Source organism: Gadus morhua, chromosome 2, assembly GCF_902167405.1.
Source record: "Gadus morhua chromosome 2, gadMor3.0, whole genome shotgun sequence".
NCBI lineage: Eukaryota > Metazoa > Chordata > Actinopteri > Gadiformes > Gadidae > Gadus > Gadus morhua.
The window spans coordinates 20,580,594-20,652,682 of NC_044049.1; the positions used below are offsets into that span (position 1 = coordinate 20,580,594).

The window sequence follows — 72,089 nt, forward strand, 5'->3', positions numbered from 1 at the left end:
GTACTACAGTCACTTCAACGTTGTGGCTTTCCCATGATCAGAGTAGCTGACTAACCACGGACCTATAACTGCTGCAAGTCAAGAAACTCATTTTAAGAATGCAAGGCAGAAGAGACCCTGGTACTGCTTTTAACCAGATGCTGTTCTTCTCTACATGCACATGCTCAGCATAATCGTCTGCATTGTTCACTGAAGTAAAACCTTTTGAGTAAACTGTTCAACAAAATAACTTGTCCCACCACAGCACGTGTTCTAATAAAGACAATCTACTTATTATGAGGATTTTTTTATTTCCTGAAAGCACAAAAAAAAAAAAGTCATTTATATTGGGTATGTTTTTAGAGCAGGGAACAGTAGCCTATCCCAGTTTGCACCTCACCCACCTATAAATTATGTTCCAAAATTTGGATCTCCAAAGCATCCTTTTGCATCTTTTGAATTGTTACAATTGCATGGAGGTTGGTGAGGGCATCTGGTTAAAGTAGGGCGATGACGCCATCAGTAACTGGTAGAAGATGATTAGACAGTGCAATTATTACTTGAGCCAGAATATTGCCCCATCTAATTTGCAACGCGCTGGGTTGCGTGTACATATTTAATTATTTTGAATAACCAACCTCTTATACTTTAAAGGCACTTCTATCCTGGGGGGTGGGGGGGATCAGATGAGCTCCCCCCAGGGATGCCCTCAGCCACAGGATGCATACTCTGTTGGCTAAGGGCCATCTCCTCAGCCTCTGTGAGGGCTGCAGGTGGTGGACCCCCTCCAGTCTGCCGGGCCTCTGCATTTTTTCGATTTGCTAACATGGAGGAAAATGTTACCCTAATATTCAGTAAGCGCTATTTTGAAGACACATATATATTTATAATGCATTTTGCCTAGGTGTAGCCTTCTAATATATCTAAATCCTATTAAATATTGGCAGTGTTGGGGTGGCTGGGAAATGTACTACTTACATTTACTGCTTAAATATAGTATACAAATATATAATACATGTTGAACATAGCTGTTAAATTAGGTAGAGCAGGCAAAACAGCACAATTGCTTTGATTTCAATTAAACATTAGTTTACCTGTTTAAACTATATTTTTGTACTTCATTTGCTGCCAAGTCCTCGTGGGGCAACTCGGGGTTGCGTAAATTGACACACACACACACACACACACACACACACACACACACACACACACACACACACACACACACACACACACACACACACACACACACACACACACACACACAATTTACATATTGAATAAGTGGAAGATATCAAACTTTCCTCTTATTTTATTTTAATTTACTAATTAATTTGACTCACGCATTGACTTGTTCAGCTATTTCCTGCCATGCTCTCTCTCGCGCTCTCGCTGCCACGGCGGAATTGCTTCTTTTTTTTTTTTTTGTTAAAATGGGTAACTGCTCGGCATACACGTTCATTAGAATTTCCAATTTCGTGGGGGAAAAGTAAGTGGATCTACGCTTTTGGTCCATGTTTGATCATGTTATCAGAGATCCATTGATGATGGCTCTTCATAGTCAACAGGCACGCCCTCAACCCAGAGTGAACATACTCAGAGTTGAATAACCCAACGCTGATCACCTGTTCTGAAACCGAAAACCCAGAGTTGCTTTTCAACCCTGAACTCTGAGTCAACCAACTCAGAGCGCAGGATTAAACTCAGAGTATGTTAAACCAGCTTAAACCACCACCAAGATTAAAATGGCAAACGGCAAAAAATCTGTTTGTTTACCTTGACAGCGGTCAATTATACTGGGCAATTCCCTCACGTTTACATCAGTCTGAATTCTAGCTTCTGATTGGTTAGTTCAGTCACGTGATGGGTCCGAACAAGGAAGTGTTTGAAAATAGATTAACGGCGATATTTTTTTTATCGCGCGATAAAATTTTCGCGTTAACGCCGATAACAGCCCACCACTATTCCCGCCTTTTCAAGATAGCTACAGATGCCAAAATGTGTACGCACATTTCCCAGGATCATACATATCTGAGATTTTGAGTTCTAGCCCTTACAGATAAAAAGTTTTCCAAAATGGACAGTTTTCTGGAAAAAGCCTCTCAGAAGAGTTGCCTGCAAGTCCTAGCGGATCAGAATGTGGTTAAATACAGTTTTTGAGATAGGAAGGTTCTAACGCCCTGAAACTTGATTATCTTATTCTAGGGCCTAACTGGGACCCCAAAACTGAAACTTGGCCCTCTCTGACGCCGAGGGCAGGGATCGGGGGGGGTCTGAGGTTTTGGGTTAGGGTTAGGGTTAGGGTTTTGGGTTAGGGCTGGTTTTTTTCCAGAGACCCACAGTTTTCAGAGTAATCCCAAGATACACTCTGGTTGAAGATCTAATGGACAAGATTCTATCTCTTCTAAATTAATTTAGATTAATTTCTACCAACGGCTTGTTGCCAATGCGTTTCAATGGAGCATTTGATGATGCTGTGTGAGCCTTTCCTGTAGGGCTGAAGCCCCCCCGTTGATTATCGCATGTGTTCTTTGAGACCCTCTTTCAGTGGCGGACTCAGGGGGGGGGGCAGGGGGGGGCAACCGCCCCCCCTCGTGGCTCAATGGTTGAAAAAGCGCGCTAAAGTGCCCTTCAAGAGTGTCGAAAACTAGAGGAAATGCCTTATTGGCTGCCCTTTTCACGTGCAAAACATGATTAGGTGCCCTCTAGGGTGCTCCTTCATACAATAAATTATGATGTTGTGCCCTCTAGAACAAGAAAATTCAATGACGTGCCTTAATTAGTGCCCTTATAGTCCCCTTCTGCCCTTCTGGTGCCCTTTTAGTGTTCCCTTCAGTACCCTGATAGTGCCCTTCGGCCCGTCTGGTGCCCTTCTAGTGCCCTGATAGTCCCCTTCTGCCCGTCTGGTCCTTCTAGTGCCCTGATAGTCCCCTTCTGCCCGTCTGGTCCTTCAAGTGCCCTTCTGCCCATTTGGTGCCCTTCTAGTACCCTGATAGTGCCCTTCTGCCCGTCTGGTCCTTCTAGTGCCCTTCCAGTGCCCTTCTAGTTCCCTTCTAGTACCCTGATAGTGCCCTTCTGCCCGTCTGGTCCTTCTAGTGCCCTTCTAGTGCCCTTCTTGTACCCTGATAGTGCCCTTCTGCCCGTCTGGTCCTTCTAGTGCCCTTCCAGTGCCCTTCCAGTGCCCTCTAGCGCCTGCAGCCAGAGGGGGCGCCAAAATACCTATTCCCAACACAATGTTATGTAGTACTTCATTGATAACCGCGCGATTTCTTTTTTACTGCTCGTGGCGCCCCCCATTTGACTTGGCGCCCCCCACAAATATGCCGCCCCGGGCGGCTGCCTGGTTCGCCCGTACCTAAAACCGCCACTGTGTATATATATATATATATATATATATATATATATATATATATATATATATATATATATATATGTATGCATGTATATATATATATATATATATACATTCCTATTTATGTATATATATTTAATTTAGAGCTGTCAAGCGATTAAAATATTTAATCGTGATTAATCGCATTAATGTCATAGTTAACTCTAATTAATCGCGATTAATCGCAAATTATTTTTCTATGCTAAATATCCCTTGATTTTTTTGTCCCATAATTCTTCTAATTTTAATTCTCTTATCAACATGGTGAAGTGCATCGGCTTGCCTTGTGCAAATGATTTTTTATTGATAACAACATTGGCATATACACTGATCAAAACAGGACGATACAAAGAAAGAGCCTTTAGTGCAATTAAACGACTGCTTTGAACAAATGTCATTTGAACATAGCAGTCAGGCTACTGCTTCTTTGTTTTGAGCCAAAGAAAAAAAAAAAAAAAGTTTTTTTTTTTTTTTTTTTATAAAATAATTGCGTTAATCGCGCGATAAAAAATTTAACGCCGTTAAATTTGGTTTGCGTTAACGCCGTTAATAACGCGTTTAACTGACAGCTCTAATTTAATTATTATCTAGGCCTACGGAGACAACCAGACCTCCTTGAAGCAACAAAAATAATAATTTACAGGCCTATATGTCTAAATATTTATGTGTGTGTACATGTATATCTATATATATATTTATATAAATACACATACATATTTATAGATATTTATTTATTTTGTTACACATAGATATTTATTTACCTATTGTATACGGAGACCACCAGATCTTGTCGAAGCAACGAAAATGGTCTATTGAATTCCAGGGTGCATGGGCGAGAAAGGGGTTCAATTCTGCCATACCGTCAATCTGAATTTCATTCATATATATTGTCATTTCAGGGAATATTAGTGTCATTACCTTGCATTGGAGCAAATTCTGTGGGCATATCACAGACAATTTAGGCTAAGAGATTCCGTGAGGCCACCACGGATTTTGAGTTAAACGCCCGCGGTCAACTCATTCATCGTAGCGGGGATCTGTGCATGCCACTGGATATGAGTGTCCTCAACTTGCATTGGAGCAAATGCCGTTGGCATCTAACGGACAATTTAAGTTAATCCGTGAGGCCACCACGGATTTTGAGTTAAGCGCCCGTGATCGAATCGGTCGTTTAGACGGGGATCTGTGTGTGTGCCACGGAATATGAGTGTCATAACTTGCATTTGAGCAAAATCCGGAGATTTTGAGTTAAGTGTCCGTGGTCATTTCACGGATTCCTGTGAGACCAGGTTGATTTATCCGAACCTTTCACAATTTCTGGGGTTTGTCCTTGCTTTTGTTTATCTTTTCAGAAAAATAGGTTATTTTGGACTCTTTTCTTAATGACATCAGTGTTAAAATCACCTATTGGAATGCATTCCCTCTCCATCCATTTAAGATATTTATTTAACACATTGTCCAAGTGTTCATGAAAAGAACTACAGACCCCTAAAAGAATGGGATTGGTTTTGCGAAGGCATATATCTATCAGTAGGATCTCAGCCTCTTCATTGACTAAATCCTCGCTTGCTAAAAAGTGTATGTCCGATCGAATGAACACACAAACTCCTCCTCCGTTCCTATTTCGGTCTTTCCTAATTAGGCTATAGTTCTTCAATCTCAGAGTCATTGATACAGGGATCGAGACAGGTTTCAGAAATATATAAAACGCCCACCTGGGATTTATCATTATCATTGGGTTGTCATTCACATTAAATTATAGTTGAGCAACATCAGACATAGGATCGAGATATCGATATCCAGACAAACTGTTTGGATTCAAGCTGGTGCGCAATTGTGTTTCTGATTACAGGTCTAGGCACTCACCGCTTTTCCAGCGCTACCAGATTTCCTGAATAAACAGGACAGCCATTTGATGTACTCTCCCCTGACCTTTGAGGTATAACAACATAACTTTGATTAACAAAATATTGTTTATAGTCTTAACTGACTGACAAACATAGCACATATTGCAAGCTGTTTTTTTTTAATTGAGTAGTGAATTAGGTATATTAGATAGTTTCCACATCGGTTGTATTTTCAATATTTGTTTTCCTACATAATGCTATAAATGCTAATCACATCACAATTATCAATGTACCCTTTTTGATAAACATTGTCCTGTTCTTACTGTCCTGTATAAAGATGAACCATAACAAGGGTTCTTGATTTGGACTCACCTCCTTGTTGAGTAGACAGTGCACAATGAAGAGGAAGGTGCCCTGCTGGGAGTTGAGCAGGATGAAGAGCACCTGGAAGAAGAGGTTGGCCTGGTACAGACCCAGGACCCATGTACAGCCCAGGATGACGGACTGGGCCAGGATCTTGAACACGATCAACCTGCAGAGACGTTCAAGAGAGGCACAGCAAAGTGGATCAGGTACAGTGCGCTCCCTCTGGACCAACCACGTTACTGCACCCCCATTGGCTGGTATAGTTCCAGATAATGAAATTACAGACAACCAGACAGACAGAGATAACAGAATCTGGTTTAACCTGGTGTCGTTGGACTGCGACACGTCACTCTTCATGCTGGCCAGGGTGGGTCTCAGGCACACCAGGGTGGCAAAGAACAGCACCAAGTTCATCTTCAACGACACAAAGGCACATTTTAGAGGAGCACACATGTTAACCTATTGCATTATCTCTAGGGGAAAGGCTCAGAGAAGAGAATATCTTGGAATGGGCACAGAGAAGCAAAGGATCTCCCATGCTGGCACACCGCCCCACCAAACAAACAAACGTTGGCCAACATCTTTCAACATGTTGGCCAAACATCCCCTGACAGCTACCAAGGAAAACAAACTAAAAACAATTTCTGGATACTGCATTACAGAATAACAAGTCACTGGTTGCTAATGCTATGTGTCGATGTGTGTCCCATCTCACAGTGTAACAGAAATACAAATACAAATAAAGCCAATGTACTCACACCAAGGAGAGCGACCACAGGCCCTGTCAGACCCCCAGTTGAAGCTGCGTTCTGTGGATAGCCAGCAACTACAGAGTTATTAGAACAAGTGTGTGTATGTCATGAATGTACATATCGATACACATGGTCATATTTGTGTGGGTCACTGGCAGTGCTACTCACACTTGTGAGTCAGTGGCGCCATATCCATCAGAGAATACCACGGCAGACACACCCAGAATCACAAACGGTGAGCCATAGCCAATCAGGTACAGCACTGGTGTAGGGAGGCCGTCCCTCTGGATGACCTGGACCTTGGAAAGTCTCCGGACCAGCAGGAAGAGCTGCAGGGCCTCCAGGAGCATCCAGGAGAAACTGGCCAGAATCAGGAAGTGGAGCACGCCGGCCATGACTTTACAAGCCACCTACAGAGACGACCAGGTTCAAGGTATTTAACCGACCCTCCTCTATGCTCTATATCCTCCCTACATCCTTATATGGCCTACCTTTCTACAACCTAATATTCTAGGGCCTACCTTCTTACTACCTTTCCTTACATGGCCTATCCTTCTATGGCCTTGCTAGTTGCAACTGGTTACAAAAGTTAGAAAGTAGAAAAAACAGAAAAAAAGTCTGGACCATGGCCTGCATTTGTGATTATGAAACATTTGGTCAGGCCCCTTGTAAAATATAACGCTAACAAGGCAATACCTCAAAAGATAAGAATTTCCTCCCTCCCAATCAACACTAAGATGCCCTCAGGGTACCATGGGGAGAGCATATATCCACCCAGGCGGTGGATCTGTTCCCCTACTGTGTGAACAAACACCTTAGCCTCAACGTATCGGTCCATCCAGAGCATCAGGAAGTGGGAGGAGGCGAGGCTGATGCAGAGGTGCAGACGGGCTGTGTTGTTGATCTTGGCATTCCAGCTGCACAGGAGGAAGGTCACGATAGCCAGCGCAAAGAAGAACAGGCCGATGGTCACACACACTCTGTTCAGCCACTCCAGGAAGGGGTTCGCTGGAGGAGGCTGTTGAGGAACAAGAAAAGATAATGTGAATGGTTTGTCTGTAAAATCATCACTGCTTGTAATTTGGCCATGAAACAAAACTAACAACATTTGGTCTGGAGGGATTGCAGGGGCAAATTGAGATTGGTTTGGATTGTTTTCTTTAGTAATTATTCACTATTTTTACCAAAGTATATCTGACAGAAATCTGTCTCTCTTGCCAGTGTGGCAGGTCTGGGAGGGGTTGTTTGCATAAGTGCTGATGTGGTTCATCTGTGCAGGTGTGGCCTACAGGCTGGGCTTTGACAAACTTTCTCTCTGACTTCAATGAGTGAGATCTCAACTGTAAAACCATTTGTTGTATTAGCGACCTGTTTTGTATCGTATGTGTCACAACATTGGAACAGTTTCTGCATCAAACCAGGCAGGCATGGACACCTGTCATTCTTGCTCCTGTTGCTCTCTTGTTGAAAATACACATCTGTCAGCTAGAAGAGGAAAAGACGGCGTCCACAGAGAACACAGACGACACATTGAGCAGTCGACCTGCCTCAGGGTGGGCTGCTTGGTACGTACGTCTCCGATCTGCAGGATAAGAGCGAAGGTGGAGAGGTGGGAACAGCTGCAAATGGTGTGGTTCTCATCGGAGTACGTCACCCAACATCCCTTTACCGACCAGCGGCTGGCCTCTGCCTCCTTGTCCGCGGAGGCATCCACCTTCACGGCCGTCTGGTCTTTCCCTTCCCAGTACACACAGGTCACCAGGCCAGCCTCCGATTTCTGAGGTTGCAAAAAAACAAAGAGTAAAGAACTGATATCGCTTCATGGATGATGATGGATGGAGGTAAAATATTTTGAATGGATGGATGGAGGTGTGGATACATGGATGGAGGTACAGAGGGATGGGTGGATGAGTTGAAGCGCATTCTGTGTGACGGTTCACCTTCTTGTGCTGGATGGTGAAGTTGACGGGTTGGGAGAGGTTGGAGTGCTTGGTTTTGGGTAGGAAGGCGGTGATGATGTCCGAGTTCATCTCAGTCTTGTTCTCGGTCTTGAAGAAGCCGGGAATGAGAAGCCTATCAATGTCGCGGAGGGTGAGTACTGCAGCTGCTGCCGATCCTGCAAAAAAGGGTCAGTTATATTTCATTATAAAAGTAGCTTAATATTTATACTTTTTGGCCGTATTCTACTGCTGCATGTTCTCCACACTTCACACCTACGTTCATCACTTCAACTGATCACAACTTAACCCATTATTTTTTTTATTTCCCTACTTGAATGCATTTTGGCACAATTTTATGGTCCTCAAATAGACCAAGGCAAGGCAAGGCAATTTTATTTGTATAGCACATTTCATACACCAATGGCAATTCAAAGTGCTTTACATAGAGCATAAGAAATACAAAACAGGGAGAATAGATAAGAGAATACAAATGAGCATAAAAGATAAAAAGTAATAAAAATAGAGGGTATATAAAGATAAAAGATAAAAATAAATAAGAATATAGCTCAAAATAAAGGAGTGAATCAAAGCGCTAGTGTTGTAGTCGAAAATAATAGAGTGAAACAAAGTGCTAGTGTTTAGTCGAAGGCACTGGAGAACATGAAGGTTTTAAGCCTGGTTTTGAAGGTATTTAGAGTTTCGGCTTGTTTTAGTTCATCAGGGAGTTTATTCCGCTTGCACGAGGCAGAATAACTAAAAGCTGCTTCACCGTGTTTTGTTTTCACTCTTGGAGTGATTAATAGACTGGTCCCAGCTGACCTTAGGGGTCTAGCTGGAGTATAAGGTGAAAGGAGGTCTGACATGTATTTTGGCCCGAGACCATTTAGCGATTTATAGACTATTAGGAGTACTTTGAATTCAATCCTCTGACAGACTGGTAACCAGTGTAGAGATCTGAGAATAGGTGTAATATGTTCAAATATTTTTGTTTTTGTTAGGACTCTAGCAGCAGCGTTTTGAACAAGTTGCAATTTACGAACAGCTCCTTTAGAAAGGCCTGTCAAAAGACCATTACAATAATCAAGCCTACTCGAAAATAAATGCATGGATGAGCTTTTCATGGTCTTGTTTAGACATGAAGCCTCTAATTCTTGCTATATTTTTCAGGTGATAGTAGCCTGATTTGGTTATTGAGTTTATGTGGCTGTTGAAATTTAGATCAGAATTACACCAAGATTTCTAACCTGGTTTTTAGTTTGAAGAGAGAGAGAATCAAGGTAGGCATTGACTTTTGATCTTTTGTCATTTGCACCAAAGACAATTATCTCAGTTTTATCTTTGTTAAGCTGGAGGAAATTTTGTCTCATCCAGCTGTTTATCTGTTCAATGCATTGACGGAGATTGTCGATGGGACTATAGTCGTTTGGTGACAGGGCTATATAAATTTGAGTGTCATCCGCATAGTTGTGGTACCCAATTTTGTTGTTTTTTAGAATGTGTCCTAATGGAAGCATGTAGAGATTGAATAGAAGAGGGCCCAGGATTGATCCTTGGGGAACTCCACATGTCATTTTAATTTGACTAGATACAAAATTGTAGTTTCTGTCCTGTAGATAGGATCTAAACCAATTTAAGACAGTGCCTGAAAGCCCAACCCAATTTACGAGTCTGTCTATTAAAATATTATGGTCTACAGTATCAAAAGCAGCACTAAGATCTAGTAAAACTAAAACTGAAATTTTTCCGGAATCTGTATTTAAACGGATGTCATTTAGGACTTTGATAAGGGCCGTTTCAGTGCTATGTAAGGGGCGAAAGCCTGATTGAAAGTTATCAAGTTATAGACGAGTTAATAACTTGTCTAATGCCTTCAATTTTATTGCTAAAAAAGGATGCAAACTCATTGCATTTATTAGTCGACAGGAGTTCCTGAGCAATTGAAGCTGGAGGATTTGTTAGCTTATCAACAGTGCTAAAAAGGATGCGTGCGTTATTGATGTTATTGTTTATGATCGTAGAGAAAAAGGATTCTCTGGCGCTTCTTATTACTGTATTATATATTTGAAGATTCTCTTTATAGATATCATAATGGACCTGGAGATTTGATTTTCTCCATCTGCGCTCTGCTTTGTGACACTTCCTTTTTTGTTCCTTTACAGCTGGAGCAGTTCTCCAGGGAGCTTTTTGCTTGCCCGAGATGGATTTAACCCTAATCGGCGCAATAGCATCAATAGCTTTTTTGATTTTGGAGTTGAAATCCTGTAGACGGTCATTGACTGAGGTTGAAATAGGAGTCGTAGTGGGTGCCAGGGAGATGGCCTCCATAAACAGTGCATTAGTATTTTCATTGAAATGTCGCTTTGTAATTGTTTCCGATAGGATTTGAGTAACCGGAGAGATAGACATATCAAAGAATATGCAGGAATGGTCAGATAAGGCAATGTCAGTTACAATAACATTAAAAATGTTTAGACCTTTGGTGAAAATAAGGTCCAAAATGTGACCTCGATTATGAGTTGGATGTTTCACATGTTGTTGAAGGCCAAAAACATCCAACAAGGCCGAGAGTTCTTTGGCTCTCTTATCCTCTGATTTATCTATATGAATGTTAAAATCACCAGCAATAATTAAACTATCAAATTCAGTAGTAATAATAGAAAGAAATTCAGATAGTTCGTTGAAGAACATAGCAGAGTATTGAGGTGGTCTATATACAATTATTAAAAGTATTCGAGGGGAGCATTTAAAAATGACTGAAAGATATTCAAATGATAAAAATTATCCAAATGATATCTGCTTGCAATTAAAACTATCCCTGAAAAAGGTGGCGACTCCACCTCCTTTCCTGTGTGTTCTAACAACAGCCAGGCTTCTAAAATGAGGAGGGGCTGATTCAATAAGAATCGGTGCCTTGCTTTTTTTTCTAGCCACGTTTCAGTCACAAATAAAAAATCCAGTTCATGGGAACTAATCGAGTTGTTAATTAAAAATGACTTATTTGCCAGGGATCTAGCATTAAAAGGGCAAGCTTAAGTTGTTGAGTGGCTGGTCGCAGTACAGATTGTGAATAGCAGGGTACAGAGATTAAGTTAGAGACATTTATAGAAATCCTGTTAGAGGAGCGATCTGAGCTGTAGTTCATTTTTCTGTTATTGATGTGAACAGGGATTTTGAGAATGGAAAGTCCCAGCTTTATATGAATATGGGTAGTATCCCTCTGCGGTGGCGTGATGGGGGGATGGGTGTGGTTGATAGGGGTATCATCCCTCGGCGGCGTCGGGGTTTGGGGGTGGGGTAGGGGGGGGCAGTGGGTAGCACTGGAAGTGGGGCGCTGGATGCTGTAGATTGAAGAGCTGGGGGCTTTTTCGCTTGCATTGGGTATATTTGGTGTCTTTTCTCACCAGGTCCTCCATTTGAATTGTAAATTCCAAAAACGGGGAGTTGGGGAGGGGAACTGTGAAAGTGACTCCGTGGATGAGTCCACAGGCTGGGGCTGGGAGACCGTTAACGGTGTTGACTCGCAGGGCTGTGGGGAGGGGAACAGTGAAAGTGACTCCGTGGATGAGTCCACAGGCTGGGGCTGGGAGACCGGGGCTGGCTGTGGGGAGACTGAGAGGTCATCCACAGTGAGCAGTTCAGTCAGCTGTGAGTCATAAGACTGTGGTAAGGCTGAAGGTTCTTCCACAGTGCAAGGGGGCGATGATTTTTCGAAACCAATAAGGCAGGGGGGGAGGAATTATCGAGGCAGAAGAGCGTGTTGTTTGTTAGAAGATTTCTCCTAACCTGTTTAGGTGGAGACCATCTCTTCTAAAAATATCTCTTTGCCTCCAAAAGATGTTAAAATTGTCAATGAAATTCAGCCCCTTGAGTTTGCACACTCCAGAAAGCAATGTGTTTAGCCCTAGAAGTCGGCTAAACTCATAGTCACCTCGGCCCACAGTAGGCACGGGTCCACTCATGAATGTTTCAATGTCTAGCTTTCCAAGTTTATTTGGAAAGCTAGATGTTTGCCCCCCAAAGAAAACAAGATGCCCTCCAGCTAAATAAGGTTGATGGTCAAATTCTGTTCTTCCACCAAGCCAGCTGAGGGGGTCATTATTCCTCACCATTGTTGTCTTGAGCCAGAGCCTCGAGGTTGACCTCCATGCTGATTCCTTTGACCAAAAGAACATTACTTTCTCCGTCATTACTTCCAAGACTGAAGGTCTGTACACTCAAATCTATAGGAAAATGTACAGAGACAAAAGGCAATAAACAAGTTGATTGTGATCCAGCAAGCCTTACCATAGCAGGACTAGGAACTCTAGGCTCTAATGCCTTGGTGGCACGTTTCATACCTACTACTGCAGTTTGGAGCGTCTTGTTGGTTCCGTCCTGGTTGGGTTCTACGAGGGAAGAAACCAGACCCTCAGAGATGTCCAGGATCACACTGCCTGTATCTGCGTCACCTTCACTGCTCACCGCTTTGGGCGAGTTAGAGTTAGCGCCTGACACTTCCTAGGGGCAAAAGGAAAGCGTTGCTATAGTTAGGCGACAACTTCTGGAAGGGAATTAACGGATTTAACAGACATAATATTTAAATGTACCATTGCTGCAGAAAAGCCGTTTTCCACCATTTGAAAAAAAAGCAAAGACAACAAACTGCCGATGTCATTAGACTGTTTATTTTGTGTAACCCTGTTTTATGTTTGAAACCCATATCAGGTTATCTTTGAGAACGTCTAAAGAAAAAGACGCCACTCGTCTGTCTTGAGAGACTGAAATAACTAACTATTGATCCGTACACTGACCGCTTCTGGCAGAAGGATGTTGGGATTATCCTTCAGCTGTTGGGCGATAGTTCCAAGAAAAGCCCTTTCTTTTGTTTGTCCCTGGAAAGGCAACACAAATCCATCCTCAGGTATTTTATTTCAGAAAATGTTTGCACTGTCTACCAGACTCTACATTTTGGAATAGTTTATGGTTTGTAGTTTATGGTTTATTTTTACTTGCCTCTGCAGGTATAATCTCATCAAGAACCTGCTGAATTCCTATTAGGTAATGGTTGAAGACAATAATATATTATAAATTACAATAAATAATAATCAATGTTATACTGAATAACCTTTACATTGTCTAAGCCCCTAAAGTATCTTAATACAGATGGAACAGGACTTTTGTTTGTTTACATGATTATAATAAGAATTTGTTACAATAATCATTTAAATTAAGTGATATTTATTGTAGGTTTTACAATCAGCTTCATATCTGTCTACATCATAATTTCTTGGTAGCATCTTTGGTATGCTTATGCAAATGTTATTATGATTATCATGGCTGACCTTCATGTTTGTGAAAATGTAAGATGGCTTATATAATGTATATGAATATTGTCTTACACTCATTGTAAGATAACTATCCCTCTCTTGTATTGTTGTTTTCATACTTGAAGAATTGCATTCCTGACTACAATATGTTTGATAAGTCGGTCTGCTAACTTTTGCAGAATGTGACACCAGGTTCCCAAATGACCCCCGTGGTGGGGAAGTAGCCACCAGGACAAGAGCAGTAGAAGGTCCCTGGTGCATTGGTACACACAGTATCAAGTCCACAAAAAACCTCAATCTCACTGCATTCATCGATGTCTGTGGAGAAGACAGGAGGTTTGACGACCCTGACCCGCTTTTGAATCAGGGCAGTACAATCACAACATTGTTGGACACAGAAAGATCAATCACACACCATTGCATGGATTTGCAGAGCTGGCGATCATATCTGAGAGGTCAACACAGTAACCTTGGTTACAGGTGCAGAAATGGGCCCCGATTGTGTTGTTACAAACGGCCTCAGGGCCACAGATGATGACGTCTTCCACACACTCATCAACATCTGTCCAAAGATAAAACATGTTTGACATAAATTATTTCACCACAACCATCCTTTGCTTTGTATATTTGCTGACTCTGTAAAATGTATCCTCCATTGGCTGGTTTGGATACACCCACTGTATTTGGTAACACAATCCACAGAATTTTTTATCAGACGAAATAGCACAAATCTACTGTGGGTGACTTAGAACAAGCAAGTGATGATACATTATGTGGTTATTTAGTCTCTAAAATAATACGTCATAGTTGACAAGTAAGAGAGCGATCTTGTTCGTCCAGTGAAAGCGAGTTGGGTCTAGAGCTGTAGAAACATGGCGGCTCTGTACAGAGACATAAAGCATATTAATCATGTACTCATTGGCTAGTTTGGGTACACCCACTGTATTCGGTATCATAATCCACACGATTATTATCCACATTAAGTAGACAACATTTTATAATTCTACTTTGAGTGATTTAGAACAAGCCATTGTATATTTCAGTTTTCACTTCATTCATAGTTTACTTAAAGATGAATGAATGGTAAAAATTAAACCAACAGCCTTTAAGCAGTATGTAGGATTAATTGGCATTCTAACGGTGAGGATGCCAATTATATCCCCTCACCTCCCCTCACCCCTCCATCCCCAACGAACAAGCTACTTCCCACGGTGTGATGTCTATGACAACATTGAGTAGCCAAGTGTCAAGTTATGGGGTTCCTTGATAGATTGATCAAATGTATGATCTATTTAGTCTGTAATACTGTAGGTCATTGCTAACCAGTGAGAGAACGATTATGACTTAATATTTGTCTGTTATGGTTTAATGTGGAAACATGGCAGCTCATGAGGAGCATACATGAGGAGCAGCCCAACATGGCAGCTCCATGGAAGATGACCCACTTCCACAGAGCTGCCATGTTGCGCTGCTCCTCATGTAGATATAAAGGCTCGTTCAAAGGTAACGAAAACACAACAATCCTATTTTCATGGGATATACAATGATCAAAACTCGTCAATATTACTTTCCATTTCCGCCATCAGCCACTCAATTCTGCATACTGCAGCTCTAACCTTAACTATAGAGAACCCTGTGGTTCTCTAGCTCTCTGTTTCCCTGACTTCCCCAGTGCCTCAACAGCATCTTTCAAACCCACTGCTTGTGTGTTTAGCTCAAGGCCACAGCCCTGGAGCCCCCCCCTGTCTGTGATTAATTTACAGAAGTAAATCTGCAAGCTCAGAGCTGGGTGAGAGACGGCGGATACAAATAGAGTGCAGAGCGTGGAAATCCAAGATCAGAGTTGGGGCTGTGTTTGACGCCCTGGGCTGTCTGGGCGAACTGCAGTGAGCATCAGCCATTGTTGTTATTGGTATTTGACTATGTTTCACATTGGAATTGGCTTCTCAATTTGGAAAAGAAAATCTTTTTTTTCAACATTACGATCAGTCCTAGTCAAATGTTTGAAGGTCTGATCGTCAACTTGAGAGCACTGTATGTTCCACAAAAAATCTTTGCGCATCATAAACCAATTGTATTTCATAATGTCGATCATATGGAATCAGTAACTGAACAACAACAATTTTTCATTTGATAACTCATGAGGGTGACCTGTTCGGTCAACTAGACTGTGATCGTAAGGTCAGGAAAGTAAAATAAGCCATACTCAAATTAAAAATGCCTCATCAATGTGAATATTACTACTTTTGATTCAAACTATATCTTGGCACTAGTAGCTTTCAAATGCATGTGAAATGTGCTTATTTATAATATTGCTCTCACGATAAAATAAATAATGCACGAGTGCAGTAGCGCATTATTAATGCAGTCTAATTTGTTCATGTTGTTTTGACGCTAAAGTGAAATTGACATTGACTTGTTGAGGCGCGACTCCACGGCTCTCAGTCTGCCATTACCCTGAACATAGGCGCTGGTCATTTAGCAGATTTCGTGACTAGATACCTTCACAGGTGTTGTCCTCATCAGGGGCCGTAGACGGTTCGGTGGCTTTGTATCCCGGCTCACACTGGCAGATATGTTTTCCAGGAACATTGGTGCAGTTGGAATGAGGGCCGCAGATGGTGGAATTGAAACACTCGTCAATATCTAATCAATGGGGCAATTAGTGGAAGGAAGAAACACATCTTAACCAACAGAACTCAACCCTTTACCAAAATCTGTCCAGAATACAAACGTATTACAATGTTGTACGTCACAGATAACATGACGGCTGTGTTGATATCACAGGGATACTATCCCCCTGGGGGTTGGAGCTGGTGTTGGAGTGGTTTCTACAGACCTTGACATGATGGACTAGCAGCAGGCATAAGCTGATACCCCACATGGCAATCACACTCAAAACTTGCTGGGATGTTCTCACAATCTCCCTCACCGCAGTCTACTTCAAGACACTCGTTAATGTCTGTGAAGAGAGACGAGGAGACATTTTAGGGAGTGAATGTCATGAAAGCCAGAGGACAGACCAAGAGGAGGTGGAGAGGAAAAGCTGTGATTAGTCTGTCGGATTCGGTCAGGGAGAAGAAACATCTGTTGGTTTGAGGCAGCTGGATGTCTTCCTTTAATTTGAGATTTTTTGATATTTATACTAAATCGTTTATTATACAAGGTTTCTTGTACACACAGAAAACAGACTTGTTTTCTGTGTGTACGTATGTGGGAGCTAGAAAGCTTAATCTACTTACTAAATCGGCTTGAATCTAGAAGAAAATAATTGTTACCCTGAAATGTTATTAAAGGGGACATATTATGAAAACAGCACATTTCCTGGGATTTGGGGTGTTGTTGTTGGTAGATGGTGCTCCCAAACACATACAAACTTTGAAATAAGTCTGTACATGATTTTTTGAGTGAGATACGCATTTCTTGAAGCAGCCCGCCTATAGCTACCAAACGAGCGAGTCAGTTTCGGCGCCCCCTCCTATGTAGGAAGGGGGCACATTTGAATATTACCTCCCACTTCCCCACTCCCCTCCAATCAGAGCATCGCTAAGATTGTGTGGACCAGCGGACGAACAGCTCCGGCGGGGGGAACTCGGCCCTAGCCCTGCAGCTAAGTTCCGGGAATACAATCCCTTTCTCTGGTGCCGAGCTCACCCCGCCGGAGCTACCGCCGAAAGGAAGTTGGGAGGAGGAGACACATGGAGTAGAAAGGGATTGAACTCCCGGAGCTGAGCTGCCGTACTGCCGCCGAGCTATCCCAGCCGGAGCTGCTCGTCCGCCGGAGCTGCTAGTCCGCTGGAGCTGCCACCTAGCTTCGGCGCCAGTTCAGCTCCCGGAGTACACCGCCCGAGCTGCCGGACGGCTTCGACGGCGGCTGGCAGCCCTGGCGCAGGGAGCTCGGAGGCAGTCCGGCAGCTCAGCTCCCGGAGTACAATCCTTTTCTTCTCCATGTCGCGGTTCATGGACTTCAGAGAGTCAATACCAAAGTTCCTTCCCCCCAATTCTTCTCAACCATGGCCAAGATATCCCCCACTATGAGTCTTTACTTGTGGAAGTACCAGAGACGTCAGACAGTCTTTATTATTCATAATATCATCCGAGGCGCACATAGCTTTTGGCCGTGATATTAGATAGATTATATAAATACCCGTATCTAATATTATTATTATGTTATATTATATTATATTGATGATTATATTGATGCTCCAGGAGTCAGCAAATTGCAAAAAACCCTTCTCCTCCATGCTGTTGTTCAGTCTGACAGCTCATTGGTCAATGGGCAGCAGCTCATTTGCATCAATGCTACAGACACCAGAAACAGCGCATTCTGAAGGGACTGAAACAGAGGGGACTAGCGGTAGACAATATTTTCTTTCCTAAACGCTATTTGCAGCAAACAGCTTCAAAAACATGTTTTCTGGAACTCAAATACTATGTTTACTTGTTGGGAAAACACCATAATATGTCTCCTTTAAATCTCTTTGGGAGGGATACCTTCACAGGAGTGAGTCGTTCCTAGTATCTCTGCTGGATTTGTGTCGTTGAATCCTGGCAGACAGGTACAATTGTACGTTCCATTGACGTTGGTGCATATGGAGTCCGGGCCGCAGATATCAGGAGTTCTCACACACTCATCGATGTCTGTGGACATTCAACAGGCATTGTTTACACGTGATAATAATAATAATCATCATCATCATCATCTTCTTCATCGTAATTATTAACACTAATATTATAAGAAAATTCAACCTGCAGTGATGAAGTAAACCAAACTAAGAGAAGGTAAGCGCAACAAAACTAGATTAAAATAAGCTACATTAAACTAAATTAAAGAAAACCTAAACTGAAGAGAGACCAATGGAGCTCACCAACACAGCCATAGGAACCATTAACAGGAAGGTGCCCTTGGGGGATTTCATACCCAGAGACACAAACACAGCCTCCCACAGGGGTACTGGTACATTCAGCAAGGGGGCCGCAGGAGTCTGGGCCACACTTAGAATGATCTGAATGGGAGTACACACACCAGCACAAACACACATACCGTCACACTCTCTCACATAGTCAATACAAATCGTTTTAAAATGTATTTTGACACTGAACATGGTGAAGGGGAGAATGTAAACATAGAAAATTGTATTCTCACAGGTAGCGAAGCCGGTACGTGCTGGCCCAGCTCCAAGTGGTCTAAAGACATGGAAGCCTCCCGGACAGATCACCCATTCAACGGCAATTTTGTTATGGCCGCATCCATGAGGCCAGATTTTTCGGCTTGCTGATCCCTTTGTTGGTGTCAGGGATTCATGGAATGGATAAGTCACCTCCACATACCATGGATTGTAGAAGCTTCCCGCATAATATCTGCAATAGTCATTCGCTGTATCTCCAACAATCCCTGTGAATCTCCACCACTTGTTGAGTAACTTGTTGTCATCCGTGGGGAAGCCAGGGTAGTCGTATTGGGTAAAGGCGCGGTTGCGCCATGGATCCGTCAGGTTGGTGTAGCCGTTGCAGGATCCTGGATGGATCGATGTGATGGCGTCAAGAACACGGATCACATTCATGGTATTGACATTCAAATGAATCAATGAAAAACCTTACCTTCGAGGTATGCAGCATGTGAGAGGATGACAGGCAAACCTGAGCAGAAATTAAACAAATATGAATGTAGCATGTAACCAAACACTTAATTATTACTGTTATATGAAGTAAATTCATGTATGCAAGTGTATGGGTGTACGTGTGTATGTATGTAAATATGTTTGAATGCGTATAGATGAATGCATTTATGACTGAAGTTAACATGCACATTAACGACAAATATAAAACCAAGGTATGATTGCTCCTTGATAACTTGATGCTCAGGTTGAATAATGATTTAAACAATGCTAAGGGGGTCAACTGAATATTTGACGAAGAATCTATTATTATGGCAACTTAAGCTATAGCTGAATAAATAAGTAGGGATATATCTTACAATACAAAGATTATTAGCAGTTGAAAAGTACAGTTTAAGAAAGACAGAAAGCCCAGTAGAACATCCTGGCTGCTGCTCCTCCTCCTCTAAATCCCAAAACACCAACCCTTCCTCAACAAGACACACGTCTGAGGGGTTGGCACGATGACTAAACGTGTTATAGGAGGGGCTCAATTCAAATAACAATGCAAATGAACAAAAACTTAATCAGAATATGTTGAATAACAGATCTCAGCAGGTGGCCGGGAAGGAGGACTCAGAGGTATCTACTATTGAAGCTACAATGCCTGGAGAAGATGAAATATATATTTTGAATAATGACGTGTCTAATGAACAAAGCATTACAATAATCAAACATTTGTTCGGCTAGATGGCACTTATTTCTACATGCACCTTTAAAACAGCAGTTTTAATAATTATTGTTTTAAGATTAGAACTTATGTTTATGTTTCAAAATCATGTAACATTTATTCTTAAACGTAGCCTACATTACAAAATACTGTCCCTGCCCACCAAACAATGTTGTGAGTCCAAGTCAGATGAATAAGTAATGGTGTGACCCATTTTCCCATGTTGAATATACAACTTGGTTCTCTGTAATATTAGGTATTATTATATTATGTAATAATACCTATATTGAAAATATAAATGCTTAACAAACAATTGATTCAACTGGTCGTAGTACCGCTGTCTGTTAGACTTCTGGTCGGACGAGACCTGAACAAGACTCATTTTCAACTTAAATTTGGCAATTACTCGATATTGTGCAAATAATGCAGATAGAATACATATTGTTGTGAGCAGCACGGGAAGGCGAGACGGGAGCCCAGGTTCAGCAGAATACATCTCTCGTGCCCCATTCACCGCATGACTGCGAGAGTTGTCTTAAATCAAGACACACACATTTACACAAAACCAACACTCAACCTAACCCATCACCACTAACGTCTCATTGACGGTGTAAACCGTCAATGAGGACACTGTCACTCCATGAGGCCAAGATAAGGAGATGGCGCCTCACTGTGGATATTCAAATTCAAACTACTAACCACTGATCAAGCATTCACCTGCGGGGACATCCAGCAAGTAGTCGCCTCCATCAAAGGATACAAAACAAAAGGCGTGAATCAATTATGAATAACAAGGCCAAATATCTGATCCTCTTTCAGCGCCCTCTGGCCAGCTGAACGAAAACGCCAAGGAACATCTTTCATACACTACTATCTATGACAAAACGTACCCAAACCAACCCCGCTGACATGACGCGGACACATTCAGAATGGCAGCATCAGACTGGAAAACCATGGAACATATCAGCAGCAACACAGTCAGTGCAACGGACTGTGCTAGGATTGGATAGCACAGTCCGCCAAACCAAAAGGCACAGAGGCTCAGAAAAGGCAGAGAAAGAAAAATAAGTCAGGGTACAGATTACCTAGTAAAGAAACAACTGGTTGTTCTGGGAGAAAATGACCTAAGCAACAATACCAATCCAAGATCACCAAGGTTACAGCACAAAGGGAACCGCTGCACATGGAGCCACCACCACAAATACACTATCAAAAAGGATAACAACAACACCCCACCTGACTGGACAAATGCACATTAGGAACCCTCATCCTGGACAGTGTTAAAGACCAAGGAGAGTCGCCCAGCAAGAGGCGGAATGATAAGACGAGGCCGTGGAAAAGACTATGCCGAATCAAACAAGAAATACTTGGGATGATGACAAACAGATGATTGCCAACATCAAAGCTGTTCACGGGCTCCACCAAGCCAAAACAATTCCTGATGATGGTGATGAGGCACAATCCAGATGTAACTACACCAATATGGAAGAATAGAATGTGTTTACACAGGAGGTCTACTGGTCTACACAAGCCGCCCCCGAGAGAGCCACCAGTCCAAAGGACAAGGCTCCAGGGTTCTTGCCATCTTCTCTACACTGGTGCCACCTCACTCTTCAGTTTCAGCCTGGGATCCCAACCTCTATTGGTTGACGACCAGGGTGGTCACGAAGAGTAGGAGCTCCCCACATCTCCATCCTTGCAGCATCATGCAGACATGTCCCGGTTTACTGGTCTCAGTTGTCAGAAACAGAGACCAGTAAACCAAAAGCCGTGGTTCATGCCTGAGCAAGGTGGGCAAAGCCTTTAGAGTGCCTTTGGGCTGCGACTGAAGAAGGGGGTTTTGTTATGATTGCTGTCAGCCGTAGTGTTGGCTCGTTCGTTCGCGAACCGGTTCGAATGACCGAGTCTTTAGGACGAACGAACTGAACCGGTTCGTCTCTCTTGTTCGTTCGGTCGTCTCGTTCACCATTCGATTCACCGGAAACTCGACTGAACGAACAAACGAGTTTCCGGTAGCACTAACTCCACTGAGTCAGACTGACTCAACTGAGAACCGTACAATGGCGTGCATTCCATGATGCGATTTACCGCTACCGGAAACCAGGCTGAACGAACATACGATTCGTGAACGACTCCTCCCAGTTCAGTCGAGTTTCCGCTGAATCGATTCACCGGAAACTTGACTGAACGTGGAGGAGTCGTTCGCGATTCAGCCTAGTTTCCGGTAACGGAGAATCGCACGGTTCTCAGCTGAGTCAGTCAGACTCAGTGGAGTTAGTGCTACCGGAAACTCGACTGAACGAACGAACGATTCGCGAACGACTCCTCGTGGCGAACTGAATCACGCGAACTGGGTCACGGAAACTAATCATTGAATCCACCACTAGTAAGCCGTACAGGGACTGAGTTGCCTTTCCCCCCAAATCATCCGGAGCTTTCAATCGTGCATGCCGAAAAAAATCTGAAAAACAAAAAAACGACATGAACGACCCTTGCGCAGATCCGGATTGTACGTACCAGATCATATAAATAATGAGTGTCAAATACGGTAGTCTAATGCGCTTTTGAATATACTAGGAGATGTATGGTAACACAGAGAAGACATAGGGGGCTAAGTTAACATTCGTTTTTAATCAGACAAGTAGACAAATAGTACACGATATTGTCAACATTCAAATTTCACTCATAATTATTTTTTTGTTTGGCACACTAAAAAACAATGCACCTGTGTCTGAGGATCTACTTTAATACACAAACATCAAATAAATAAAGGGTCAATAGTGATCAATAGGAAGTAAATGAACGATCCACTACAGATCATACGTAGCAGATCTTAGACATTTTGCGCATGCGCAAATCCAAGAACGAATCGATGAAATGTACGATCCCCTCGCAGATTTGGATCGTAGGATTGGATCGCACAACAGATTTGTTCAAAGAGAACTAGTTATTCATGAATCACCCATGAGTAGTCTCCATTCTTTAATAGATCCATGTTTTGGAAACTTTTGCTTTTGAGGTTGTTTCCCTGTTCGATAACAGAAAGTAGGCTAGCACTCTTTCAGGGGAAGCCGGTATCCAAAACAATACTGTTGCGATACAACTGCACACTGACATGTTATCAAAAGCATCCCTATATTCACATTCCGCAGTGGAACACCTTGGCTTGTAGCGCCGAACGCTAACGAGATGAACGATCAATACACATAACAGGAAGTGATCATTATGTGAATGATGTTTACCGATATGGATGCAATAAGAGGGCTGTTTACTGCATGTCGAGTGGAACAAAGAAAGTTTTTTCAGAGCAAAAGTTTACTAACGGAACCCTATAAAGATGGCACATCCCTTGTCATGTGTTTTGACACATTGTTTGTGATAATTAACAACAACGGAGTAATCCATGTAGCAGGATGGGATTTGTTGTCTGGGTATTCTGTGAGAGAATGAAGGATTAAACAATGCATCTTGGCTCTGTGGTCGATTTGGGACAAAGGAGATGGGAACTATACCTTGATTAAATAATCTTCTTCAAATCTAAATGGGTTAACTTTGAATAGGTATGAAGTTGTAAGATATTCAGTATATTATTTGAACATGACAATATCGAACTCAGAAGTAAGGATATTTTACACTTTTTTCACTTACTTATTTAACAGACAAAAAGGGCGGGTATAACAAAACAATGACAAACAAACCTTGACACGAGAAAGGGACTTACACATGATGCATGGAACAGTTTTTGCCTATTGTTTACATGTGTTATGAATACATTAATCTAAGGCATAATGTTTTGCATCCATTGCTTTCCTTTTTGTATTCTCCTCTTTTCGCCATCACTTCTTTTCTTGCTCCTCAGTGGCGTCCATGTTGTCTGAACCGGAATGAAAGTCTTTCTGAAAACAATCACAATACAACAATAATACAATCAAATTACTATTTTGGCTGTTGTCTTTTTCTTACCCTAACCTGCTGTTGATGGTTGACGTCTTTCTAAAGCCACAAAATAGGTAAATAACTCGAATATTTTGTATTATTTGCAGTCGGTTGTAATTTTGACCTATCCGTCACACGAGCTATTGCATAGTCTTACGAACATACCATTTCCCTTCAAGAGCCCACCACATTATCTAGTAAGAGTGCTGTTAGATCTCAGGTCCTACATAAGCCTCTTGGTATTGACTTTACTTTATTTCCCACTTGTAGAACTAGTTCATAAACATCTCCGGCTTGTTTGATGTGCATTTGGATGATATTTGTCGTGTTTGGTAAATGTATGTGGTTGTACCCCTTGACCCCCTAGTGGTGGGTGGATTCCTTATATACCACTCAGGATTTGGTGCGGGGAAGCTTGCTCAGAAAGAAGGACCAAGATGGCGGTGCCTTGAGGAAGGCATGATGAAATGTCTCCTCGTTACTCTTGCCACTATTCAAGTGTCTAGCCAAACTTATCATTCAACCAGACAGTTTCACCCACATCCTGACGATAGCCGGGGAACGTTTGAGAACCTTTTTGAAACTGTGAACAAACAAAGCTGTATGAAGTTAACTCTGACTTGTATTCGGGGGTCACTTGAGTCAAGACGCTGAGCCAGAGGCCGTAACGTCTTCCTGGGGCTGCGCGGGGGGGGGGGGGGGGGGGACCTTAGTCATCCATTTATTTGTACATGGAAGCAAGACGTGTGGTTTAAGCTGCACGTTGCACTGGGTGGATCCTTGAGGGATCTTAAGGCCCTGTTCTCCAATGAACTGCTGCTTGGTTGGATGCCTCTGCCCAGGGTACCGTGACACCGTGGGGTTCGTCCGGGGTCTTTGTTCCCAGAGATGAAATTATATCTACTTTGTTTGGTGGCTTAGCAGTAGCATTTTGCCGACATTAGCACTACTGAGCACTACTGATGGATAGTTTGGTTTTGTAGTAGTATGGTTAAACACATATTCAACTTTGTGCTTTTTTGCCATGGCAATCGACATATACTTATCTCGACAAATAGATCCTTCAATCTGGATCCCTAAGTACAATTCAGTTGTGTTTGTGCAAATATGTAAAATTCTAATTTGTAATCTGTAAATATGAATTGAATTGAGTATCTATGCCACTCACCGCTGTTCCAGCATTTCCAGATTTCTTGAATGAGCAGGACAGCCATTTGATGTACTCTCCCCTTACCTTGAAGGTACAACCATGTAACATGGATTAATACTAAGGATAATATCATTAGTAATCTTAACTTAATGACATATAAATATTGTTGGCAGTTTTTTGGATGGTCAATTTCTATTGGAAAGTGGTAACGTGTGTTGCATTTTCAATATTTCAATATTTCACTCATAATACTATAACTAATAATATCACAATTATCAATATACCAGTTCGATAAGCATTGTCCTGTTCTTATGGTCCTGTATAAAGATGAACCATAACAAGGGTTCTTGATTTGGACCCACCTCCTTGTTGAGCAGACAGTGCACGATGAAGAGGAAGGTGCCCTGCTGGGAGTTGAGCAGGATGAAGAGCACCTGGAAGAAGAGGTTGGCCTGGTACAGGCCCAGGATCCAAGTGCAGCCCAGGATGACAGACTGGGCCAGGATCTTGAACACGATCAACCTGCAGAGACGTTCAAGAGACGCACAGCAAAGTGGATCAGGTACAGGGTGCGCCCTCTGGACCAACCACGTTACTGCACCCTCATTGGCTGGAATAGTTCCAGTGGATGTAATGACAGACAGACGGACAGACAGAGATAACAGAGTCTGGTTGAACCTGGTGTCCTTGGACTGCGACACATCACTCTTCATGCTGGCCAGGGTGGGCCTCAGGCACACCAGGGTGGCAAAGAACAGCACCAAATTCATCTTGAATGACACAAAGGCACATTTTAGAGGAGCCCACATGTTGGCCTACAGCATAATCTCTAGGGGATCCTGATTTGGGCACAGAGAAGCAGAGGACCTCTCCTGCTTGCACAGCGCCCAACAAAAAAAAAACATTTGAACGTTGGCCAACGTCTATTAAACATGTTGGCCAAACCTTCACCCGACAACTACTTAGAAAAAATGAACTAAAATCATGCTTTGCCGGGTACAGCAGTAAAGAATACAAAGTAACTGGTTGCTAATGCCACGCGTCGATTAATGTCCCATCTCACAGTGTGTCAAGAAATACAAATACAAATAAAGCCAATCTACTCACACCAAGGAGAGCGACCACAGGCCCTGTCAGAGCCCAGTTGAAGCTGCGTTCTGTCGATAGCCAGCACCTACACAGTTATAAGAACAAAGTGTGTGTATGTCATATACGTAACTATAGATACACATGGTCATAAGTCTGTGGGTCACTGGAAGTGCTACTCACGCCTGTGAGTCTGTGGCACCATATCCATCAGAGAACACCGCTGCAGACACGCCCAGAATCACAAACGGTGCGCCATAGCCAATCAGGTACAGCACTGGTGTGGGGAGGCCGTCCCTCTGGATGACCTGGACCTTGGAAAGTCTCCGGACCAGCAGGAAGAGCTGCAGGGCCTCCAGGAGCATCCAGGAGAAACTGGCCAGAATCAGGAAGTGGAGCACGCCGGCCATAACTTTACAAGCCACCTACAGAGACAACCAGGTTGAAGGTATTTAACCGACCCTCCTCTATGCTCTTCTTCCTCAGTACAACCTCATATGGCCTACCTTCCTATGACCTCATATCCAAGGGCGTTCCTTCCTAATACTTTTCCTTATATGGCTGACCGTCTACAACCTTGTAATTGGTTACAGTAGTTACAAACTATAGATTTCAACGTCAACAGATAAAGAGGTCGACCAAGTTTCGACCCTGTCTTGATTTTGTGGCTATGAAACTTTTTGTCATGCCCATTGTAAAATATAATGCTCATAAGGCAATACCTAAAAAGATAAGGTTGCCCACCTTCCCATTCAACACTTAGAATGCCTTCCCTCTTATTCAACACTAAGAATGCCCTCTGGGTATCATGAGAAGAGCATATATCCTCCCAGGCGGTGGATCTGTTCCCCAACTGTGTGAACAAACACCTTATTGTCAACGTATCGGTCCATCCAGAGCATCAGGAAGTGGGAGGAGGCGAGGCTGATGCAGAGGTGCAGACGGGCCGTGTTGTTGATCTTGGCGTTCCAGCTGCACAGGAGGAAGGTCACGATGGCCAGCGCAAAGAAGAACAGGCCGATGGTCACACACACTCTGTTCAGCCACTCCAGGAAGGGGTCCTCTGGAGGAGGCTGTTGAGGAACAAGACAAGAAAACGTGAAGCTTGTCAAAATATCGCGAATGGTCGTGTCGTTTAAAGCGTCACCGCTTGTAATTTGGCACTAAAACAAAACGAACACACTGTCTGCTGAACGTTTGGTCTGGAGGGACCTAAGTGCCAAAGACAGATTGGTTTGGATTGTTTTCATTCACTCTTTTTACCAAAGTATATCTGACAGAAATCTCTCTCTCTTGCCAGTGTGGCAGGGCTGGGAGGGGTTGTTGGCAGAAGTGGTGATGTGGTTCATCTGTGCAGGTGTGGCCTACAGGCTGGGCTTTGACCAACTTTCTTTCTGACTTCAGAGATTGAGATCTCCACTGTAAAACCGATTGTTTTATTAGGGACCTGTATTGTAGTGGTATGTGTCACTACGTTGGAGCAGTTTCTGCATCAAACAAGGCAGGCATGGACCCCTGTCCTTCCTGCTCCTTTGGCTCTCTTGTAGAAAATACGCATCTGTCAGCTAGAGGAGGAAAATACGGCGTCCACAGAGAACAAAGACAATACATTGAGCAGTCGAACCACCTCAGGGTGGGCTGCTTGGTACGTACGTCTCCGATCTGCAGGATGAGAGCGAAGGTGGAGAGGTGGGAACAGCTGCAAATGGTGTAGTTCTCATCGGAGTATGCCACCCAACAGCCCTTTACCGACCAGCGGCTGGCCTCCGCTTCCTCGCCCCCGGAGGCATCCACCTTCGCCGCTGTCTGGTCTTTGCCCGCCCAGTACACACAGGTCACCAGGCCAGCCTCCGATTTCTGAGGATGCAAAAAAAAAAAAAGCAAACACTAAAGAACTGATATCGGTTCATGGATGATGATGGATGGAGGCATAATATTTTGGTGGATAGATAGATGGAAGGGTGTATTCATTTAGGTTTGGACATGGATGTAGGTACAGATGGATGGGTGGATGAGTTGACGACTATGGCGCATTCTGTCAGATGGTTCACCTTCTTGTGCTGGATGGTGAAGTTGACGGGTTGGGAGAAGTTGGAGTGCTTGGTTTTGGGTAGGAAGGCGGTGATGATGTCAGAGTTCATCTCAGTCTGGTTCTTGGTCTGTAAGAAGCGGGGAATGAGAAGCCTCTCCATGTCGCGGAGGGTGAGGACTGCAGCTGCTGCCGATCCTGCAAAAAAAAGAAAAAACATTTTTCTTGGTTCAGATTTACTTCATTATAAGTTGCTAAGATTGAATATTTATACGTTTTGGCTGTAGTACACTGCAACAAGGCCATTGAATTCCCTCTATAAATGTGCCAAATATAAATATTTTGCTCCTAAGGTCTGAACCTCCATTAAACGTTATGAGCAGGGTTATTTTTGTACACATCTGTACTTTTTTTGCTTTTTTCAACAGACTAAAAACATACAGAGTATACATAAATATGAACACAAAGTCATGATTCAAGTATTTTGATGTTCTTCACACTTTGTACGTTCACGACAAGAACAATATGTGGAAACTATGACAATTAATTATTATTTTTCCCTACATTTTATTTCCGCACTACAATGCATTTTGATCAAATTTCAAGGTCCTCAAATATACCAGAAGTTTGCCCCACCAAACAACCCAAGATGGCCACCAGGTTAATAAGGTTGATGGTCACATTCAGTTCTTCCACCCAGCCAGCTGAGGGGGTCACTCTTCCTCACCATTGTTGTCCTGAGCGAGAGCCTCGAGGTTGACCTCCATGCTGATCCCTTTGACCGAAAGGACATTACTCTCTCCATTACTGCATCCAAGACTGAAGGTCTGTATACTCAAATCTAGAGGGAAATTTACAGAGACAAAAGGATATCAACGAGTTGATTGTGATCCAGCAAGCCTTACCATAGTTCCTATAGCCTCATTCCTAGTACCTAGGTCCAACAACCAAGGGACTAGGGACTAGCTCTAATGCCTTGGTGGCATGTTTCCTACCTACTACTGCAGTCTGGAGCGTCTTGTTGGTTCCGTTCTGGCTGGGTTCTACAAGGGAAGAAACCAGACCCTCAGAGATGTCCAGGATCACACTGCCTGTATCTGCATCTCCATCACTGGTCACCGCCTTGGGCGACTTGGAGTTAGCACCTGACACTTCCTGGGGCAGAAGGAAAGCGTTGCTATAGTTGGGTGACAAGTTCTTGAAGGGAATTAACGGATTTAACAGACATAATATTATGACGTACCATTGATGCAGAAAAGCCATTTTTGACTGTCTGAAAAAAAAGCAAAGAAACAAACTGCCGATGTCATTAGACTGTTTATAGTGCATAATCCTGTGTTATTATTTGAAACCCCAATCAGGTCATCTGTTTGAGAAATAAGTAGTCTCTGAAGACTGATGAGTAGCCCCAGCCAGTATCTGCCAAATTCTAAGTAAATTTCCTTGAAAAGGTTTTCATGTAAATAAATGAAAATTAACTCTGCATCGTGCTTGGTTGAAATACCTTGGATCTGATTCTGGGTTTCTGAATCCCCTCACCCAAAACGTGGCTCCCTAAAGAACAGACATGTAGGCTGGAGCGTCGAAAGAAAAAGACGCCACTCATCTGTCTTGAGAGACTGTGAACTAACTAACTGTTTTTGCATACACTGACCGCTTCTGACAGAATGACGCCTGCATTATCCTTCAGCTGTTGGGCAATATTTCCAAGAAAAGCTCTTTCCTTTGTTTGTCCCTGAAACAGCGACACAAATCCCTGCTCAAACTTTTTCCTTTTCCTTTTCGTACAGTTTTAAGAATAGCTAATTTTTCAATCGTCGTACTAATGCGTCTCCCGAACTAGTTATTATTTTTCTGTTAACAATTTTATTCTTGTAAAAAAAACAGTACTTGCCTCTGGAGGTTCAATCGCATCAAGAATGTGCTGAAGACCTATTTAGTTATTGTTGAAGACAAAATCGTATTATTAATTACTATCAATAATAATAATAATAATATTGAAGATCCTTAATGTGGTCTAAGCCCATTAATGATCTTACTACAGATGGAACAGGATTTTTGTTTTGTCATGATTTAATCAGCTTCATTTCTGTCTACATTGAATGTTCTCCGAAATATATTTGGTATGTTTATGCAAATGTTATGATGATTTATCATAACCAAATTTTTGTGGAAATGTAAGATTTTATATCACTTGTATCTTACACTCGATGCAAGATAACTACCACTCTCTTGGGGTTGTTTTCATAATTGAAGAAGTGCATTCCTAACTACAATATGTTCAAAAAGTCGGTCTGCTCACTTTGGCAGAACGTGACACCAGGTTCCCAAATGACCCCCGTTGAGGGGTAATAGCCATCAGGACAGGAGCAGTCGAAGGTCCCTGGTGCGTTGGTACACACGGTTTTAGTTCCACAAAGATCCACGGTCTCACTGCATTCATCGATGTCTGTGGAGAAGACAGCAGGATGGTTGACCCTGACCTGCTTTTAAATCAGGGCATTACAAGCACAACATTGTTGGACACAGAATGACCAACCACACACCATTGCATGGATTTTCAGAGCTGGCGATCATATCTGAGAGGTCGAGGCGGTAACCGTGGTTACAGGTGCAGAAATGGGCCCCGATTGTGTTGTTACAGACGGCCTCAGGACCGCAGATGGTGACGTCTTCCACACACTCATCAGCATCTGTTCAGAGACATATAACATATTTGCATGACCACATTCATCCTTGCTTTGGTATATTGTTGGCATATATTCAGTGATTTATTAATCATTCAGGTTGGGTGCAATCACTGTATTCGGCAACATAGTCGACAGCTTTATTCTTCCTTTCTACATTATTCTCTACTATGGAACCCTACTCCTTCCACAGTTGTTCATATTGAGACTCCATTCTACTTTTAAAATGTTCATATTAGCTTTGAATAGCACACTACCGTTTTTTAATATTCTACTTTTAAAATATACTTTTAAAATATTATTCTTATAATAGAAGTCAATGGGTGGATGGCAAAGCCGTCCACGATGGCAAAGCCCTCCACCACTTGGTACACACAGCATTAGTTCCACAAAGATCCACCATTCTCTTATTCTCTGATAATACTTCATACCTCGCAACTTGGTAATTTTTTTACCTTTAAGCTTTATTAAAACATTATTTCAACCATACTTTGGACTACAGCACTAACCACATTTTCTGCAAGAAATGCATTTTCTAGTTTACAATCAAGAGAGCGATCTTGATTGTTAATTTAAGCGGCTCTAGAGCTGTAGAAACATGACGGCTCTGTGTAAGATGACCGCTCTCTATTTAGATATAGAGGGCTCTTTCTAAGATCTTCAGAACACAACCATTCTCGTTTTCCTGCGAATATACACTTCTTATGCATAAAGTGCCCGTCAATTATTCACATTGCAGCTTTTTTAAGATCTGAGTTATTTTGATCTGAACAATGAGCATGATTTATAATATTCGACCTTTGGCTACATTAGTTCCTGCATGGTCTCTTACCTGCCCTGCCCTGTGTGTGTGTGTGTGTGTGTGTGTGTGTGTGTGTGTGTGTGTGTGTGTGTGTGTGTGTGTGTGTGTGTGTGTGTGTGTGTGTGTGCGTGTGTGTGTTTATGCGTGCGTGCGTTTGTGTGTGTGTTTATTCCCTTCATCATATTGTCTATTGACCCCTTGTGGTTCTCTAGCTCTCTGTTTCCCTTACTACCCGAGTGCCTCAACAGCATCTTTCCAACACTCTGCTTGTGTGTTTAGCTCCAGGCTGCAGCTGGTCTTGTGTGTACCTAGTATTTGTGAAGGTCTGTTTTTCTTGTGTCTTGAATTTACATTAAGTAAATCTGTGAGTTGAGCGCTGTGTGTGTCTGAGTTGCAAGGTTGAATCTTCATTTTCTTGGTGGATACACATAGAGGGCAGAGTGTGGAAACCCAAGACCAGAGTTGGGGCTGCGTGTGACGCCCTGGGCTGTGCGGGCGGACCGCAGTGAGCATCTGCATTCAGCCATTTTTGCTATTGTTGCAAATTTGGATTGGCTTCTCAATTTGGAGAACAAAATCTATTGTTTGAAGGTCTTATTGAGAGCACTTTGTGAGCCACAACAACTAGAAGCGCATGCTAAACAAATTTGATTTCCTAACTTAAGTTATACGGAATCATTAAATGATGAACTTCCAAATATATTTTATTCGATTATTTGTGAGGGTAACCTGATTGGTCAACTACGCCATAGTCAAATGAGCATGAAAGTACAGCTACCCATGCTCAAATAAAAAAAGGCTCATCACTGTGAATATGACTCTGGGGCTGGGAGAAGCTGCACACCTGTGGTCCAACAAGAAATTAGTGTGCACAGGTGACACCAGGGGCCTCTACGAATTCTATTTTTTGCATAGGAAATTTCCTTTCCTATGGAGATGACCCGGAAGTGCTTGGAGGAAAGGTGGTTCGAATTCTAAAAATGCTTAGGAAAGGAGCTTTGATGCTTCCTTTAACCCTCCTTTAGCATAGGTTACTCCTGAGCTTCCTTTGAGGAAGGAAAGCAGATAGTGGTATCCCATAATCCTTTACGTGGCAATATTTAAAGCAACATGCCACCAACGAAGTTTACCGACACTACGCAAAGACGCATGAGAGACGCACAATTGATAATAATGGATACCAATTCCAGAAACATAATTATTTAAATATAAATGAATTTATTTATTGCTGGTTAGTAAGCACATAAAATACACTATAAGTAAAGAAAATGCGAACTTCACATTTAAGAAAGACTACTGGGGGCAGTTAATTTCAACATCAACATGAGTTTAGCCTCTTTTTTTTCACATGTGAATTGGAATTCAAGTGACCTAAAATATTCCCGTTGGCCAAGTCCGCCCTCAGTGATTCTCACTGTTGGCGATAACCTGATTGAAATCAATATGACATGAACGCATGGATCAAAGAGCGCTTGCTTTGGTCAATCTTCGGAAAATTGTACTTTCATACTAGAGACGCTATAGATCGGCAATACCCGCCGTCGCGCAATAACGTTGGTCAGGAAGAGTGGAGTCGAATTCATTTTAAACAGTGTTGTATTTTTTTATGTTCGAAAGGAAGCACCTTTCAACTCTCCTTGACCCGATTACGTTTTCCTCAAAGGCTAAGGAAAGGAGGCATAAAGGTTAGGAGATTTGACTATTCGTAGAGGCCCCAGCCCTCTCCACACACACTAAGAGAGAGATTTCTTGCATGGTTTAAGCATCTTTATCACAATTAGCAGACGCTTTTATCCAATGTGACTTACATTGGTTAATACACACATTGACACACCAACGGCAGAGTCAACCATGCACGGCGACAGCCAGCCCGTCAGGAGCAATTAGGGTTAAGTGTCTTGCTTGCAGCGACACATCAACACCCAGCTAGGAGGAGCTGGGGATCAAACTAGCAACCTTTCGAATACAAGATAACTGCTCCACCTCCTGAGCTAAGCCGACCTCAGACTGACATAATCAACCCTACCTTGTCAACTTGTCCAGAGGAGCCCAGTGAACGTCACCTAGGTGGCGTGTGGCATGCACATTGCTACAGCGACTATATCTATATGATTTTTAATTTTTTTGCTCACTGTGGTATAATAATTCAATCTCAAGTGATGTATGCTCTGCACCAGCATCTGGTTCCTCACCCATCTGTGACGACGGTAAAGCTCACATTCTCACCTCTCATTGGCTCATGTTGTTTGGATGCTAAAGTGAAATTGACATTGACTTGTGGGGAGCGAGTCCATGTCTCAGTCTGCCGTTCCCCTGAACATAGGCGCTGGTCATTCAGCAGATGGCATGACTAGATACCTTCACAGGTGTTGTCCTCATCAGGGGCCGTGGACGGGTCGGTGGCTATGTATCCCGGCTCACACTGGCAGATATGTTTTCCAGGAACATTGGTGCAGTTGGAACGAGGGCCACAGACGGTGGAATTGAAACACTCGTCAATATCTAATCAAGGGGCAATAAGTGGAAGGAAGGAACACATCTTAAACAACAGAACTCAACTCCAACCAAAATCACTCCAGAAATACAAACGTATTACAATGTTGTACATCACAGATAACATCACGGCCGTGTTGATATCAAAGGGAAATTGTCCCCCTGGGGGATGGAGCTGGTGTTGGAGTGTCTTCTACAGACCTTGGCATGGTGGAGCTGCAGCAGGCCCAAGCTGATACCCCACATGGCAATCACACTCAAAACTTGCTGGGATGTTCTTACAATCACCCTCACCGCAGGGGTATTCAAAACACTCGTCAATGTCTGCGGAGACAAGAAGACATTTTTAGGGAGTGAACATCATAAAAGCAGAGCTTCTAATTTAGTAAGATTAAAGAGCAATTCTGGCCAATTATTTTTTATGTCTATTTTTGTCTTTGCCTTAAAGCAACCAGAACTAGGGAACTGCAAAATTAAACTAATAGCCCTAAAGACTAGTGCTGTCAGTTTAACGCGTTATTAACGGCGCTAACGCAAACCAATTTTAACGGCGCAAAAAATGTTATCGCGCGATTATCGCAGTTTATAAAAAAACAAAACAAAAAAAACATTCCTTTTTGTCTTTGGCTCAAAACAAAGAAGCAGTATCCTGACTGCTATGTTCATGCAGTATGTATGTATGTTCATCGTTTAATTGCACTATAGGCTTTTTTTTTGTATCGTCCTGTTTTGATCAGTATATGCCAATGTTGTTATCAATAAAAAAACATTTGCACAAGGCAAGCCGATGCATTTCTCCATGTTGATAAGAGCATTAAAATTAGAACAATTAATGGGACAAAGAAATCAAGGGATATTTAGCACAGAAAAAAGATTTGCGATTAATCGTGAGTTAACTATGAGATTAATGTGATTAATATATTTTAATCGCTTGACAGCACTACTAAAGACATTAGGCCTACAACATTTTGTCGTGGCCTGTCAATCATTTTGAGTGTTACTTGTACTATCTTCATTAAATTACTGGATATACTTTTACTCTCTACATAGGAATTACAATAAATCTTGAATATCTTGTGTCCTTAATGAAATACCCTTTAAGAATAGGCCTATAATAACTGTAAATCGCTGTATCATTCAGGTCGTTTTCGATGTGATCCAGGCCTACATGCGGGGTCTGATATGAGCTTGGTTCCAATCTTGAAGTAAGCACAACAATTGAAACCCACTATGATCTTTATTGTAAAGGGCCGCTGAAGTCCTTCTTGCCTGATGAACCTTACCCCCGCCACTGTGTTAGAGAATCATTTTCAACTCTATTCATTCTATTATTATAATATTAGAATATCATAAAGCCACAGGGCAACGAGGAGGATCTCGCACTACCTTCACAGGAGGGAGTGGTTCCTAGTTTATCTGCTGAATTAGTGTTGTTGAATCCTGGCAGACAGGTACAGTTATACGTTCCATTGAGGTTGGTGCAGATGGAGTCTGGGCCGCAGGTATCAGAAGTTTTGACACATTCATCGATGTCTGCAGACATTGAACAGGCATCGGTTACACATACACACACACTTTAAAGAATCATCATCATCAACATCATCATTATTAATAATATTAATAATTACTGTTATTAATATTAAGTGCATATCTAAACCTGCAATTAATAAGTAAACTAAGATAAGATAAGCTAAACAAGCTAACGTAAAACAATCTTAATCAAGCCTAGCTTCAACACAATAAACTAAACTGAAGAGAGACCAATGGAGCTCACCAACGCAGCCATAGGAACCATCAACAGGAAGGTGCTTTGGGGGGATTTCATACCCAGAGACACAAACACAGCCTCCCACAGGGGTACTGGTACATTCAGCAAGGGGACCGCAGGAGTCTGGACCACACTCAGAATGATCTGAATGGTGACAGTGCAAACACACACACACACACACACACACACACACACACACACACACACACACACACACACACACACACACACACACACACACACACACACAATAGTTGATAAAAATGTTATTAAAAATGATTTTGACATTGTATATAGTGAAGGGAGAAATTTAAACATAGAAAATTATATTCTCACAGGTAGCGAATCCAGTTCGCGAATTCCCAGCAGCTAGCGGTCTGAAGACATGGAAGCCTCCCGGACAGATCACCCATTCAATAGGAATGACGTCCCATTGGCATGAGCTTCTGCTTGCGCCTGCTGATCCCTTTGTTGGTGTCAGGGATTCATTGACTGGATAATTCACCACCATATCCCTTGGGTATATGAAGCCACCCGCATAATTTTGACAATTGTCACTGGCTCTATCTCCACCAATCCCTGTAAATCTCCACCACTTTTTGTATAACAGTGTGTCATCTTTGGGGTAGCCGGGCAAGTCAGTTCTTTCAAAGGCGCGGTTGCGCCATGGATCCGTCAGGTTGGTGTAGCCGTTGCAGGATCCTGGATGAATTGATGTGATGGTGTCAACAATATGGAACACATTCATGATATTCACATTAAAATCAATCAATGAAACAGCCTTACCATCAAGGTATTCACCATGTAAGAGGATGACAAGCAAACCTGAGCAGAAGTAAAACAAATATTGAGGTGAAATATTCAGCTGTTGCCTTTTCATTTTTAAGTTGTCAAATAACCAAGCACTAAAAGATTACTAATCGATGTAGCATATGCATGCAAGTGTGTGTGTGTGTGTGTGTGTGTGTGTGTGTGTGTGTGTGTGTGTGTGTGTGTGTGTGTGTGTGTGTGTATGTGTACATATACTGTTTCTGATACATTCATGCATGCATGTATATATGGATGGATGCATGTATGAATTCATCAAAACATGCATGCAAGTCTTTGACAATGATAAACCTCAGGAACAACCGACATTTTTAGTAACTATAATAACAGCTCAGGTTGAATCACTTAACAATTGGAAGATCAACTGAACATCAGACAAATAATCTGTGTATGGCTGACACGTTAGATAGCTGCATAAAGTGTGGTTGAAAAGTGTGGTTGAAAAGGTAATTTAAAAGTCACAAGAAAGACTTACTGAGATGTAACAGCAGGGCCCAGTAGAACATCCTGGCTGGTCCTCCTCCTCTGAATGAACACCAAGCCTTCCTGTCCGATTAAATGTCTGAGGGACTTAGAATAACCAAAAACCAAAATGTGTTTTACGAGCCAAAGGTTTGAGCCTAATGCAAAAGAATAGGCAAATAAACAAATATCAGAAGACGTAGAATCACAGATCCCAGCAGATGGCCGGGAAGGAGGTCTCAGAGGCATCTCGCCATAACCACGCATGGAGTTTGCATAAGACAATAAGGATACTTGTGCTTCAATGTATGGGCATGAGGGGATTTGACCTCACTAACTGTGGCTGCTCACAGGAAGCTGAAAGGTTTGTGAAGTCCAACATCAGTCGATTTCTATGCATCCCTGTTACGGCTCCATCACATGGTCGCAGATGGTACCAGATGACATGTAGGCTGAAGACAATAGGCTGCGTTGGAAACAAAGAATTTATTCAAACATTGCTTTAGACACATGGCAGGATTGTTATTAAATCAACGAAAGGAAAAAGAACAAAACAGAAAGAAAACCCTAACTAAACCTAACTCTGGGGGAAAAAACTATCTTCCTCCCGACCAGAAATAAAAGGTAGGTGAGTCTGCCGGGTTCTCTAACTACGCTTATCTAACCTGAACTAAAAACGTGAAAACAACCATCGCCAACCACCAACGCATAAATGATAGTAAAGGTAAGAATGTTCCCACATGGGAAATAGTGCTTAACAGCAACTTGCAGTAAATATCAATAAACTCTATACATAAGGCGCTAAGTGCTGGCGTGACACAGCGTGAAACAGCCTGGGGTTGCAACACGGAAGAGGGATGCGTGCGGGATATTCCCCAAGAGATCGGGACAGGCGTACTTTCTCCCCGATGCCATGCCCACAATCAGTCCGCAGCAGGAACAAACAGCCTGTGGAGGAGAATCAGGAGCGGAGACCAGCGGAGACCAGCGCAGCTGCGCAAATACAATATCTGCTCCTATAATGACGTAACAATACCTAAGTGACCTAAATCCTACACCTTCCTCAACACCAGTCAACCTGTAGCCATCCCTAAGCGACCTAAATCCTACACCTTCCTCAACACCAGTCAACCTGTAGCCATCCCTAAGCGACCTAAATCCTACACCTTCCTCAACACCAGTCAACCTGTAGCCATCCCTAAGCGAACTAAATCGTACACCTTCCTCAACACCAGTCAACCTGTAGCCATCCCTAAGTGATCTATTGCAACACCTTCCTCAACACCAGTCAACCTGTAGGCATCCCTAAGCAACCTAAATCCTACACCTTCCTCAACACCAGTCAACCTGTAGGGATCCCTAAGTGACCTATTGCTCAACCCGGTATCACGCGATTTCGTGCTCATGCGCACAAACGTTAATCTATTGAATCGTGTCCCAGAGCACGATAGTCCGACTTTTTTCGTGCTACACAGAACGAAATGTAAACCAATGCATTCTGAATGGGAGTGTTCTCAGACAATTAACATGCTCCACAAAACGAAACGAGAGAGAAAGAGAGAGAGAGAGGGACAGGGAGAGAGAGCGAGAGAGAGAGAGGCTTCAGAATGGTTTGCCAGACAGTACAGTACACCCTAGTTACTGCATATATATGTCAATATTTCCGATTTTTTAAGCAGACTTCCTCAAAAACTGAAACGAACGTGCTCCCCAGAACACGCATTTCTCAGACAATTAACGTGCTCCACAAAACGATACGAGAGAAAGAGAGAGAGGGAGGGACAGAGAGAGAGAGGCTTCAGAAAGGGTGTGCGCAGATAGTACAGTGCACCCTAGTTATGTTTATGCCAAAACCACAAATGCTATACATATATATATATATTGCCTGATTATATATACTGTCTATATATATATATATATATATATATATAGATATAAATAGAGGACGAGTACAGAGGTGTGGTGGAGGACTTCGTCAGATGGTCTGAGGAGAACCACCTCCAACTCAACATCGGCAAGACCAAGGAGCTGGTGGTGGACTTCTGCCGGAAGAGGAAGCCCCCAACCCCTTTTACCATCCAGGGGGTTGAAATTGAGACGGTGGATTCGTATAAGTTCCTTGGAGTACACATCAACAATAAACTGGACTGGTCTGACAACACAAAGGCCCTCTACTGGAAGAGTCAGAGCAGACTCTTCTTCCTCAGGAGGCTCAGGTCGTTTGACGTGTGTGGCAGGCTGCTAAGGACATTTAATCTGTCTGTGGTAGCCAGCACGCTGTTCTTTGCTGGGGCGTGCTGGGGAGGAGGCATCAAGGTATATATGTGTATATGCATCACCCATCTTGATGTTGGTTCTGTTTGTCTTGTTTTTGTCCCTATTAACTATAAGCGTCTACTTATGCATTAGCACTTTGTATTTATTTATTGTATTTATTACATTGTTATTTTGTCCTGTGTCCTTCCACTGCTGCTGCAACAAACAAATTTCTCCTACGGGGGATTAGTAAAGTTATATCTTATCTTATCATATCTTAGATAGGCTATATAATTAGGCTATAATTATATTATTTAGCGTGTAATGAGACAATCGATAGCCAAATTGTCGAAGATGCCCGAGAATCTCCGGAAATATCAGCATGGGAGATCGGCGCATCAGACCCATGAACCTATAAAGAAAGACGTCATCTGAAGAGGGAGAGAACGTTTGCGGTGCTGGTTTGTGTCACGTAAGTACAGGGCTCTCAAGTCTCACGCATTCGGCGTGAGACACACGCAATTGAACCCATGCACACGCTCGAACCCGGTGTCACGAAAATATGTGACACTGTCACGTTATTTTATCTATTGAAACGTGATCAGGGAAACGTATTTTCTAAATTTTGTATTTCAATTGGAAGTATTTGTCGTGTCACTAAGCACGACTTCCAAACTAAGGTTCTGTCCGGGAGCGTTCTCTCTAATGTCCCCCGAATGCTACGTACAGATCATTCATTGTTGAAAATTGTCTGTGATAACTAACAAATTACAGCTTTTGGCCACCTGTATCTACTAAAATTGTCTGTGATAACTAACAATATGACAGCTTTTGGCCACCCGTTTCTACTTTCACCTTTGATTCTGAGAAATTGTGACAATTCAGGGATACATTAAATGCAGGTGTGCTGCTCTGTAAACCGCGATGGAAAAAAGGGTAGCTGCTTCATCGGTTCTTTTTAGAATTGTATGTCTTGATGTTTATTTTATCTAGCCATCTATTGTCTTGTTTTTGGCTATGTGAATGAAAGTCTGCGTCGATGCCTCGCAAGTCCAGTGTCGCGAGCGGACGTTGCCATGACATCTAGAAATCATACCGTATTTAATGGGTTATCATTAATATTGATGTGTAGGGGTTGATTATAACTCGTGAATAATATTGTTTATACCACGGTCTGGGGGAATACTCGTATTCTGATTGGCTGCAGGGCGTGCATTAACTCCTGATATAGGCCTACAGACACCTGCTAAGTAGTTCCTGTCAGTGTTTAGATTCTCTGCCCGAGCCCGAGCCCGACCCGACCAGACCCGGGCCGGGTCGGGCCGATATTTCCCACCAATATCCTCGGGCCGAGCCCGAGGATATCGAGCGTTTTTATTTTTATCGAGCGTTTTTAGTTTTATTTTATCATTGGTTTATTGGCCTAATCTGAGGAGAAATCTATTCAACAAACAGAAATATTATAGGCCTTTATTACACGGGTCTTCTCAATGCCGTGGAACGCTCCGTTCACTTGCATGGGTAGTAGTCCGGTGACTTGTCAACCCCAGCGTCTTCCGTTGCTAAGTCACCGTCTTTGCGGACAAATTATTTCTCTGCTGATCAACACTACGAATGGCCAAAAGACTTGTATGCCCCCCCCCCTTAAATAAATACCATGGCAGAATTATTATTATTATTATTATTCTCATTCAACTTGAACATGCATTTTTACAGTAGAGTGGTGGAGGGATGACGTATGTTGGCCAACCCGGAAGTGAGCGTCGACCTGGGTTCCCTTGACAAAAAGCCAACGGGTTTTTCCATTGGATTTTGGATTATTGCAGAAACATTTGCATCTTTGAAGCACCTCCTCAAAAACTGAAAATAAATAAATAAATAAAAATAACCGTGCTCCAAAGAACGAAATGTAAACCAATGCAAATAAAGACTTCATGGTCATAATAATTTAAATATCATTAATCTCCTGAGTGTGTTGGGTGGTATTCTATTTTTTTCAACGGGGCTGCATCCAGTCATAATAATTTAAACATCATTTATTTTCAGTTTTTGAGGAGGTGCTTCAAAGATGCAAATGTTTCTGCAATAATCCAAAATCCAATGGAAAAACCCGTTGGCTTTTTGTCAAGGGAGACCAGGGCGACGCTCACTTCCGGGTTGGCCAACATATGTCATCCCTCCACCACTCTATCGTAAAAACGCATGTTCAAGTTGAATGAGAATAATAATAATAATAATAATAATAATAATTCTGCCATAGTATTTATTTAAGGGGGGGGGGGGGGGGGCATACAAGTCTTTTGGCCATTCGTAGTGTTGATCAACAGAGAAATAATTTGTCCGCAAAGACGGTGACGTCGCTTAGCAACGGAAGACGCTGGGGTTGACAAGTCACCGGACTACTACCCATGCAAGTGAACGGAGCGTTCCACGGCATTGAGAAGACCCGTGTAATAAAGGCCTATAATATTTCTGTTTATGGCATAGATTTCTCCTCAGATTAGGCCAATAAACCAATGATAAAATAAAAATAAAAACGTTCGATCAAAGGCCCGGCCCGAGGATAGTGGTGGGAAATATCGGCCCGACCCGGCCCGCGGGACGGGTCGGGTCGGACTCGGGCTCGGGCTCGGCCAGAGAATCTAAACTGACTGGAACTACTTAGGAGGTGACTGTAGGCCTATATCAGGAGTTAATGCACGCCCTGCAGCCAATCAGAATACGAGTATTCCCCCAGACCGTGGTATCAACAATATTATTCACGAGTTATAATCAACGGCTACACATCTATATTAATGATAACCCATTAAATACGGTATGATTTCTAGATGGCAACGTCCGCTCGCGACACTGGACTTGCGAGGCATCGACGCAGACTTTCATTCACATAGCCAAAAACAAGACAATAGATGGCTAGATAAAATAAACATCAAGACATACAATTCTAAAAAGAACAGATGAAGCAGCTACCCTTTTGTTCCTTTGCGGTTTGCCTACAGAGCAGCGCACCTGCATTTAATGTATCCATGAATTGTCACAATATCTCAGAATCAAAGGTGAAAGTAGAAACGGGTGGCCAAAAGCTGTCATTTTGTTAGTTATCACAGACAATTTTAAGTAGAAACGGGTGGCCAAAAGCTGTAATTTGTTAGTTATCACAGACAATTTTCAACAATGAATGATCTGTACGTAGCTCCTAATGGGACATCGCTCCCTCACAGAACGCTCCCTCACAGAACCTTAGTTTGGAAGTCGTGCTTTGTGACACGACAAATACTTCCAATGGAAATACAAAATTTAGAAAATACGTGTCCCTGATCACGTTTCAATAGATTAAATAACGTGACAGTGTCACGTATTTTCGTGAGACCGGGTTCAAGCGTGTGCATGGGTTTAATTGCTTGTGTCTCACGCCGAATGCGTGAGACTTGAGAGCCCTGTACTAAGGTGACACAAACCAGCACTGCAAACGTTCTCCCGCTTGAGATGACGTCTTTCTTTATAGGTTCATGGGTCTGATGCGCCGATTTCCCATGCTGATACTTCCGGAGATTCTCGGGCATCTTCGACAATTTGGCTATAGATTGTCTCATTACACGCTAAATAATATAATTATAGCCTAATTATATAGCCTATATATATATATATATATATATAGGCAATATATATAATTAGGCAATATGTACATATATATATATATAGCATTTGTGGTTTTGGAATAAACATAACTAGGGTGCACTGTACTATTTGCGCACACCCTTTCTGAAGCCTCTCTCTCGCTCTCTCTCTCTCTGTCCCTCCCTCTCTCTCTTTCTCTCTCGTATCGTTTTGGGGAGCACGTTAATTGTCTGAGAAATGCGTGTTCTGTGGAGCATGTTCGTTTCAGTTTTTGAGGAGGTCTGCTTAAAAAATTGGAAATATTGACATATATATACAGTAACTAGGGTGTACTGTACTGTCTGGCAAACCATTCTGAAGCCTTTCTCTCTCTCTCGCTCTCTCTCCCTGTCCCTCTCTCTCTCGTTCTCTCTCGTTTCGTTTTGTGGAGCACATTAATTGTCTGAGAACACTCCCATTCAGAATGCATTGGTTTACATTTCGTTCTGTGTAGCACGAAAAAAGTCATACTATCGTGCTCTGGGACACGATACAATAGATTAACGTTTGTGCGCATGAGCACGAAATCGCGTGATACCGGGTTGCATTGCTACACCTTCCTCACCACCAGTCCAACTAATAAATCAAATTTCATCAACGACAAAGAAACCTGGAACTGCAAATAAGCCTTTATATATTATTGATAATAATATATAAAATCAATTCTCTGACCTACAGGAAGCCAATATTACGATTTAAGAATTGGTGTAATATGTTCGAATTTTTTTGGTCTTTGTCAGAACTCTAGAAGCAGCATTCCGAACAAGCTGAAGTTTCCTTCGATTTTTTTTTGGGAGACCATTGCAGTAATCAAGATTACTAGTGATAAAGGCATGTACAAGAGTTAAACAAATGATCAAGTTTGAAAATATTTCAGATAAAATATGGAATAGCTGAGCTGTTCTGCTAGTGTTTGTATGTGTGTGCTAGAAAGTGGGTGGTAGGAATTTGTATGTTATTGCCTTATTCCTTCAAATCTAGTTGAAAAAAATGAACTTTGTGAGATTATCGAACTAAACTCACAAAATGATGAGGCTTATACCGTTGGACTCCTTTGAGTCACAGCTTTCATATGGCATGTCGTCAACCTGGTCTCACAGGAATCCGTGAAACGACCACGGACACTTAACTCGAAATCTGTGGAAACCTCACGGAAACACATCGATTTCCGTGATATGGCCACGGATTTTGCTCCAATGCAAGATAATGACACGCATATTCCGTGGCACACACACAGATCCCCGTCTCAACGGCCGAGTCGACCACAGGCTTTTAACTCAAAATCCGTGATGGCCTCACGGAATCACTTAAATTGTCTGTGATAGGCCAAAGGAACTTGCTCCAATGCAAGTTAATCAGTCCCTCCAGAAAAACGCGATTATGAGTTCGCATAATTCCGCATTTTTTCAAATATGCCGCACCTTCGCCGCATAAATTGCAGATTTCTTCGCATGCTTGCATGATTTCATAATCCCCGCATTTTCGTTGCAAAATTGTCACATATATCTTAGCAGAAAGTTGAAAAATGTTGCGTTTACTTCACACAAGAGCAGCCATTTCCCCATGTTGCCATGCAACCCAGTCGCCAAGAAAAAACGTTGACGGTGTACGTTTCCATGAACACTGGATACGTAGCATTTCAACGTAAAAAATAGCGTGTTATACCTACAGTATCCACGCGTGCCGCTGTGGAGGCGGGTTTCGGGGTTTGGGTTTCACGGCTTTTGCGGCAAATTGTGGACACGATTGTTTAGGGGGGGGGGGAGGTAGACTGTTGTTGACCGGGGAGGGGGGGGGGAGACACGTTTGTTGAGGGGGACGACGACTACACGTTTGTTGAGGGGGGGGCACGCTCGACAACGAGAGTTGGTTTTTATTGAACGCTCGACAACGAGAGTTGGTTTTTATTGAACGAGACTTCAACACGGAACAGCTGCACGAAACGATGGTCACGTCACTCTCGGTGACGGTGTCGACAACAATGAACACACGAACAATGTTAATAGAACAACACACAACCACATAACATCCCGAACCCATTAACCCCACTTAATCCTAACAACAAAACAAGTTAACAAAAGCCCCATTTGTCAACTGACAACCCCAATTCCCAGAATCCCCCGCGGCTCCGGAACACGGCGTAGCTTATATTAATCTTTATTATCTGAATGGGAAATGCAATGTTTTAGGACAGATACACCATTAAACGCGTTTCTAATGACATTTCTAGCGAGAAATGTACATTTTCCTTACATAATCTTCAGTCAGTGAATGTGTATGATCTTCATTAATCTTTATTATCTGAATGGGAAATGCAATATTTTAGGACCGATTCACCGTTAAACGTGTTTCTAATAACATTTCTAGCGAGAAATATACTTTTTACTTGCATAATCTTCAGTCAGTGATTGTGTCTGATCTTTAGTTTTATAGTTATTAGGATTTGATCGGCTCGCTCGCATGTTTCAACGACGTCAGGTTGTTAGGAATAGGGACGCTGCTTTCGCTAAACTAGCAGCTCACGTGCTTCCTGCGTTTGTGTTATTAAACTGTTACTTTATGTAACTTTTAATGATATCATCTTGTTAGAAACACGTATATCTGAGAGCCAACCCAGTCGCCAAAAGCATACGTTGACAGTGTACGTTTCGTGAACACTGGATTACGTCGCATTTCAACATAAAATAGCGTGTTATACACACACGCACGCACACACACACAAACACGCACACGCACGCACAGACACAGACACACACACACACACGCACACGGTGCATTTCGCTGCTAAAACAACAACAAAATTCCCTCAAATATTATTACTAAAGAACCGTTTTCCAAAGAACGAAATGTAAACCAATGCATTCTGAATGGGAGTGTTTCTCCGATTTTTCCATGCTACACAGAACGAAATGTAAACCCATGCAAATAAAGACTTCATGGTCATAATAATTTAAACATCATTAATCTCCTGAGTGTGTTGGGTGGTATTCTATTTTTTTCAACGGGGCTGCATCCAGTCACTTGACCGTCATGGTTGCTATGGTGGTTGCTATCGACCGCCCCCTCTAATCCTTACATGGCTCTAAAAACCACGCGGCAAAGGAGCTGCCGTAAATTGTGTTGTTTTTGTCGTAAACTGGGGTCCGACGGTTAAAAAATAGACAGATATTCCGAGGTATCCTTAAAAGGCAGCTTGGATGTTTTTATTTTCTGCAGTTTAGACTTCTTCTATAACCTATTTTTGAAAGCAAAACACCAAGTTCATTGATTTAACGAGGCAGGGTTATTTGAAACAATTTATTCAATAAATATTTGTGAGAGGTCATTCCTTCTCCTGAGTTTGCTTCCTATTTATGTCTAGTGTCCACCCCTACTGTCCAAAAGCATCCCCCCCCCCCCCCCCATATGGATTTGGAGAGTTGTTGCCACGTCCCAGTGGTGGAAGTATCATATAATATGAAAGAGGGCATTCAATTATACTACAATGATCAATTAGGAGGCCGAAGCCCTAAAGGAAGTGATGCAATAGGTGACTGAGGCGAGAACATTTAAGTAAACTGTACCTTAGGGTCTCTTATATATCAAAGGGGGTTTCAAAGGACGCATATACGCTTCAACCTGTGGCTCCAGCCCTACAGGAAATTACTCAGCAAGTGCTCCATCTCGTTGCACCTGCACCCAGCGGCTCGCTTGCAAGATTTTGGCCTGAAGTTCTTCCCAGACCTATACCCTAACAGTCCAACATGCATATCTGAGAATCAGGCCTCTCTTCAATAATGACAAAATGTTATGAGAGAAATACAGATTCACTTTTTGTTATCTCATAAGCGGCGTGGTGCCGGCTCCTATTGACCTTTTGACCCCAGACTTCAAAGACGTGGCCACAGGCCAGCTGTGTCTACACACATTAAGCCACAAATGTACACCTCCATCCCGCAAAAAATGGGTCCTAGAAACTAACCTCTGTCTTATGTACAGTGACTGTACTGTTGGAGGTCACGCCCCTTTTCCAGATTTGTAGTTCTAGCCCATAGAGAAAAAAAGTTTTCCCAAATGGACTGTCATTTGGACAAAGCCCCTTCAGAAGTGTTGCCTGCGAGACCTAATGGTTCAGAATGTGGTGGAAAAACAGTTTTTGAGATAGGAAGGTCCTACCGCCCTGAAATTTGAATACCATATTCTAGGGCCTAACTGGGACCCCCGCACCGAAACTTGGCCCGGTCGGACCCCGAGTGCAGGAAGGGGGGGCCTGGACTTTCATAATCTTCGCTCGGTGAATGTAAAGGATGTTTGGTCGGATGTTATGACGAAGAATCATAATGTGAATGGGAATATTCTATTAATGTCTTGATATCATCTTTCGTCTCAACACTTCTGCTGCAGCCGCTTAAAGTCTCACTCCGAGAACCTTAAAACATGAATCAATCCATTAGAAGTATGAAAATATCTTCCCGGTCGTGCAACAGGTCAAACAAGGTGTCCTTTGACATCTACGTTTCGAGACGATTGCAACAGTGCCACACATGATCATATTTGAATATGTTTCGGGGTAGTAATTAGCTGTCGATTTTGGAGGCCTTTATCAATAATGACCAGCTATAGATTTGCTTCCCGATGGAGATTTTTGACAAATTACTTAGTTAATTAGCATCTACACGTTAAGCTGAGTCCAATGAGATCAAGCTCGCCCTCTTGCTACACCGAGATCATGTCCTAGACCTAGGTGTACCATGTAAAATACATGTTACCATTAGCTAGAGTGTGCTTGGTGTCATTGGACTCAGCTCAACGTGTAGATGCTAAATAACATGTCATTTGTCACAAATTATTATCGGGAAGCAAATCAATAGCTGCTCATTATTGATTAAGGCCTCCAATATCGACAGCTAATTACTACCATTAAACATGTTCGAATATGCTCATGTGTGGCACCGTTGCAATCGCCTGGAAGCGTAGATGTTGATGGACACCTTGTTCGTCCTCCTACGCCGCCGGGAAGATATTTACATGCTTCTGATTGACTAATGAATTGATTCAGCTATTCCCCCAGAAGTCTGGGGTCAAAAGGTCAAAAGGAGACGGCACCAGCCCCGTTGAAAAAAATAGAATACCACCCAACACACTCAGGAGATTAATGATATTTAAATTATTATGACCATGAAGTCTTTATTTGCATGGGTTTACATTTCGTTCTGTGTAGCATGGAAAAATCGGAGAAACACTCCCATTCAGAATGCATTGGTTTACATTTCGTTCTTTGGAAAACGGTTCTTTAGTAATAATATTTGAGGGAATATTTTTTTGTTGTTGTTTTAGCAGCGAAATGCACCGTGTGCGTGTGTGTGTGTGTGTGTCTGTGCGTGCGTGTGCGTGTGTGTGCTTGTGTGTGTGTGCGTGCGTGTGTGTGTATAACACGCTATTTTATGTTGAAATGCGACGTAATCCAGTGTTCACGAAACGTACACTGTCAACGTATGCTTTTGGCGACTGGGTTGGCTCTCAGATATATGTGTTTCTAACAAGATGATATCATTAAAAGTTACATAAAGTAACAGTTTAATAACACAAACGCAGGAAGCACGTGAGCTGCTAGTTTAGCGAAAGCAGCGTCCCTATTCCTAACAACCTGACGTCGTTGAAACATGCGAGCGAGCCGATCAAATCCTAATAACTATAAAACTAAAGATCAGACACAATCACTGACTGAAGATTATGCAAGTAAAAAGTATATTTCTCGCTAGAAATGTTATTAGAAACACGTTTAACGGTGAATCGGTCCTAAAATATTGCATTTCCCATTCAGATAATAAAGATTAATAAAGATCATACACATTCACTGACTGAAGATTATGTAAGGAAAATGTACATTTCTCGCTAGAAATGTCATTAGAAACGCGTTTAATGGTGTATCTCTCCTAAAATATTGCATTTCCCATTCAGATAATAAAGATTAATATAGGCTACGCCGTGTTCCGGAGCCGCGGGGGATTCTGGGAATTGGGGTTGTCAGTTGACAAAAGGGGCTTTTGTTAACTTGTTTTGTTGTTAGGATTAAGTGGGGTTAATGGGTTCGGGATGTTATGTGGTTGTGTGTTGTTCTATTAACATTGTTCGTGTGTTCATTGTTGTCGACACCGTCACCGAGAGTGACGTGACCATCGTTTCGTGCAGCTGTTCCGTGTTGAAGTCTCGTTCAATAAAAACCAACTCTCGTTGTCGAGCGTTCAATAAAAACCCACTCTCGTTGTCGGGCGTGCCCCCCCCCCCCCCTACAAACGTGTCTCCCCCCCCCCCCCCCTCAACAAACGTGTCGCCCCCCCCCCCCCCCTACAATCGTGTCGTCGTCGTCCCCCTCAACAAACATGTCTCCCCCCCCCCCCCCCCCCCGGTCAACAACAGTCTACCTCCCCCCCCCCCCCCCTAAACAATCGTGTCCACAATTTGCCGCGAAACCCGTGAAACCCAAACCCCGAAACCCGCCTCCACAGCGGCACGCGTGGATACACGCGTGCCGCTGGTATAACAGGTATGGTATAACAGGTATAACACTGGTATAACAGATATAACACGCTATTTTTTACGTTGAAATGCTACGTATCCAGTGTTCATGGAAACGTACATCGTCAACGTTTTTTCTTGGCGACTGGGTTGTGCCATGGGAATGTTATGAAGTGACGTAATTACGCGACGTGAACGTCATCGAAAAGCTGCATTTTTCGCAAGTTGCTGCAATTTTTCGCAAGTTGCCGCAATTTTTTCAAGTTACAGCAATTTCATTGCATAAAATTGCATAAATATGCCGCATATTTCCTCGCATTTTTTAAGTAAACGTGCCCCATAATCAGGGATTTTTGGCCGCAACAATCATAAAAAAAGGCCTAATTTTTCTGGAGGGACTGGTTAATCACACTCATATTCCGTGGCACACACACAGATCCCCGAGTCAACCTGCTCTCACAGGGATCCGTTAAATGACCATATATATATATATATATATATATATACATATATACTGTATATATATATTCCAAATTGGCGCCCATTCATTCCTATGTAAACTGCTCATTGGCGCAGGGCAACATCAAGGAGAGATATGCTTCCGCATCATGGGAGCCGAGCCACGCCATATTTCAGGACGTACCGGATAGAGAAATATTCTTGTTTTTTAGCATTAGCATTGTAGCATCATAAACGAGAGGTCTGAACGATCGCAGTCGCATTGTTTACCGACCATGGAAGTATAAGTTAACTTCATAAATATGAAAGATTGCTCCATATAACATAATACCAACAACATAGTAAATGTATGTTGGCCTAGAAAACAATACAGTTCAATGTTATTGCTTAAGAAACAGATTCCATCCAACTATTTACGAAAAATGCTATCAGTGCGGTTGGAGATTTGGAGTTCTAGCTCTTACAGAAAAAAGTTTTCCAAAATGAACTGTTTTTTGGACAAAGCCTCTAAGAAGTGTGACCTGCAAGACCTAGTGGATCAGAATGTGGTGGAATGACAGTTTTTGAGATAGGAAGGTCCTACCGCCCTGAAACGTTTCTACCTTATTCTAGGGCCTAACTGGGACCCCCCACACCGAAAGTTGGCCCTCTCTGACCCCGAGGGCAGGGAGGGGGGGGGTTTGAGGTTTTGTGTTAGGGTTAGGGTAAGGGTAAGGGTTAGGGCTGGCTTTTTTCCAGAGACCCACAATTTTAGTAATCCCAAGATACACCCTGGTTGAAGGTCTAATGGACAAGATTCTATCTCTCGTCCATTAGACCTTCAACCAGGGTGAATCTTGGGATTACTCCGTGAAAATTGTCGGCTTGTTGCCAATCCGTCTCAATGGAGCATTTGATGATGCTGTGAGAGCATTTTCTGTAGGGCTTGAGCCCTCCAGTTGATAATCGTATGCATCCTTTGAGACCCTCTTTGATATAAAAGAGATCCAAGGTCTATAGCTTACTTGTTATTGTACTCACCTCAGTCGCCTATTGCATCACTTCCTTTAGGGCTTCGGCCTCCTAAGTGATCATTGTAGTATATTTGATTGCCCTCTTTCATAATGGCACCACCACCACTGGGACGTGGCAAAAAATCTCCGTATCCATATGGGAGGGTGGGGGGTGCTGGTTGACAGTAGGGGTACACTAGACATAAATAGAAAGCACACAGGAGGAGGAATGACCTCTCACACATGATAACTTAATTAATTGTTTCAAATAACCCTGCCTCGTTAAATCAATGATCTTGGTGTTTTGCTTTCAACAATAAAAGGTTATTGGCCTAGACTGTGTCACTACAAATTCTGTCAATGCGCATCTCTCAGAGTGAAGTAACTAGACACCAGACAGCGATTAAATGAAAAAACGAGTCAATTTCAATACAAAAGTAACTTATTAATTACAAGTCTAAACTGCATAAAATGGAAATATATTCCAAGGTGACCTTCTTTATACTAGCCAGCGGACCATAGACAAAAACGCCACAATTTACGGCAGCTCAGTTGCCGTGCTTAACGTCGTTAACGTGGTTTGGAGCAGAGAAGTTTTAACTCGTGAAGTCATTTGCAACGTGAACGGTTCATACATTGTGTACATTAATGTTGTACATCACAGCGTCCCACTCCTATCACAGGAATCTAGAATCAATATGTTCGGGGAATGGTCAGAATATTGTGCATATAACATGAACATGTATTACAGTTTTTCTCGATTGTATACACACACAAAATTGAACTATGCACACAATTCTGAAAACTTGAAGCTCATATATCAAGTACAAGACTCCGGACTGCAAAACTCTAAGCACAATTCCACTGTTTTCACATTTTTGCAAAACTCCAAGCACAAAACTCATCATTTAGCACACTTGGTTCACCTGGAAACACTGGCCTTCAAAACGCAACAACTAATTAACATTAAGTCCAAATCACTTCTCACCTGTTCAAACTCAACTTGTAACACTTCAATCATGTGTCAGAGCATAAAGGAGGCATAAGGTGAGCTTTACTGTGTTGTAGTTTCCCCTCATTTATAATATTTTTTTTTTGATGGCCTACGAAAAGCTTTTTATGCGGTCAGTTCATTACATCCCCTGAAAGACAGTCTAAACATTTTGTTACTGTAGTGTTTTTCATTTTACTTATCAGTGCATTTACTGTACTTTAATTTTCCAAAATAGGTAACATTGGTGTATTGTCATAACAATGTTGCAGTATCAACTATAGGTGTACAATATAAATCTGGGAAGCTGGGATTGTGAGTTTTGCCCATTGGAGCTCATTGGATAGACAAATATGCCTTGTATCCTATTCTGATACGATTGTGTCAATGCAATATTTATGTGATATACAGTATTGTATTACAATATAGCAACAGTCTTTATACTATATGCAGATCTTGTTCAGTGCTTTAAAAAAATAAATAAATAAAAAGAATAAATAGAATACAGTACGAAATATTAATAAATATATAATAACAATAACAACAATAACCCCAATAACCCCTCCCCCTGCCTTCCACTTAAGGCACATTTAAGTGTCCTACACCCTCCCCTCCCTCCCAGACAACAACCCCTTCTGCCCACATATATCTAAATAGCAGCAGGTCCAGGAAGGTAAGCATAATCAGGAATGTCCAGAGGTAGTGGTGATCGTTCATGTGGTTGTCTATGTATTGCACAGGGGTTATTTTTTGTTTAGCGTACATAAGGCCCAGGGGAAGAGGTTAGTCTGGTGGTGCGTGATTTCATTGAACTGTATCGCCTGCCAGAGGGAAGCAGATCGAACAGGTGGTGAGCAGGGTGCGCAGCGTCTTTTAGAATGGATCTGGTCCTGTTTCGGCAGCGGGAGCTGGCCAGCTCTTCCAGGGAGGGCAGTGGGCAGCCTGTGATCTTCTGAGCTGTGCCTATGACCCTCTGAAGTGCCACCCTGTCTGCCGCCGAATTCCCAGCATACCATGCTGTGATGCAGTAAGTGAGCACACTTTCAATGGTTGACCGGTAGAAGGACACCAGCAGCTTTTATTCAAGATGTTTTTTTCTGAGAATTCTCAGAAAGTGTAGTCACTGCTGGGCCTTCTTTTTTATTGCTGTTGTGTTTGTGGACCAAGAAAGCTCCTGAGAGATGTATGTTCCCAGGAACTTGCAGGACGGAGCCCTCTCCACGCAATCCCCGTTGATGTGCAGGGGGGCATGGGCTGGGCTGTGTCGTCTGAAGTCTATGATGATTTCCTTAGTTTTGGATGTGTTTAGTTGGAGGTTATTTGCTGAACCCCATGCTGACAGCTGCTGGACCTCATCTCTATATGCCGTCTCGTCGCCCCCAGAGATGAGTCCGACCACAGTGGTATCGTCAGCAAATTTTATAATGAGGTTGGAGGGTTGGGAGGGGGAGCAGTCAGATGTGTATAGAGTATACAGAAGTGGGCTCAGCACGCAGCCTTGTGGGGAGCCAGTGCTGAGTGTGAGGGGGGAGGAGAGATGGGGGCCGAGTCTCACTTGTTGTAGTCTATTGGAAAGGAAGTCCTTTATCAAAGCGCAGGTGGAGGCAGTTAGTTAGTTAAGTCCTTTATTCATCCCTTTTTAGGGGGAATGATTCTTTCTCTGCTTTTGACCCATCCGGGTAGCCGGTGAACCACATACACACACAGAGGTCCACACACATGGGGGCACACACTTGGGGGCACACCGGCACTACCGGAGCAGTGGGCTGCCGCGGTGCAGCGCCCGGGGAGGCCCGGGGAGGGTTTCAGATGCCTTGCTCAAGGGCACCTCATCCGTGGATTTTTTCAGGATTCGAACTGGCCACCCTCCAGTTACCAGTCTTTACCATTATGCCACAGATGCCCCTAAGTGTAGGGAGGTGTAGGCCCAGTAGTTTATTTATCAGGATGTCCGGGATTATTTTATTGAAGGCTGAGCTGTAATCTATGAAGAGCAGTCTTGCATAGGTGCGTGGGTGTACGAGGTTGCTCAGCGTAGAGTGGAGGGTGATGGCAATGGCGACCTCAGTAGAGCGGTTAGCCCTATAAGCAAACTGGTGGGGATCAAATGATGCTGGGAGGCAGACCTTGATGTGCTGGGCAACCAGCCTCTCCAGGCATTTCATCACCACTGACGTGAGTGCAATGTTATTGTTGTAAAAATTGTTGTTAATATTATACCTACATAAATAAATATACAATTATTTAGTTATAATATTATAAGTAGACCATGTAGCTATTATCATTGTAAGAAGATCTGTATCTGACCATTGACCATCCTCTCGGAAATTCTATGAATGAAATTCATATTGACGGTATGGCACTATATCCCTATTCTCGCCCACCCATCTTGAATTTAATATCTGGTGGTCTCCATAAATAATAAATAAATAAATATAAATGTATATATATATATATATATATATATATATATATATATCAGTGGAGGCTTCTCCATTAGTAGTTAATAATTACCACCCCCTGGGCATGTTTATGAAAATAGGAACTTCCGGTTGGGGGGGAGGAGGGGTGGTGGGGGTGTTTATGACGGCACTTCCGGATGGTGTTGTTATGTCATGTATAATGTCTGCGTTGCGCCTGTAGGGGTCGCAGGGTGCTGGGATCTGTAAGGGCATAGTGTGCACTTAGGGGGCTTGTGAGCTTGTATTGTGGGTGTGTACCTCAAATAGTTTAAAAAGGGGTGAGACGCCTGCTGTAGGGTCATAGCATTCAACAGATTGTCGTCAGTGTTCTTTTCGTTCAAACATGGACTGCCCATCAGAAGATACCCAAGGATCAAACAGCGCTAACTGGATGTATAGGGACCCTCGCACCCTGTCGCCCCTGTCTTCTCCCGCCAAGGACTACTCGGCATCGAGCATTGTGGACGGTGAAAGCCAGTTGTCTGAGGGTATGTCCGGCTTTAGTACACCTGTGTCTAACTATGTCGATAGGGGTGGTGATGAGGCACTGCTAAATGCTCCGCTCAAAAAGACGAGGCCTGTTCCAGGCTTGAGAGACCGGACTGCTGGGGATTCATTCACACACGTTGGCGAATACGGATTGGAGTACGTAATATCATGGGTCGATGGATGGATCATTTTGAAAGTTAAAGATTGTGCTACAGAGTGGCGGTTGAACGTTCATGAGTGGATTTTTTTCTTTGAGATATTATGCCCCAAGCTAGACGGTGTCAGGGGCACTTGGCATGTAGGAACCCATGTATTCCAATGGACTTTTCAGCATGAATTGAGGCTTCATCGCATGGATGCAAACCATCATACAAAGAGACCCCAGGAGTTCATTTTTTTCAGACGCAGTGTTGATACAGACGAGCTACCACAGTGCTATGATATGCCTTGCATCGGTAGCTCTCCTCTACGCAACAGTGCTTTAAAAGCTGCTGATTATTTTGATAATGTCTTTTTCATACAGTGGGCTGATTTGTCAACCCTACGTGGAATTTTTGCAGAGATTGATTCATTGGTTAAGACGAATGAAGAGCCAGGGCGCACATCTGATGAATACAGAATGCGCCTGTTTGAGCCGACTGAAGCTGATGAGGGGGCATATGGTGTGTTTGAGTATGTTTAGGGCTATGTTAGCATTAGAAAATGTCATAGAGGTATAAGAAAGTGGGCTACATGCTAGTATTACTAAGTGTGTTTTGATAGGTTGTGTATAATATGTGCGTTGTGTGTTTTGTTTTTGTTCATATTCTAATGGTATATTCTGATACGCTATGTATGGAGTCAGTTTCCTGCCATAATTCAAACCTGAAAAAAAAAGTTTCAAAGGCTTGTAAGTCTGGGTTTGAAAACTCAACACCTTGTAAAAAAGGTTTTGCAACACTGAAAAAAGAGATTATAACCTGAAAAAAAACAAAAATAAAATTCAAACATCTGTAAACATGATCTTGTGTTCTATTTTATCTTCTTCATCATTTTCACCAACACATTTTCAAAGTTCAAACAATTTCACCAGCGCATTTGCAGAGTTTCAAATCTGGCACTGTTCTAACAGTGTATTTCATTGTTGCCCGGTTTTGAAACCTTGTAAATGGGATTGTGCAAACAGGTGTTCATACATTGAGAAATACATTTTGAAAGGTTGAATATTTAGTTTTAAAACTTGTAAAGGTGTACGTTTACGACATTGCAATGTATTTTTTCAAAACTGGCCTTTCAGCACTGACTTTTCAGAGATTTGACCACACAGGCGCAAGCTTTGAGTCACGTGAATATTGGCAGTGTTCTGACGCCACTCGTTTTGAAACTCCTGACAGTCGAATCTGAAAAAGAAAAAAACGTTCCTGGGGGCGGGACCATTTAGCTCTAAACCTATTGGTTGCTCTCGGCTGACGTACATTCCAATCACATTCCACGTGCCGTTCAACGGGCTGTGCGTGATTGACAGTGCTCTGCCGATGACACGAATAACAAGCGACTTTCGCGGTTGATTTTGATTTCCATTTTCTGGAACCAGAAGCTGTGTTCGAAATCGTTCCCTATTCCCTATATAGTGTACATGATATAGTGCACTATATAGGGCAGGCCTATTCAACTAGCGGCCCGTGGGCCAAATGCGGCCCCTCTTACATTTTTTCTGGCCCGCAAGAGATCGCATGCAAAAAATAAATAAAATAAAGGAGAAACATAGTTGCATGCAAATCAGGTTTCTGTGTGTAGCCGGTGATACTAGCCAGTATCAGTACCCCACAATCAGGAACTGGCATCACTTATTCTGACAATGTTTGGCTCATCCGATACGTGTGAGTCTAGCTTTTCTCATATGAATGCCATTAGAACAAGGGCACGTTGCTCCATGACCTATGAGAAGCTGCATGAGTGTCTCAGGATGAGCCAAACTAGGCAAACAAGGCAGTGCATCTTTCTCACTGACTCACTGGCTCAAAATGTCTCATATGTACAGTAGTTCTTTTTTGTGATGATTCAAACTACATTGTTGAATTCTAAATACCTGTCCAAAATATGTGAGAACAAAATATTTTATAATGATACAATTAAAAGTCAAGAAGGAAGGAATGCGTCTGACAAGTTTATTCCATGTAGTAGCATTATATATATTAAGTTAACACTACTTTAAGTACGATTCATTTGTAGCGATTTATTCACGTAGTTTTACTCCGTGTGGCCCATGAACCCCCAGTGGTTTTCCTTTTCGGCCCACTTGTTAAGGAGGTTGAATAGCCCTGATATAGGGAATAGGGAACGAGAATTCGGACACTACGCCTAACATTTCTAAACGTCATTTGCGTCAGTAAATGCGCCTGGTATTTGTGTGACGTGATGCGCCGACATCATCTAAACAAACCGGGCTGGAGGTTGTATTGATGTTGAATGTTACATTTCCTTGTTCAAGTTTTTTTAAATTAATTTTGAATGTTAAATCCCAAATAAATTGTTGACATTTCTAAACACAAGCCGGAGACTCCATCATTAAATTCACTCGTTTTCGCGGTTATTCAGCTTCTTCTCCCCTGGAAAAATACAACCGCATTGCATTGTGGTATACGGGAGTAACATGTAGGGAACATCGTATGTACCCTATTTTAAGTCCACTATATAGTGGACCACTGAGAATTCGAACACCCTACAAAGAGTCTCATCTCCATAGGACGCGACTAGCAAGGACGCGTCCTAGCAAGGCTGCAGCCTTCACTTTGGGAAACAGCCATGGTTCCAGAAAATGGAAATCAAAATCAACCGCGAAAGTTGCTTGTTATTCGTGTCATCGGCAGAGCACTGTCAATCACGCACAGCCCGTTGAACGGCACATGTGATTGGAATGTACGTCAGCCGAGAGCAACCAATAGGTTTAGAGCTAAATGGTCCCGCCCCCAGGAACGTTATTTTCTTTTTCAGATTCGACTGTCAGGAGTTTCAAAACGAGTGGCGTCAGAACACTGCCAATATTCACGTGACTCAAAGCTTGCGCCTGTGTGGTCAAATCTCTGAAAAGTCAGTGCTGAAAAGCCAGTTCTGAAAAAATACGTTGCAATGTCGTAAACGTACACCTTTACAAGTTTTTAAAACTAAATATTCAACCTTTCAAAACATATTTCTCAATGTATGAACACCTGTTTGCAGAATCCCATTTACAAGGTTTCAAAACCGGGCAACAATGAAATACACTGTTAGAATAGTGCCAGATTTTAAACTCTGCAAATGCGCTGGTGAAATTGTTTGAACTTTGAAAATGTGTCGGTGAAAATGATGAAGAAGATAAAATAGAACACAAGATCATGTTTACAGATGTTTGAATTTTAGTTTTAGTTTTTTTCAGGTTATAATCTCTTTTTTCAGTGTTGCAAAACCTTTTTTACAAGGTGTTGAGTTATCAAATCCAGACTTACAAGCCTTTGAAACTTTTTTTTTCAGGTTTGAACTATGGCAGGAAACTGACTCCATAGCTATGCAGCACAGGACAATGATGAACATGTACAAAGTGGGGGCGTGGCTATGGAGGCTGGTGATTTAAAGGCCGTACAACCCGTACACCACTGGCTTCAGGAGTATGCTGTCTATCTGGCCGGATTGAATCTGTCCTTCCTACAAATCGGAGAGGACAGTGAGCTGGAGGTGGACACTGCTATGAGAGATGACGGATGGCCTGTATCAACACAGATCCGTTTAAACCCTGCGGCGCTGGGTGTTCTGCGATTTACCACTGGTATCTGTGTGGCAGCCATCATCACACATCAGAAGCAAGCGGACTGCTGGGGGTGCCAAAGTGATTGCCCAAGTCAACGACGCCATTGCTGCATGCAAGGATCGACACATCATCACTATGAATCCCATTACGATACCATATGTGATATATTGGATAGACCCCCATTCCTGCTACTTTTAGAAACTGTTTTAAAGAAGACTATAGGGTTGACTGTGTCCCCAGGAAAAATCTATGGTGTGGTCGATTCTTTTCTATGTGATTTATTGGGCAACACCTATGATACCGAAAAACTGGATTTAATAACCAGCGAAGGGGTGCCCGATGAACAGCTGCTTTTGATATATGAAGCCACACAAATGTGGCGTAATACATTGTCATTCGGTAATACAAGGCCTGGTGTCAAGCGTCGTTTATAATGGGGGTGTTGTTTTCTTATGCATATGATGCGGATAGCAAGTATGTATCAGATAGACTAGCCGTTTTGATGTATGCTGCCATAGAAAATGATACGTTTGTCCAACATAATGCTTATATCAAATGTATGTATAAGGATTGGAATGATTTGGTCATGAAATTCTTGAATGATAAACCTACTGATCAAATGATAGCTGAAATATTTACCCATTTCCCCGATGGGGACTGTTTTACCGTCGGACATGTCATGTGTATATGTGCTTTTGTATCGGATGTCTTGAAGTTGAATAATCCCTCAAACGCAGAGGGTATTAGAACTGCTCGCATGATGTCTTGTAAAATGGTGCAGAGAAATAAAACTGCCTGTAAAATATATCTGCGCATTGTATCGAGGGGCCAGACATTTTAAATAAAAGGATGGATAACTCTGATCTGTGTTTCAGTATTCATTTTTTGTTGCAGTCATACGACATGGATAAACTGATGCATAAGACTTATTATGACCCCGCTGGACCAGGGGGTTACGGAGGTATCAATAAGCTACGAACAGCCCTCGCACATAGTGAGGGTGCAGTACCTCCTCTGAAATATATCAAGAAATGGCTGCTGAAGCAGGATCCCTACACTCTGCATGTACCTGCACCGATACATTTCCGCAGAAATAGAGTATTGGTTAGTGGGGTAGATAGACAGTTCCAGGCTGATTTAGTGGATATGTCAGAGTACGCACCCGAAAATGATGGTGTGCATTTTCTGTTGACGTGCATCGATGTATTCTCAAAACATGCATGGGTTCGTCCATTACCGTCCAAGAGGGCTATCGACGTCGCTAAAGCTTTTGGTGATATTCTCAGCGAAGGGCGTATCCCCGATAAATTGCAGAATGACGCTGGTAAAGAATTTTATAACAAGATCTTTCAGCGTTTGATGGAGCGGCACAACGTCAAACATTTCTCTACATCTAACGAGACCAAGGCCAGCATAGTGGAGCGCTTCAACAGGACTCTGAAAACCCGCATGTGGAGATATTTAACAGCTGCCAACTCCAAACGATATGTGGATAAACAAATAATGAGAAAACTGTGTTTAATACGCTATACAAAACCACTCAAGAGCCGTTGGTGGTGTTTAGATATGATGTTGGTGACACGGTTAGAATTTCAAAAGCCAGAGCTACATTTCGAAAAGGATATGAGCAGACATTTACAGATGAATATTTTGTAATATCACAACGCATAGCAAGGTGTCCTCCAGTCTATAAGCTGCAAGACTATGCAGGCGCCCCTGTCCATGGAACATTTTATGAGAAAGAGCTACAAAAAGTTATAGTGTCTAAAAACAAAGTGTATAAAATAGAAAAGATTATAGATAGAAAAAGGGCGGGGTCTAAGAATCTATTATATGTCAAATGGCTGGGATGGCCGGATGCCTTCAATTCATGGGTAGCTGAAAAGAGACATACAACCCAGTATATCCAGAGTGTACTATGGATAAGGAGGTGTCTGGGGGTTTCTATGTGACTCTGGTGAGTAATGCGTCGGCAGGGATCTACCCACAAAATAAGATATGGAATTTTAGAACTAAATTAGCAAAATCTATACACACCAAGCAGCCCTATGAAGTAGGCCTAATTGAAGCTCAGTACCCATGCAGCTGGCATAGTTTTCCTACCGAGGACGCTACGATGACCGTTCACGATGGTAAAACGAGTCATAGGACATCATGTCTATTAGTTGGTGGGCTTTATGAGAGTATCGGATCGTTATTACTACAAATCAACAAGACTTGGGCCAAATATGATCCTGGCTGTAGAGTTATACTACATCATGAAGGTATTAGAAACCGCATATATGTAGAAGGAGACGATCACCTATCGCTCGTCTTTAGAGGAAAACTGGCTGCCATGCTGGGGTTCGATGCAGGGGTCAAGCTACCAGCCCATAAAACGTATGCAACATACGCCCCCCATCCCACCGATATTCATGAGGGGTGTTACAACATGTTCATATATAGCGACATTGTCGACCATCAGTTGGTCGGAGATAGTTATGTCCCCCTGCTAAGGAGTATTAATATAACCGACACCAGCAGGAGACACTGCATTCACATGTTCGACAAGCCGCATTACGTACACGTAGCCCGAGACCCTCTTGGAGATATTGAAATTGATCTAAAGTCTGACCAGAATACAAATATAAAATTCACATATGCTAAAGTGATACTCAAGCTGCATTTTAGACCTGTAAAACAGTAGAATTCATAGCTCTATCTAGGGATGAGGGGGTATAGACCGCCTTACGACGAGAACAAATATGTTCAGTATTATTTAAACCAAGCAGGGAGTGGGCTACCTGGCTATGAGGGTAGCAGCACACAATATGGAGCCTGCATCGGAGGGATGTTCCGTAGCCTCTTTAGAATGGCTATTCCGTTATTTAGGCGAGGGGTTAGCATGGCAAAGCCTCATCTGAAGACTGCTGCTGAACATATTATAGGCGACGTTATGACCAACATAGCCCATGCTGCATCTACGCCCAAACAGCTGGGGTCAGGCATGAGGGTATATGCCAGAAGAGCAACAAAGTATCCTCCTATAGGGGCTGGGCGTACCCGTGCACCGGCACGACGTCGTAAACAGAATAAAAGATTGGCATCTATCAAAAAGAGAGCCAAACCTAAAAGGATCAGGAAGGTGTCAAACCGTCGTTTTAGAGGGGCGGCTAACGATATATTCATCTAGTATAGCAGGGGCTGAATAACAATGGCGTTGCTACATAACATGTCAGACGAATGCATTAAGAGCGAACTGGATCTCTTCTCCCTGCCGATGACGCAGACTTCGATAGAAAAAAGTACATATATTGAAATACCCCCGCTATCGGCGCTAACAGATGGTGGACCCATAGAGTTCTTTGTATCGGCCAGTAGCGAAGACTATATAGACCTAAACAATACGTATTTACACCTGAGGATCAAGATTACTAATCCTGATGGAACAGACTTGGCTCCGGCGGCACCCGTGGGACTGATTAACTATCCAGGATGCACGTTATTCTCCCAAGTAGATATTACTCTGGGTGATAGGCTTATCACCCAGTCGTCAAACACCTATCCGTACAGAGGCATTATAGAATGCCTGCTAAACTATGGAAACGGGACATTAGACACCCAATTTGGCTGTGGTCTATTCCAGAAAGACACCTACGGTCATATGGACGATATTCTTCCTGGAGGCCTCAATCTAGGCTTAACGACTAGGAGCGAATATACGGGTCGAAGTCGTATAGTCGAACTGATATCCCCTATACACGTCGATATGTTTTTTCAGGAGAAACTGTTGATTAACGGAGTTGATCTACGCATGAGATTCATTAGAGCAAAAAATAATTTCTGTCTGATATCCGATGGTGCTGCGGAATACCGTGTATCTATAGTGTCTGCAAATGTTTTCATTAAAAAGGTAGCGATAGCACCAGGCATCAAGCTGGCCCATGCCCGGGCGTTAAACCAAGCTAACGTCAAATACCCCGTTGATAGGGTGTGTCTAAAGAATGTATCCATCGCTGCTGGCAGCAGAATATGCACACAGGATAATCTATTTCTAGGACAAATACCCAAGATGGTTATTATAGGTTTTGTGAATAACGAAGCATTCACAGGGAGTTACGCTAGGAATCCTTTCAGATTCCAGCATTTCGGCATTGAGTTTTTATCCCTATACTGCGACGGTCAGGCCTATCCTGCTAAACCCTTCCAGCCTGACTTTAGAAATGGCCTCTATACCCTATACCTATATAGAAATGGCCTCGATATCAAATAGACGGCAGGTGTTGTTGGACTATTACTGAAAAGACATTGCGATATGAATCCTATAGAGCTGACAGCAGTGTGTCAGAAAATGGCACACAAGGCTTATTTTCTTGGTGCGTTGCCGTGTAATCATCTACCCCGGGAAATTCGTCAGAGGCCTGCAATGCTGGTGATCAACACCGAACCTTCACACATGGCCGGGGCCCATTGGCTAGCTATATACATTACGGCTGAGAGCCAGGGATACTTTTTCGACTCCTACGGCAACCCTCCCTCATACTCTGAGTTTCCTGAGACCATACAGCGTTTTCTCGATCAGCACTGCATAGATGTAGTTCATTCTACACAACAGGTCCAAGATCCATCAAGTACCGCATGTGGGCACCACTGTGTTTTTTTCTTGTTTAATATGCAAAAAGGTGTATCCTATCAAAAGTTTTTGAAAATGCACGGAGATAATCTACCCCGTAATGATGTAAAGGTTTATGACTTTGTTGGCCGTGTACAACCTAGTGTCTGTAATGAACATGATATGTCATGTGTGCAGTCATGTATATGCGGATGTAACATGTAACATGTGTTGTTTTTGGTATGATAATAAAAAATAAAACAATGATTTGATTACATTTTCAGTCGTACTGTTTTTATTTTTAAGGCTATAACATATACATAAAGATACATAAGAAATTCAAAATGGTATCCACTCGACCATAGGCATTCCAGGGGAGGTAATAGACGGCATTGGCTGATTACGTTTCCTCCTTTTACCAGATGAGACAGGCATAGCTGCCGCCGCATAGTCACCCTTAGTTGAGGGCGTATACTTATACATGTCTACAGTTTGTCTGAGCTGTTTATTAGGGATAGCCGATAGCGGTATATTATTACTGGCTAAAAATTTCAGAAATATATTCCATCCCTGTGGTCTGACAGATTCAACAACATGGTATGGGGCGGTAACATTCTTTAACAGATCAAATATATGGGACCCCTTAATAGTTTCGCCTTGTAAAACGAACTCCCCCTTGTCCGTCCATGAGACATTTTTAGATTTCTTTAAAGAGTCCAGGATATGTCTGGTGTTGCTCTTGCTTCTGACGGGTATATGTTTCATTATATCCTTATAAATATGATCGCCGTTGCCATCATCGTCATCAACACCATGCTGCTCCGCCACAGGTGTATGAACTGGGCCCCCATCCGCAAGTGACAGAGTTAATTCTCCATGCTCACGCTGTCCTTGTTTCACCATGGATAGATAACGCTGCAGGACCGCTCCGTACCTGGCAGCTTTTTCATATAGGTCTATCGGGAGTGTTCAACACCATCGCAATGGCCTTATCCAGCTCATTTTCAGCAGTCTGTCTAACAGAATCCCTGGGTTGGGTATGCTTCAAGGCATCGAGTTGATGTTGAGGAACTAGATACATCTTGTGCGTATGGTCCATTATAATCACCCTCCTCTTGAGAACAGGCTTGTAAACAACGGTACGCCACAGACAGCAGGGGTAGAAGGAATCCACCAGTCTGATTGATTAGTCTTTTCTTTCTAGATAATAGTACATTTTTATTGGCGAGTATTCTGAGGTCCTTCTTTCGTCTACGCAATTTCGTATGCTGACGGGGGGTTAGTGGTATTTTGCCTTGTAAAATGTTCAAGGCTATTTCACACAGTGAGTTGATAAAGTCGGTGTTGGCTGTGTCCTGAGGATAGCTTTACGCTGTGCTGGAGGTGCTTTATATAGTTGCTTAAGACGTTCACGATTTCTGCTTATACGTGAGGACCTGGTCTTTTGGGGCTAATCACTTTGCTCTCTGAGTGTATACAACATGCCGGTCCGACAATATATATGTTCTAAGTCTCATGTTGTCTGGGGTCATGGCTTTAAAGTCTACAAGCAGATACCCATAAGGCATGTCGGTAGCGTCGTTAAAGGCTTCTAGAAAATATTTTGTCTTACACGGAAACATCTGTTTGGCTATCAGCATAATCTGATATTTGTCACGTGGGTTCTTAAACAAAACCATGTAATTGGTATTTAGACTGATTGTACGGCTGGTTTTACCCTGCATGAATAAATTCTGGACCAGATACATACAACTGAGATTACGATGGTGTACATATTTGGTAAAAACGTACTGAACCTCTAAATTACTGCATGCGTCGTTCATCAAGTCGTCAATAATGAGCAGATTTCTAGTATGGACTGGTAAGACTGTATCATCGCATAGAGATTTGGGGATCCCTTCTATAAAGTGAATGTTCCTTATTTTAAGCAGATCATCGTATATGGGCTGCCAGCATGAATAAATATATACTATATTTTCAATCTTTTCTGAGAATAACGATCCATATTTTCAATGACTGTTTTGACAAAGTAGGTTTTGCCGCTGTTTGACAGTCCCGATACTACCATGCTGAACGGGTGCTGTAGCCTAGGATCAAACGTAGCGTGTGCAACAGCCATCTCTGCGGTCTGTGTGCATCCCCTCTGACGGACGGCTGCCTTGTGACCATAGAACCGTGAAACATGTGACGGTTAACATTCTTTATTAACACATGCATGATTATTAACACAGTCATTCATCATTAATGCATGACTCATATAAAAGTATATACAGATACATTATGATACATATACATTTAACATGTGAATCCTGTATATATACCCCCTAAAATACAGAATGATTCAAATAAAAAGATTAAAAGGAGAAGAACACATGGATCAATTTGAAAACAATAAATCAAAACAAAATAGTTAATAACATGATTATAGTATAGTATGAATTGATTTTCTTAACACAATATGCATACCACCTCAAAATACAAAATGAATAATATAAAAAGTTATAAAAACACTATAAACACTATAAACAAAATGGTTAATAGCCGTAAGGAAGCGTAGTGTAGTCGGGAAAAACCCTGCGTTTGTTGTAAACCACCCTAAGTCGTTTAACCACAGTAGCGTTTTTAAGCAGAAGCTTATTCTTATTCCTTTGAATGGTATCTACCGTGGTGGTGATGTCGCGGGTTTGCGGCCGATTGTTGACAAAATCATCTATTAGACATTTCAGTGTCTGCTTGGTGACCACTTTAGCATTTGCTGCATTTAAAGTCACCCCTTTGCATTTGACTACAGACTTGTGCTGATGTGTGGGGTAAGCATAGCTTTTAGGACCTGTTGAGACATATTCGCTAATGTAATCCTCCTGCTCGGTACCATACCGATCGCCATCATTTATCTCGTCGGTCAAGTCGCCCAGATAAGGACCTAAAGGGGGTACCTAATCACCCTCCTTAGAAACAAAAATGATGCCGTCTGTGTCACAATAGAGGATACGCTCCTGTAATTTGTCTAGAAGGTCATAGAGCATGAGCCTGGCATGGGCCGTAGTCACAGCCCCCACAATCACGTTAACATCCCGAGCCCTTTCGAGACGGGCATCTTTGTGTTTCCATTGTACAAGGGCCACCTCATCAGCAACAAAACAAAAGTGGCTAATGTGATAGCTGTCGCTGAACATGAGCTGGGTGAACCTTTCAGGTTCAGCAATGAGCTCACAAGTGGGTAGGTCTGGGCGTAGCGAAAAGCGACCCCACAGGCTGTTGAGAATCAACTTGTTGCAATTACGCATGGCTTTGTTAACAATCATGTTGTCGTGATCCAGCTGTATGCCTTCCTTAACCAGATAGTTTTGCACATACGCCTGCTGTTTCTCCTCAGTATCCACTGTGCTGGGGTATCCTGAAGCCTCCTGTTTACGCTTGAGAAACGTTTTGACATACCCTTTAAACAGAGACTTTGACCTCTTGGGGTAGTGCCATACTTCATGCATCTGTATTATCAGATACCCCTTTTCTACGGCCTTTTGTACCTCTAAAGTCACCCATGTACCTGTCAGAGCCCTTTCATCGTCGCCGTGATGACATGCGTCTGTCTGATTGAGCGCAGTGGCACATGTACCACAGAGGGGGAACATCAGCTTCCCATGACATCTGTAAGGGAGCACAGGATGGTAAAGACCTCTGGGGGGCAACACAGTGCATTTGACAATGCCGAAATACCCATCCAAAGGACCAAAATTCCTGAAAATGATCTGGGGGTGTCCTATAGGATATGGGCAGCGGGCCTGTACTGTGGGGTAGAGAGAGGTAAAGTCATAGTAGCGTATTTTCTCACCGGGCTCGGCCTTGTGGTACATTTTGATGGAATTGGTGCGACCCCCATAGAGAGTCGCGAGGATCAATCCTGGGTTGTATCTTCAGAGTAGCCAAGAATGCCTGCACTGCAGCATCTGTCTTTTTCAGTCTGTGCCACTCACACTCCCACATGACCACAACTCTTAAACCATGATCTCTTTTGAGGGCCGTGACTTTGAGGTGAAACTGCAACCATAATTCACCATAGGTCTTTTTGACGACAGGATTCTTGTGACCAGCGTTGTAGCAACGTACACACCCATGATAAAAGCATCCTGCAAATTCATAGGCTGTGTTTATAGCCGGTGCATATCCATCTAGGAAGAATGGACCATATTCAGCCTCCCCGTGCTTGAGAGCGTGCTGAATCTCCAGGTTATTGGAGTGGGATAGATATTCAAGCCACTGGATGGATGCACATGAGAACGACTTTTGCTTTTTCCGATAGACCCCCTCGTAGGTCAATGCCAAGACGTTTTTTTTCAAGAACGACTTTTTGAAGGTGGCCATGCACGCCGAAGCCAGAGTGGCATTTGCAAAGGGGTCTATAGTTGCACACTCTATGAAATTTTCCCTGTAGATCCCACACGCCGTGTGCAGGATCCTCACATCGTTGACACAGTAGCGGCGCAGCTGTTTCTGAAGGTCACATTTTTTGTGCCTTACAGATCTGTACCATATAGCGAAATCTGTCTTTTGATCGCTAGTCATGGAATCATAACCATAATATGAGATCTCAGGGTATGCACCGACATAAGACTCGTTGGTCCGCGTGTTAAATTTATGAGGAAAATGACCTTTCGCCATATCTTCAAAATCCAACGCCTCCGGTGCTTTAGCCAACCGCATGGGCAAAAAGCTAAATGAGTCGACCCATCTCTGGCTGTAGGCATCATCGCGCGTCATAACGACTCTGCTACCCTTCATGACTATAAAGGGTATAATACCCTGCTTGGTCATGTATTCCAGAACGAGATAGCTGTCGAAGCCCGATGCGTTGTGTGCAATGAATGTAAACAACCTATAAGCCCCTGTTCTGTAGCGTCTCACAAACTCTCCCACGCAATCTGTACCGTTAGCATACCATTCCTCGCCTTCAGAAGTCTTAGCAGCAACAAAGTTTGCTTCGTGTCGACCCTCATGCACGCGCGTTTCGAAATCATAATATATGTAATCATTAGATAAACGGCTATTATCATCATCGTCATCTACAGGTGCAGCCGTCGTATAACGGCTCCCCCGACCTTTGCGTCGACCCTTGCGCTTGCGTTTCTTAAGGCGGTCGTACGGCTGAATAAAACATTCATGTACAGTGTCGCTGAGTATCGGTTCACCGCAGTGATGACACTTTGACACGCTGCATACATGCCCTTTATAGGCCTCCTCCTCCTCCTCCTCCTCCTCCCCCCTCTTCTTTTTCTTCTTTTTCTTCTGCGGTATGATATACTGTCTACAACACCGATTACAGTATTTGATCTTTTCACATGGTATCATTTTATGTACGGCAGAATGTTGCTTATGTATGGCGTAGCAGACCTGCGAGCGGTATATACGACTACAGTCCGTGCACTTTATAGTACGACCTGCCAGGCTATCGCACACTGTCAGACACACATTGCAATGGACCGGGCATTTGTGGAATAGAATTCCCTCGTGGGCCTTGTAGCAATATTCACACACATGTCGCGTACCAAAGAAAGCCGTGCGGTTCACTATACGATGATAATGGTTATCATGTAGGTACAACCATATTGTTTTAGGATGTTGGCCCGTATGCGTCTGGAACATCTCCAGCTTCTTGAATGCATCATTATGATGAAATATCAAGATTTTAACATCTAGATGTCTCTCAAATTTGAAAACATCCGAGAAACCCACAGAGTGATCTGGACCGTACCCCAGCTCGCTATGTAATTTGCGAGCCGCCTCCAAATTAGTCTCGTCGGGCACTGTACAGCCCCCGGTTACCCCCTCCTGCAGAAAATGTATCATGCATAGTGAGAAACACGAATTGTTATGTGTGTTACTAGGTGTGTAGAGGTTTAATTTCTTCTTGTTTATGATCTCATCATAGGGAATTGTTTTTAACTTCAGACGCCCACCACCCCGTTTGTTATGGACCCCTGTGACCACCAGCTCTGATGGTGCGGCCACACCAGACGCGTATCTCGCGTAATTTTTACGCGAGATACGCGCGTAAAATGTTGCTTGACCATTTTGTGTCAAAAATGGTCACATACGCGCAATACGCGCATACGTCACTCGCCTAGATGAGTCCATGTCCATGCAAGTGAACGGAGCGTTCCCTCTTCGTCATAACTATCAAACCAAACATCCTTCACATTCACCGAGCGAACATTACGAAAGTAAAATGCACATTTCTCGCTAAAAATGTTTCCATAAACGCATTTAATGGCGTAACGTTAATGTTAATGTTACTATTTCCACCCAGAATAAAGAAAGTTGTCGGCCGTGGCTGCGCTGGAGTCCGAGGTAGGAAACCCCAACGCCGCCGTGTTTGGGTGATAGAGTTTAGATCGGGTCAGATTAAATAATCTCGGATATAAATAACAATAATCGGGTTAAATAACTTCACATGGTGTGTCTGGTGTGTTTCCCAGCAGAGAAATAGTCCGTTGCTTAGTAACCAGAGACTCTGTCCATGCAAGTGAACGGAGCGTTCCCTCTTCGTCATAACTATCAAACCAAACATCCTTCACATTCACCGAGTGAACATTATGAAAGTAAAATGCACATTTCTCGCTAGAAATGTTTCCATAAAAGCATTTAATGGCGTAACTATGCTAATATTTCCACACAGAATAAAGAAAGATGTCGGCCGTATGCTTCTGTCCAAGCTCACTACTCTCTGCGAGTGACGTCCGGTCAAGCTCAACGCTGATTGGGCAATGCGTGTCTCGTCAGACGCGTATCTCGCGTACTTCGCGTAAAAAGTTCAATTTTTTGAACTCTTGAAATGTACGCGATATACGCGATATACGCGCGTATAGCGCGTATTGCGCGTAAATATACGCGCCACATACGCGCTATACGCGCGTAAAATGTTGCTTAATACGCGTAATACGCGCGTAAACCAATGGTTCCCTATGGAAAAAATGGCGATTTCATACGCGAAGTACGCGAGATACGCGTCTGGTGTGGCCGCACCTTAACACATCATCCGTCAGACCTGTGTCGTTACTCTGTATGACTTGGCTGATATGATCCATAAACAAATCCGCATTGTAATCATCACCTGCCACAAGCACAGCCTGCACATCAGCTGCCAATGAAGGCCCTCTCAAAACAACGTTTAAGACGCTACCATCGGCTGTACTCTGTGAGCAGTTTGTTATGACCCCCGACAGCCTCTCCCTGATCAAATCAGGGACCTCTTGCACGTTTACAAGGGATATACTTCTCAGATCAATGGTCTGTCTAACCTCAAAACCGTTAAAGCGGGGAAATAATCTAGTATGCAACTCGTCATCATCATCACCCGCCGCCATAGGCGCAGGTGTACCATCATCACCACCATCATCATCACCACAGCCAACAACATCAGCACCGCCATCGTCACCATCAACATCAACAACACCGCCACCACCACCACCGCCACCGTCCTGTATATTCGACTCTATAGAGTCACCAGTCCTGCCCCCTGCAGCAGCCAGGGGTTCCTGAAAACCCTCGCCATCCCCTTCGTCACGTTGCGACACATGCAATACATCTATCGACGATGTTATGTCTATCTGAGTGGCTATGTCTAGCCTCTCTTGTGCACTAGCCAGCCACCCATCGACAGTGTTAAGTACATCTCTGGTGTATGCCGCCGCATACAACACATTCCGTGTGTCTAAATCCCCGGGGACATCTAACCCCACACACACCTCCCCGCCATCTACACATGGATCGTTCGAAACATTTATCATAGCAGCCCTGTCTAATGCATCCGTCATTCTACTCCCCCATGCATCAGCAGCAATTAACACTTGTCTAGTTCTAGCTATGTCGGCGCGTATTTCCCGCATGTCTAAACCACCTTCAGCACTCATGCCCCCACCCCCCACACGTCCTACAGCCAGCAAATGAGATGTATCGCCGGTTGCATCATACCTCATAGCCATCTCTTCAAGTTCTACATCCATAATGCTACCCCCGCTATCAGATCTACGCCGTCTCTTGGGATTTACGTCTACAGATTTGAATTTCCTTTTTCTGGGGCTAATAGCTTTATGCATTGTGTTCAGCTATAGTTTTTATGCCAATAGATAAAAAAAAAAAAAAAAAAAAGTTAGTCAGATATTAAAAGAAAAAAGTTTTATTACGTTCAGTTTAAAACAAACAAAAATACCCTCTCCACAGAATAAACGAAAAAGTAAACAAACAAAAAATAAAAAGAACACCCCAAAACCACAAATCAAATACTAACGATTCATCGTAAGCTTATCCAGTGCATTATTCATAACAGTCATCCGGGCAGACAGGGCCTTGTAGGCCCTGATGTTATCCTGCGCCGTATCTTCAATTAGCCATATTTTCCGAGCTATATTAGATATCTTAGGCCCCCTATCCAAAGCCAGAGAGTTAACACGCACTGCTGCCTCGACAGCCAAATTCTTCTGCTGTATTGATTCTATAGCCAGACCATAACGCACTAGCTCGGCTTTCTGGGATGCAATAGCACGACGATCACGCGCTATCTCGGCCTTGATGGCCCCGAGTGTCTTGAGTGACTGCTTCGTTTGCTCTTCGATAGCCTGAAATCTGATGTCATTACGTTTCACAGACAATGCACCCAGTTTACACTGACGACCAATGGTTAAGGCATTTACATCAGCCGCTGTAGTTACCAAGGTTAATTTATCAGCACAATCCTTACAACATTTGGTACATGGCCCACCCGCAATGTATTCACCAGCACCCGCTG

The 72,089-nt window shown here is 42.8% G+C and overlaps 3 protein-coding genes and 1 long non-coding RNA gene across 4 annotated transcripts; 1 reads left to right on the top strand and 3 right to left on the bottom strand.

Moving 5' to 3' along the window:
• Nucleotides 1-5,224: 5,224 nt before the first annotated feature.
• Nucleotides 5,225-19,145, bottom strand: LOC115557030 (adhesion G protein-coupled receptor E1-like). The gene is given in 17 exon segments (XM_030374577.1): nt 5,225-5,302; nt 5,590-5,749; nt 5,906-5,997; nt 6,342-6,374; nt 6,376-6,409; nt 6,504-6,745; nt 7,150-7,353; nt 7,909-8,103; nt 8,255-8,451; nt 12,382-12,495; nt 12,613-12,762; nt 13,047-13,146; nt 13,268-13,305; nt 13,753-13,899; nt 13,997-14,143; nt 18,503-18,587; nt 18,972-19,145. Coding segments are annotated over 17 exon segments (2,190 nt in total).
• Nucleotides 19,146-22,577: 3,432 nt separating this feature from the next.
• On the bottom strand, nt 22,578-29,377 carry LOC115558173 (adhesion G protein-coupled receptor E1). Its single transcript, XM_030376054.1, has 12 exons — nt 29,353-29,377; nt 29,105-29,264; nt 28,837-28,950; nt 28,132-28,307; nt 27,734-27,937; nt 26,950-27,153; nt 26,264-26,505; nt 26,102-26,168; nt 25,673-25,764; nt 25,357-25,516; nt 25,013-25,078; nt 22,578-23,804 (listed from the first exon to the last, which is right to left on the bottom strand). Exons 1-12 carry the CDS (start codon nt 29,353-29,355, stop codon nt 23,745-23,747), a joined length of 1,548 nt encoding a protein of 515 aa, XP_030231914.1. The 5' UTR covers nt 29,356-29,377; the 3' UTR covers nt 22,578-23,744.
• A 286-nt stretch (nt 29,378-29,663) lies between these two features.
• LOC115557033 (adhesion G protein-coupled receptor E1-like) lies at nt 29,664-35,960 on the bottom strand. Its single transcript, XM_030374592.1, has 8 exons — nt 35,945-35,960; nt 35,478-35,624; nt 34,293-34,415; nt 33,957-34,100; nt 30,656-30,802; nt 30,412-30,558; nt 30,000-30,041; nt 29,664-29,683 (listed from the first exon to the last, which is right to left on the bottom strand). The coding sequence occupies exons 1-8, from the start codon at nt 35,958-35,960 to the stop codon at nt 29,664-29,666; spliced, it is 786 nt and encodes a 261-aa protein (XP_030230452.1).
• An 18,864-nt stretch (nt 35,961-54,824) lies between these two features.
• Nucleotides 54,825-59,579, top strand: LOC115538818 (uncharacterized). Its single transcript, XR_003975581.1, has 2 exons — nt 54,825-54,952; nt 58,483-59,579. It is a non-coding gene; the product is annotated as an uncharacterized LOC115538818 (long non-coding RNA).
• Nucleotides 59,580-72,089: the final 12,510 nt, after the last annotated feature.

Coding starts and splice junctions, on each gene's coding strand:
- LOC115558173 (XM_030376054.1), bottom strand. Junction 28,308..28,836: donor TCTCGCTCAGGACAACAATG/GTGAGGAAGAGT, acceptor TTTTTTTTGCAG/GATCGGCAGCAGCTGCAGTC. Junction 27,938..28,131: donor TCACCATCCAGCACAAGAAG/GTGAACCATCTG, acceptor TTGCATCCTCAG/AAATCGGAGGCTGGCCTGGT.
- LOC115557033 (XM_030374592.1), bottom strand. Junction 34,416..35,477: donor AACCACTCCCTCCTGTGAAG/GTAGTGCGAGAT, acceptor TTGTCTCCGCAG/ACATTGACGAGTGTTTTGAA. Junction 34,101..34,292: donor TGCAGCTCCACCATGCCAAG/GTCTGTAGAAGA, acceptor CCCCTTGATTAG/ATATTGACGAGTGTTTCAAT.